The 70,169-nt window shown below is 41.1% G+C and overlaps 6 protein-coding genes and 1 long non-coding RNA gene across 14 annotated transcripts; 4 read left to right on the top strand and 3 right to left on the bottom strand.

Moving 5' to 3' along the window:
* Positions 1–4,926: 4,926 nt before the first annotated feature.
* LOC144703419 (protein EXORDIUM-like 2) lies at positions 4,927–25,878 on the bottom strand. Its single transcript, XM_078575591.1, has 4 exons — positions 25,606–25,878; positions 7,083–7,137; positions 6,848–6,992; positions 4,927–5,212 (listed from the first exon to the last, which is right to left on the bottom strand). Exons 1-4 carry the CDS (start codon positions 25,876–25,878, stop codon positions 4,927–4,929), a joined length of 759 nt encoding a protein of 252 aa, XP_078431717.1.
* Positions 25,879–28,668: 2,790 nt separating this feature from the next.
* Positions 28,669–32,506, bottom strand: LOC144703571 (uncharacterized). 5 transcript variants are annotated; one of them, XR_013581559.1, is made up of 4 exons: positions 32,051–32,506; positions 31,534–31,639; positions 30,594–30,700; positions 28,669–29,216 (listed from the first exon to the last, which is right to left on the bottom strand). It is a non-coding gene; the product is annotated as an uncharacterized LOC144703571 (long non-coding RNA). The 5 variants fall into 5 exon arrangements; XR_013581558.1 differs by having other exon boundaries at positions 28,669–29,221; positions 30,614–30,700; positions 32,087–32,491; XR_013581556.1 differs by having other exon boundaries at positions 28,669–29,221; positions 32,087–32,489.
* Positions 32,507–32,837: 331 nt separating this feature from the next.
* On the top strand, positions 32,838–35,791 carry LOC144703570 (YebC-like protein). Its single transcript, XM_078575761.1, has 7 exons — positions 32,838–33,020; positions 33,107–33,243; positions 33,309–33,370; positions 33,435–33,591; positions 34,869–35,146; positions 35,336–35,456; positions 35,569–35,791. Exons 1-7 carry the CDS (start codon positions 32,933–32,935, stop codon positions 35,659–35,661), a joined length of 936 nt encoding a protein of 311 aa, XP_078431887.1. The 5' UTR covers positions 32,838–32,932; the 3' UTR covers positions 35,662–35,791.
* A 1,031-nt stretch (positions 35,792–36,822) lies between these two features.
* EMB2083 (AAA-type ATPase family protein) lies at positions 36,823–40,946 on the top strand. Its single transcript, XM_078575760.1, has 11 exons — positions 36,823–38,180; positions 38,283–38,455; positions 38,532–38,633; positions 38,724–38,888; positions 39,123–39,263; positions 39,497–39,655; positions 39,767–39,852; positions 40,029–40,107; positions 40,256–40,378; positions 40,473–40,529; positions 40,600–40,946. Exons 1-11 carry the CDS (start codon positions 36,866–36,868, stop codon positions 40,792–40,794), a joined length of 2,595 nt encoding a protein of 864 aa, XP_078431886.1. The 5' UTR covers positions 36,823–36,865; the 3' UTR covers positions 40,795–40,946.
* Positions 40,947–41,568: 622 nt separating this feature from the next.
* On the bottom strand, positions 41,569–43,800 carry LOC144703573 (mitotic phosphoprotein N' end (MPPN) family protein). Its single transcript, XM_078575765.1, has 3 exons — positions 42,989–43,800; positions 42,794–42,905; positions 41,569–42,072 (listed from the first exon to the last, which is right to left on the bottom strand). The coding sequence occupies exons 1-3, from the start codon at positions 43,798–43,800 to the stop codon at positions 41,767–41,769; spliced, it is 1,230 nt and encodes a 409-aa protein (XP_078431891.1). The 3' UTR covers positions 41,569–41,766.
* LOC144703572 (pentatricopeptide repeat-containing protein At5g27110-like) lies at positions 43,799–46,673 on the top strand. Of its 2 annotated transcripts, none has more exons than XM_078575764.1 (2): positions 43,799–45,699; positions 45,822–46,673. In XM_078575764.1, exons 1-2 carry the CDS (start codon positions 43,799–43,801, stop codon positions 45,901–45,903), a joined length of 1,983 nt encoding a protein of 660 aa, XP_078431890.1. In that variant the 3' UTR covers positions 45,904–46,673. The 2 variants fall into 2 exon arrangements, with proteins under 2 accessions (XP_078431890.1, XP_078431889.1); XM_078575763.1 differs by having other exon boundaries at positions 43,799–44,990; positions 45,090–46,673.
* A 15,667-nt stretch (positions 46,674–62,340) lies between these two features.
* On the top strand, positions 62,341–66,736 carry LOC144703574 (phosphoribosylaminoimidazole carboxylase, putative / AIR carboxylase). 3 transcript variants are annotated; one of them, XM_078575766.1, is made up of 16 exons: positions 62,341–62,696; positions 62,806–63,021; positions 63,107–63,218; positions 63,282–63,344; positions 63,430–63,568; positions 63,834–63,889; positions 64,285–64,358; positions 64,457–64,622; positions 64,701–64,874; positions 65,173–65,260; positions 65,356–65,472; positions 65,543–65,646; positions 65,729–65,846; positions 65,932–66,026; positions 66,192–66,298; positions 66,384–66,736. In XM_078575766.1, exons 1-16 carry the CDS (start codon positions 62,521–62,523, stop codon positions 66,475–66,477), a joined length of 1,899 nt encoding a protein of 632 aa, XP_078431892.1. In that variant the 5' UTR covers positions 62,341–62,520; the 3' UTR covers positions 66,478–66,736. The 3 variants fall into 3 exon arrangements, with proteins under 3 accessions (XP_078431892.1, XP_078431893.1, XP_078431894.1); XM_078575767.1 differs by having other exon boundaries at positions 62,342–62,696; positions 64,457–64,604; XM_078575768.1 differs by lacking the exon at positions 62,341–62,696 and having other exon boundaries at positions 62,855–63,021; positions 63,103–63,218.
* Positions 66,737–70,169: the final 3,433 nt, after the last annotated feature.

The following is a 70,169-nucleotide window of genomic DNA, read 5'->3' on the forward strand; positions in this document are numbered from 1 at the left end:
TGCGGGGTTCAGGGCAGCGCATCGAAACCTAAATTGCATGCATCGCGGTAAGAAGCTTCGAGGGCGTCCGGAAGCACGGGTGACGGGCATGCGGCGTGCGCGGGCGGCCGTGGGGCAGATGGCCTAGGGCGGCCTTGGGTGGGCGGCATGGGCGATCTCGGCGGGTGGCAGGGTGGTTTAGGCTGCCTGGCGGCAGTGCAGGGCAGCCTAGGGCGACCACTGGCCGGCGCCTTGGGCGGCCACGAGAGGCGGCTGGGGCGCCTTGGGCGACCTGCGTGGCGGCCTAGGGCGGCCGGGCGGGCAGCCTAGGGCGGCTTGGGCGGCCTGCGTGGGCGGCCACAGGCGAGCGGCCTGGGGCAGCCTTGGCCGCCCTTGCGTGGGCGGCCTGGGGCGGTCCTGGGCGGGCAGCCTGGGGCGGCCTTGGGCGACCCTGGGTGGGCAGCCTGGGGTGGCCTTGGGCGGCCTTGTGTGGGCGGCTTGGGGCGGCCTCAGGTGGCCCTGGGCGGGCAGCATGGGGCGGCCTTGGGCGGGCAGCCTAGGGCTGTCCTGGGCGAGCGACGACAGCGAGAGGGGAGCAGAGGTAGCCGGCGATGCGAGGCAGTGACGGCAACAACGGCGGTGGAGATTGGAGATAGCGAGAAGGAGGGTAGGGTTGGGGCAATCACTCCAAGAAGAGAAAGATAACTCAATTCTTGAAATAAACTTGCCTATCTATTTCTTGAAATAATGGCCTATACATATAGGCCTTGGAGGAAAGAGAAAATACAAGTTAACGAAGAGAAATTAAAGATGAGAAATTGAAGACAAGAGACGTGACTCATGTCACGTCAAGGGGAAGTTGTTGATCTGCCGTTGCAACGTGTCATGATGCGTGAAGGAGTGTGCATGCGTGGAGACGTGCGTGATGCCAGTGTGTTGACTTCGTCCGATGATGGTGGCGGCATGCCCGTAGCGGCAGCGTTGACTTTAGTTGATGGTGGTGACGCGTCCAATGTCGATGCGTTGGCGTCCTCGCCATCACTACTGGAAGTATATGAGCCTTTTATTTCTTTCATCGTCATTTGTAGTTTATACCCTTATTATTATCACCATTATATCATGTGTTTCCATATATCTATCACATCTTGCACCTTTCACATCACCATGTTTTCATCATCTTACTGTCCTACCATTTACATACATCATTCTACCATTGCATACTACCTACTTATACATCTATCTCCCTACTTCATTATCATCACTTTATCCTATGTCTCGCTTGTTCTTATTATCTCGCTCATATCACATTCTCCTATCTGCTATAATTCATATTAGGTATCTTTAAAGTATTAATATTTATCACCTCTCACCTAATATTTTCCTCATCTAATTGTTTCTTTTTTTATATATACCCTCATCTTGTTAGTTATTATTTAAATAATATTAAATCCTTGAATATTTTTTCCTGTGAAGACGATCAATACTCATCACTAGCTATATTTATTTATAAGAGTACATGTTTCTATTTATTGATTAAACTTAAAAGCACCAACACATAATCAAAACCCTAATTTCCAAGATAGAAGGACATTTTTGCCTAATATATGGACTGGATTTCATGATGACAGGAATTAAATTATCTATTGACTAGAGTACTCCATAGATGTTTGTTGCTAATTCATTCGACTATCGGATAAAAATAGCGAGCTTTTGATTTTGAGCATAAAATAGAAGTAAAAGAGGCTCAAGATCAAGCTCCATTGACTAACGCCTCAAATTCTGTGATAAAGAAAAGCATAAAATTCAAATTTTGGAGCTCTCCACAAATATCAAAAGAGGAAGAAATTCTAATGAGATATTCGAAAATGATAGAAGGATATTTCAGTAACCTTCAACGTATGCATATTATCTTCGTCTCTCTAGCTTCTCTCATTTTGGATGCGCTTCATAAGAATCTGCCCAGTAGGAAAATCTAGTCTAAGAATTAGGTTTCTAAACTGATAATATGATGAAGGCACTGTTATTTCTATACATCTAGAATGACTTCAAAACTTAGTAATACTATGTTTATCATTTTATTCTTTGGATTAACTGAATGATGATGCATCATTTATAAAATATGTTCACCACGTCTAAATGCTTTCTAAAAGATGAACTTTTCATGAAATTAAGATAAATATATCCCCAATGCCTTATTTAGATGTTAAATTGTTATTATAAAAATGCCACTGCAAATATGTTTGATTGGGTCAATATTAACTAAATAAATAAAGAATTTATTATTTTTACTCATATTGTTATTCTAGAGAAAGCATATGCATGGTAATTATTGCATATTTTGGAATTTTCAAGCTTCACTAAATTTTTAATAATTATTTGGAATTAATTTCATAAATAAATCATATTTTCATAAGTTTTATTTTCAAATTTCATGAATTCAGAGCTATATCTTGAATTTATATTATGAATTTCAGGTTGAACAGCCTAGATTCTAGAGACACCTATCCAGTTGGCCGGCCTCTACTAGAGGCCATCCAGAATTGGAGAGAAGATAAAAATAGGGTATTTATATAGTGGGTTATGTATGGAAATGCTCTTTTCGATTTTGCATTCTTGTGGACTTCCATGTTTTTCTTCATTTTATCATTTTATTGATAGCTTCTTTATATGATTTTCATCTGTCCTCTTTCAAGAGGAAGTTGAGGGCTAAAGGCCACGAGGTGACATTTGTACATTAACTCAATAATTGACATTTCAACATTCAGTGGCCCACTATAACATCGCGAATCGTGACACGATAATACTCAAAGACTCCTCCTATACTGTGGTATCTCACAATTTAATTAAGTGAGATATACGGTTAATGTGATGCATGACCTAGGCTGATTTATTTCAAGTCTTTCCTTCTCAAAAGAGTCAGATACCATGGGTACCACATCAGCACATGGATCAGTCTCTTTGAGTACCTTCTGGAATGAAATGTCAAAATTTGGTTACCACCAAAGAAAGGGCGCTCTGTACACCAGCTGCCAAGCCCCTGTGGCCATGGGATCTGGTGCCCATGCAACATACTATGGAGGGGCAAAAATGGAGATTTTGGCCATGCTGCAGAGAGAGAGAAGTTGAAGATTGAATATAGCTGATAGAGAGAAGGTGATTGATTCTAGAGAGAGAGAATGGGATAAATTCATGGATAAAGAGACAAAGTGAATAAACAATAGGTAAACTTGATAGAAATGGTTGGGAAACAATGGGGATTAGATAGATCTACTTGGTAGCGTAATTTTCACTAATAAATAATACAATGGGAAAATTAGATAGAATAAGGGAAAAGAGAGAAAAGGAGTATTAATACAATGGGCAAATTGTGGAAATATTCTTCCTGGTTTTTGGATGCTCTTTCATTTCAATTTATGATTCATTTTCTCACTGTTTGACAGCTCCTTTATCTGAATTTCATCTACGCTCTTTCAGAGGGAAGTTGAAGGTTAAATAAATTGGCCAGGTCGTTGCCCATACTCATTTGACTATGGCTTTGAACGCCCAAAACTGAAATTGGTTTGTTTAAGCCCACTTATCCAATGGATTAACTCCATGAAATGCTACAACATATTGAAAACCATTTCATGAAATTCGTGTAATTTTTTGACACCTGGACTATAGAACATTTATCATTAGTAGAAGTGCACGACTATTATTCCCATTATGTGCAAGAAAAACTATTATTCCCACAAAGTTCAGAATTTGGCAGATAACTTAGTTGACAACGTGATTAAATCAAGAGTTAGATTTCTAAAATCCTTCTAAATTTGTGACATTTGAATTAGATCTATAATACTATCAGTGTCCAATCACATTCATTACAGATTTATTTCATGAATTTTATGCTGGTGCCACATGTCCCTAACCTATTACAAAAATAAAATGTCACCTTGTGAATAACGTCACGCGGTGACATTTAGAGTATAATTGAATGATTTAGATTTCTACATCTATTGGCCCACTATAGCGTCAAAAGTAACAACACCATAGTGAGACCTTCTATAATAATTGAGCGGCTAGTCACGAGTCATAGTATTCTTGAATTGGATCAATAAACTTGGCAGGGCAATTGACTCGAGATAGAAACCATAGAAAGGTAAATGCCTTTAAATAATTCCCAAAAGTTACATTTAAGAAAAAAAATATGTCAATGGATGTGATGTCAGAAACTTCAAAAAAACACAAAAATCATCTAAAGTGTCAAGATTTTGGTTATGAACAAAGAAAGGGCACTATGAACCCAGCGGCAAGCCTTGTGGTCGCCCAATCTGGTTTCCCATGCAGCATACTACACCTGGGAAAAATGGGAACTTATTGTGGAGGGCAAACATGGGAAACAAGATTTGTGCATATTTAATCCATGAATTCTAGTCGGGCGGCACATGTCCCTAAGCTGTTAAAACAAATAAAGTGGGAGCAACATATTTAAGAATTTCAAATAACCTGGTTAACAACATGTTAATCTAAGAGATAAAGGTCTAAATTCTTACTAAATGAATGGAATTTAAAGTAGATCTATTTTGTTATGAGTGTCCAGTCGCATTTTTGTGCACATTTAATCCATTAATTCAAGTCAGGTGCCACATGTCCCCAAGTTGTTAAAACAAATAAAATGTCACGTCGCGGGGTGAGATTTCTAAAATAATTGAATAATTGTCATTGTTCCACAATAGCGTCGTGGATAGGGATGCCATAATGACATATTCTATAATAATTGAACGACCAATCATTGGTCACAATTTTCTTAAATCAAGTCAAGACACTTGGCAGGACATTGATCACTAGGCTTTTAAATAATCCTCAAAAAGTTACACTCTCCAAAAACTATCTCAATGACTCTTTTATCCGAAAATTATCTCACATTTAGACGTGAGATGCCCTACGACGACATCTTACTCTTGTCGTTCACACCAGCGGGGAGCAGCGAGAATTGCGAGGATCCCACATTTCCGGCAACCAATACCGTCGTCCTTCCAATCCATTGGCATTGTAGGTGCCACCGGCGGCGCCATCGACGGGCAGCTTGCCGAGATAACCGGGGTAAGCTTTCGGGCCGAAGATATCTTGGCATGCAGACGCTGCTTCCAGCGGCGCTTCTTTGACACCCTGGAAGTAGCCGTTTTGATGGAGGACCATCCTGGAGACGGCACGATGGGAAGACACCAGCCACGCCAAGCAGCTCGCGTCGATGCTCGCCACCCATGGTTCAAGTACCCCACGTAAGCATCTCTATCTTCCCTTATGTTTGTTTATGTTTTGCTTGTGTCTTTGGATTTCATGCACTAGGCCAATGTTGGGCCTCGCCTTTTATCTTTTACTTTTGAAATTTCAGTTTTATTTTCAAATTGTAAGGAGAGGCCGAACCACGTATCGCGACGGTTCGTCCTCTCCCCACGTTCACTTGGCACCTACCCTCACTATATAAGGGGATAGCATGCCCAAGGAACATTTGAGTCATTTGTTGAAAGAATTTTTACAACTCTTGTCTCCAACTATCGTAGTGAGTAGAGTAGAGGGAATTGGCTATTCCCGCCCACGTCGAGACCACTCCGTGGAGTAGAGCCCGCGTCCCCCACGTCGAGACCACTCCGTGGGAACGCGTTCAACGTCTTCGTCGAGATCACTCCGAAGAAGCTAAAAGATTCAAGAATTCCTCCCTTCTTGAAGCCAAGAAGCCCTCCGTCGAGATCACTCCGAAGGGTCTCAAGGATTCAAGAAAGCGTCACCAAGGGAGAAGCATCGTCAACCGTCACCGTCGAGATCACTCTGGGTACGCGTCGCCGTTGTTCCTCCACAAGATTTCACCAACCTCCTCCAAGAACGCCCTCTCCTTGCGAATCTTGGGTTGTTAGTCCCCAAGAAACGTCCAAGAAACCTCTTCTTGGAGGTTATCATCCCCGCCATCGCCGTCGTCCACCGCCACCATCAACCCCCTCCAAGATCCATCCAAGAAGATCAAGAAACGCCCTCTATCACAGACTTCTTGGGTGGTTATTTTCAAGAACCCTCTTCTTGGAGGCTATCGTCCCTGCCGGCACCATCGCCATCCACCAAGAACCGCCAAGATTTCAAGAAACCGCCACCCTCTTGGCGATCTTGATCAACTACCGCTCAAGAACCCCAGGGTTTCAAGAAACCACCACCTTCTTGGCATTCTTCATCTACTACCGCTCAAGAACGATCAAGGCTTCAAGAAATCGTCACCTTCTTGGCGTTCCTGATCAACTACTGCACAAGAAATTCAAGAATCAACACGAGCCACCATCCAGAGGTATTCTTGGGGTGATTACAAGCCAAGAAACCCATCCTCCGCCCTTGTTGTGCCTCACACACGCGGAATCTCCCATCGCCTTTGACTACGTCGAGACACCATTTCCCACGCCGTGGACTATCAACATACAAGGTACCCTCTCGTCTCCCCTCTGTCATTCCCAGTATTATTACCGCCTTCAGTGTCATCTTCCCCTATCTCGTCCGCTGCCCTCTTTCAATATAATCTACGGATAGGGTTAGCCACATTCGTCGAGAGATAGGAACTTATTTTTGTGGTTGAAAGGATATTCGTTGATTTGAACGCCAAACATCTTAGGGCTGTCACACTCCCCTTACCTCATAGTCGTCTAGTCGGTCAAGAGAGTCATTGCGAGTTTGATCTAGGGTCAATATCTTCCCCTTGATCGGCGAGGTCTTCTTCCCTGCTTGTAAACGATCGAATCTTGCTCATTCGACATTTTCTTCATCGTCATATATTCATATCATTCACGAAATTATTCATCAAATTCTTGTGGCGTAATGCGAGCCAATCGATCCCGGCCGATTGTATTACATCACGTTTCCAAAGGGGTTGGTCGCCGTCCCCGCCAGCAACGTGGCCAGGTTAATCACCATCCCGTCCACGCTGACGTCACCGTTGGGCACCACCAGCGACGGCGCCTGTGGGCCGTAGATGGGCTGGCGGAAGGGCCAGTTGTCTAATTATTACATAGTCTAATTATCCCTTTATCTCCCTATCAAGTGTCTAGCCCAGTTGAACCTAAGCCTATTCAACCTGCAAACTGTACCTCCCAAGGATATAAGACAATCACGAACATTAGAGAATCCTCTTTCCACCTTCAGCTAGCCAATCATGATCTAATAAGATTTAAGTGTCCTCACATGCTCCAACGTCCAGGCCTTTTCTGGAGATAATCCCTACTATTTCAGTCCTTGTGAAAATGTTAGCAACAAAATAACAAACAACAAGGCCATTAAACTTAAATTTCATATCATCACTAATTTAATGTTTGAGTCTTTCTCAATATCTATTCGATTCTGGTACAGTCTAAGAGTTGAAGATGTCTAAGTATAATTTGTAAATTTTTTTCAACAGAATATATTTGTAATGTCTAAGTATATCAAATTAACTAAGATAAAACTAAAACATTTTCAGCCGTGGTATTCTAAATGCAACATTTTTTATTCAACTCTGATAATTGATACCTATATCTCCCCTTTTCTCTTTCAAATGATGGGGCAATTAAAAAGTTGGATTTCTATGGAAAATGATGTAATGAATCAAGTCTGGGAAAACAAGAGACCAATATCCATTATATAAGATAGAGAGGTGCTCTGGAAAAAAATATAAATTACCAAATTCTACTGGTCTAGACATGAGTGGAACGTGACCAATGTGGAAAATGTTAGAGTTGTGGATGTTGGATTCCCATTCATCTGGAGCATGGATATCACACCTTCCCATCTTGGTTCATGACAAGAAAAAATATGACACACTCATTACAGTTGTGAATATGTTAGCAAGCTATTCTAATGAAGTGAAGACGTGTGGCCTTTTAGGACCTTGTCACGTGCATGGTAACAATCCACCACATCATGCTCTGTGCACTCATGGAAGATATGATTACTTGTCATTAAAATAGCCACATGGCAGCATCAATACATTAGCGCAATAGACTCCAATACAAATCCAATCCCCAAGAAGATATTAAATCTGCATCAACTCGAATGCACATGTACAACATTATGTTTCTTGTCGTGACAGATACCATAGTTCCTCGAAAGACAAGGGGTTTAACTAGATGTAAAATTTTGATATCTTGATTACCAATATAACTGAAATCAAAATTACATTGAATGTTTATGCTGCATGTTTGAGATATGCTAAAATCTATAGGGCACCAAAAGAGACTATCAATCGTCGCTCATGTAAAGATTGATGATAAAGAAAAACTAGATGTGTTAATATGTCATTGTTATTAATTTTGCTTCAATCAAATAATATTGAAGAAATTATAATCTTACTCGAAGACATATAGTAAAGAGCAAGGTCATTTTTGTTGGGATGAGCTCTTAGAGGTAGAATTAGTTAAAGACTTAAAAGACAGGGACCATACATACTAGGATATCGATACTAATAGGCAATTGGATTGTTATTGTTATTGAAATTCCAGATGAGGAAGATTTAGGAAGATATCTCTGAAAAGGGATGAGCACAATATAAAGACGTACTTAAGGAGATGAAGGATTAACTGAGAAAGAGAAAACCAAGAGAAAAAGCTTTTGAACTAATTGAGAGAGTAAGTAGGCCTCTACTTCATGTAGGCGTTCAAGATATTTGTGGAGGTGCCCAAGTGAGAGAGTAAGCGTCTAAAATGAACTACTTAAGTTATATTCATTTACTTACAAGTGGAAAGCTAGTAAAATAGAATAGGTAATGGTTTATCGGCGTTAGGTATTTTTATGAAATTTATGTTGAATTAATAATGTATAAAAAATGAATAAAAACATTGTGGAAAAAATTTGCAGATTAACCATTTGATCAAATGCGTCAAAGAGAATTTCTATTTTAATATGCTAAATTCCTAACCTGATTCAATATATTTTATCTCATATGACTATGAACGGTCATATAATTCCTTTTATACGAGTTTAGAATAGGCCTTTACTTACCAAAGTTTGTTGCCGACAGCTTCTAACCTTCTTATGGCAACGTCATCTTCCGGTCAAAGGGCTGTCACCCCCTTGGACCAAGAGATTCCAAGAGAAAGAGGGAAATACTAAAAAGGTCCTCTCTCTCCATTTTATGTTTAAAGTTCGAGTTCAACACTCAGAGAGAAATGCCCCATTCTTTGTGGGAAAATTTGCGCTTTATAGGTCAGGAATGCTTCAAGAACATCCTTGAGCGGTATGGGACCACTCCCTGCTGCTTTTCGGTGGCAACGGCGCATATATTCAACTTCTCATGACCAGAATTCAGTCACCAATGGCGGAGATGGCAGCCGGGGGAGGAGAAGATGAACTTGCTCCTAGGCCATTGGATTCCTGACTTGGAGGGTTCAACGCCTATGATTACATCGTAGTCGTGGACTCTCTTAAGTTTTGGTGGTCCTCGTCCTAGTCAACAAAGTCCAGTCAGCTTTTCTCTCCAGCTGGTGCTTCTTCATTCATTTGCGTCAACACCCGCCACTACGTCATCACCTAAAATAGAGAAAGAGAGAGATTAAAATGCACAAATTGAATCTGACTATTCAATCTTCTTTGAGACAATCGACGATCAATATCAAATTGTTTGGCCTTAAGAAAAGCCCATCCTGACATGGGCTTTGGGCTGGGTCAGCGCGAAGCCCGGAATTTGTCCTCTCTGTATGGTTTATTCACATGGCAGCCAACGGGCTTAGTTAACACCTATATTTACTCTGGCCCATCCCACATTTTCTGAAAGTTCCAGTTGTGTTAATCCCATATCAAAATAGTTAAAATCAATCAATGATAAATAAATATCAGAATCATTTAACATCTGAATTTAAAATAAAAAAAATTCCCGCACGTGGGCACATGGGGTCTGATATTGTGTACCTTTTGTGGTTGTGCCTGCCGCGGGTTCCCTTTGCCTGTGGCTGAAGTTGCAGCCCTTAGTTGCACCTTAGTAGTTGGGCTGTGGTTGTGCCCTAGGTGCTGCTTGGACGCTTCTTCTAGGCCACAATAGTTTCTTTCTCTCTCTTTTTTTCTTTATTTTTAATAATCAGTAATTTTTACTTATCATGCTTAAGTTATATTCATTCTTATAGTCAAGCTAAATTCATAAAAATAGGAAAGTTTACATAATATGTGAACTGATGCATGGAATGGAATTTATTGATCACATATGAAGAAATATGTATACTAATTCCATCTTGTAGACAACATATAACCTTCAAAGTGATAAAATGCATGCATGAATTTGAATATGTCAATTGAGCAAGAATTATGACGGTTAAAACAATTGGAACCAAGTATTTAAATAGTAAAAAATTAGCTTCAGAACTAGTCTTCATGACTTATACTGGGGGATAACCTGACAGAAATATTAGCCCAAAAGTTTTTTAAAAATCAATTGGAGAACTTATTTGTCTTCTACCCAAAAAACTAGTATCCTCTAAAAGATCCATGACATACTTCTACTCTTTTTTCAGCATCCAACCTTGCCGATATGCAAAATTTATCCCCAATAAATAAAAGAGTCAAGTAGTGTCTAAGAGGCAGATGGCGCTACTAATAGGCCTTATCATATGAAATACCGACACCAAGACTCTTTATAATGATAATTCATCCACGTATACAATAAGAATCAGATTTCTTGTTAGTGTCTTATTTTGAAATATAGTACATTTCTGGTGATAAAACCTAGAAATATGCCCGTGAGTAGCATATCATATTGGCTGATCCTTAGAACATGCTCCGTCATGTTATTATATAGAAATGCATTTGATGCATCCATATAATGTGCTTTCTAGTCATGATTGAGGGCTAATGTTAGGAGTACAAGGATGGATTTTATATGAACCCCTAGAAGGAATGCCCCATCATAAAGAACACCACAATTTTGAGTGAGCCCTGACAGAGGCAAATTACGTAATTATTTTTTTAATTGTCGTTGTAAAATTAATTCGCCTACGATCAAATAAAGTTTGATAAAATGTAAAGCTTACTCAAACATATAGTGGAGTAGGGTCGTCTCCACAGGGACTGGGTTTTAGAGAGATGTTCAATATTTGAGTTACTAGTTAATAATGATAGTAAAATTACTAATGAGATAGTGGGTTCCCTGCAGATCAATATCAAGTGATAGAGTACTTATTTATACTTAGAGATACCAGTAATGATAAAGAAGTATGAGATGTCTCAAGAATTTTGAGAAGTATTAGGTAGAATGATGAGGTAAGTATGAACTTTAACTAAGATATAATGATGTCTATGAATGACGCAAAGTGTTACTTATTGGACTACCAGTACGTTCTATGAGAATATGAGCAGAATTTAAGGACAGTGGGTTTAATATTTGAGATGAGGGAGAGAAGTTATAGTGATAAGAGATAAGAAGAAGGGTAGGGGGAATCAAAGATATTAGTATGAGTTTTGATGGATAAATATGATGATTACTAAGTTTATAAGAGTTGAAATCGATTTATATGAATTTAATAGCTACTATATAATGATATGTATATATGTATTTATATTTTCTTTATGTATTTTTTATTTGTTTTTAGATTTATGCATATAATATTTTATAGAAGAAAACTGTGTAAAGATGAACACCTGTGAGGTGTTCGACAGAATACCAGAGAAGAAATCCTTTTCTGTAAAAGCGTTTATTTAAAATAATAGAGGTGCTTACGTTTAAACCTGGAAGGTATTCGACAAAATGCCTCTGAGAGATTGATGTACTTTATAAACGTTGATTTTATAAAGTCGATAATAAGAGTTTATCTTAATGGATAAATGTTCCTCGAGCACGTAAGGTGTTTGACGAAATGCCCAAACAAAATCTATGAATCAAAATCAATCAGAAATGTACTATGCTGCAAAGTGTTTGGTAAAATCTTCTGTTAATAACAAAAAGGATGCATAAGGGATCTATCTACGATGATTAGATCTCACCGAACACCTTGATTCAGAGAACAGGAGTGGCAGCGTCGGTTGCCACCGTCGAGCCTCGGTTTAGTGGTTTCCCTGCTCTTCTCCTCCGTCCGGGTGTGACTCAATGATGCTCTGACATTCGTGATCTTCTCGAGAGTCCTTTAAGCAGTCAAGGTGTGTCACGTCACCTCAACCAGCTCCTGGGTCACCTTCAAGAGTCCTTCGTCATCCCTTCTCTTTCCTGCGACAAGAGGTAGAAATTGAATATTGAAACCCCACTTTTAAAGGGTCGAGAGAGGTTCTCTCAATCCCTTGTGAGGTAGGCTTGATCCAACGGGCTTCGAGAGGCCGTTGGACCAGCCTGTGGTCCCACCAACGAGGAGGACGGCCAAGGGCTCCAAAGGACAGGATTTCCCCCCAGCCATTGGATTATCCTCTTATTATGGATCGACGATTGCGATTAAATCGCAGCTGAAAACCAATTCTGCTTGGTGTACCCCTTTTGTTGCCCCGTCAGCAAGCCTCGTCAGCTGCCCATCAGCTTCGTGTGTCTTGATTCGCCCGTTATGGGTCCCGTGTTCCTCATCAGCCTCCATCGATCAATCAAAAACCTGAAACAATTTAAAACAATTTATAAAGATTGGATAGATCTCAGCATCTGATCTTCTTTAAGAAGATCGGACGGATGAGATCTTATTCGTTTACTTAAAATAACCTAACATGATACGGGCTTCGGGCCGGGTCGGCCGAAGCCCGATCATATTTTGCCTTATCATTTGATAAGATTGTGGCCCATTGGGCCGTGATCCGTTTGTTGTTCGTCGGCCTGGCCCGCTGCTGTTCTAAAAACTATGGGATCTAAATCCCATATTGAAAAGTTTTAAAACATGAAAAACTATATAAACTTTCACATGTCAGATCTATTGAACTCAATTAACATCCCTTCTTGCTCGAGACTTGACTGCTAGGGCCTTTCTGTGGGCCTGATCTCCTTATGCGACGGACTTCGCTGGATGCTTGGCCGGCTTGAGTGCGTAGTGCTCGCTGGCCCAACAGTTGGCTTGAGGGCCCCTCTTTTTTTAACGGTCATGATAACCCCTTTTTTTCTCTTTAAACACCAGGTAGGATTTTAATGGTAAATATGGAATTTTCATGAAATAATGCACAGAGAGTAAAATCATAGTAGAATAGAGATAATTTAGGTAAAATGATGCTAAAATGTGTATTATTTTGCTAATGAAAATCCCCCCATTTGACAAGTCAGACTTTTTGATGACTCACAATTACGTCAGAATTGTATATAAAAGTAAATACACATATGAGCTAACATTAACCCCACTCTATCACATACACTTATTTTCCTAACAATAAACCAAGGCCTAACTACGGTGATCCAAGCCCATTTCACCTTTCAGTTGAGGTACCTTCATAGATCCACGAAAAGACTTTGGGAGCCACACACAAACAATGAATAAGGTACACACATGATTGGAGGGCTGAAGAGAACAGTGAGATGAAATATTATAAATGGATTCTTTTAGAGCTTTTTTACCTTCTCAATGTACATTTAGAAAGATAAATGTTGTCATGAAATAACTGAGCACATTCAAAGACTCAAGAATCAAGATATAAGGTTTAATTGTATGAGTAGACACATAGGAGACAATTAGATCTTATTTAAAAAATACAGGTAGAAGGCTGGATAGCATCACTCTAAAAAGAATGAGGAATCAACATTTTAAGGAGAATAATGCATGTTGTATTAAGAAATAGATAATGTTTCTATTTTGTGAAACCATTGTGTTTGACAAGTGATGACAAGTCATTTCATAGATAATTACAAGGGAATAAAAATAGTATGTAAATAAATCATTTTAACCCAATCGGTTTAACCGAATCGATAGGTTAAATTGTCAGCCTGTGTCATGCCAGGCTACACCTCATTCTCTAGAAGATAAATTTGGTGTTCTAACTGTGATGTGGAACCTTTACCATCATTGGTTACCATATATGTATAATCCTTCAGCTACGTGAAACTCCAAACTGATTTAAGGTATGGTTAATTGTCAAATCATAATATGTTAATTCGATTATTAGATAACAAAGATAATTAGAGAATGCCTTCTGCAATGTCCTCACTACCTTGGCCATTGATTTAGCTGCATCATCTTCCTTGACTAAATCTCCTCTCATACTAAGGGCCGATGATCATGTTTTGAAGACTCATTCCCCTCCCTATGCTTCTTACTATATCCAAACTAAGAACTGTTTGAATCCTATGGTTAGAGACTCGTAACTCGTAGCCAAAACATAGTTGTACTTCCATGAGATGCCCCTGGTGTCTCAAGTCAACAGATCACTTATACAACAGTGATATGAACCTACCTGATTGGTTTTTATATATAATACCATTCATAGATTTCATACTGATCAATTCAGTGAACTCTTTCTCCAGAGAGGCCCCCCCATCTGTCCTTAGTATCTTCACACTAACGACCACATGATCAACCATATTTATCCTATAAGTATGATCACATAATTATTCTATCAAGATAATTCAGTATTCATCTTGACTATCCATCGATTATGAATATGTAAAATTCAAGTATTAAGAATAGTGACCAGTGTATTATAATGTCATCATAATTCACTAGGTCATTTCACATTCTCATGAAGTTCATCATAAACATTACACATGAATGATGATGAAGAAATATTTCATTCAATGAACATAAATAAAAACATGATGGCATTATTGGCTTGATGGGCCATATTAGATCCATCAGATGAGACCTCCAAAAATTCCATGTTGATGTGTTGTAACTAAGCGAGGACCGTATTTTTTGTTATGTTTTCTAAATTTGTTTTGGATTTATAGACTTATCACACACCACCCAATCACGCAACCCACAAGTATATTGTTTATCTTATCTGGGGGACCTAAATGTCCCTTAGTAGAGTCCCAATTATATATTCCTTGGCTTCGCCAGCCCTCACCAGGGATTCCTAATTTTTACACTCCTCGGGTTGCAATAAAACATTTATGGAAGACATAGACAACGCCCCCACATCAATCCCTTCCACTCATCATTGTTCTATATCACTACCCTATATGGTCTTGATCTATTGTGCTCCCCAACACCTTGACTTGATGCATGATGACTAGGACTAATGCAGGGCAGGATAACTAAGAGCACGGCTAGGGGAAACCTAGAACTTGATAAAATAGATGAAAAATAAACAAGAATGATGGTGCAACCCCCTTTCCTTGGTCAAGGAGGCATTAATGCCCTACAACTATCACAAAATAAGAAAGCTCCAAATCAAGAATCTCGAATGCTTTACTATGCCATAGTGCAAACCTGTCCCACTAATATATTCTATTTAATCCTATGCTGGTGAAACTAAAACATGGGGTACTGATAATCACAAATACCATGCTAATTTTCAAAGTAATCCCATGTATTTATATGAATATTTCATTAGAACTATCATAAATCTATGTTATTAAGCCGTAAAATTATTTATTACCTTTTTAGAATGAAGTTCAATTTTTTGTGTAAACTGCGCTATTTTAGCATAATTTGTGACATGAATATCATAAAGGAAATATTTTAATAATAAATCATAAAATATAAATTTAGATTCAGTTAACTTTTTCTAAGGTTTAATGGACGTGAAGCAGATGCGCGTATGTACGAACGGATAGATCGTTGTTTCACAAATAGCACTGCACCAATGTAGTGCACCATCACGATTGAGATCCTACCGAAATATTACTCGGACCACTCGCCGATCCTCCTTCTCCCAGACCTGAGTAATCGAGTCCGTCGCCCTCCATTACGCTTCCAAGCCATGTGGTTAGAGCACAACGACTTCCATCATTTTGTACACAGCCATTGGCATGGAACGATCTTGACATCACCTATGGAGAACTTCAGTTATCAACCAAGGAATCTCAAGTTCCACCTGAAATGGTGGAATCTCCATACCTATCGAAGTCGTACACATACCTATCAAAGCAATCAAGATGGAACTAGCTGTTGTCGAACGACAATTGCAAGACGTTTGGATGGACGACGTAGGAGAGCGCCAGCTTCAACTTAGGGAACAACTTGAGGATGCTATGCGGCGTTAAGAGATTTTCTATCTCCATAAATCACATGTCCAATGGCTGAGAGAAGGTGATAGAAACACACGTTTCTTTCACGCCTCGATACGTCACATAGCCCGTCTTAATTATACAACCCTATTAGAGACGTACGATCAGGACCCCACCCAACTAGCAGGCGCAGGAGTAGAGTTTTATCCATCACTCCTATCCTCACAACCAACTGTTGTGAATGAGAACCTCCTTGCATCTATCCCTCACTTGGTGACCGACCAAGAAAATGCCCTCCTCACAGCCCTTCCTACTCGAGCATAGATCAAGGAGGTTGTCTTTTCGTTTTCTAGGAACAAGGCTCTGAGACTGGATGGGTTCTTAGCGGAATTTTATACCACATGTTGGGATATTGTAGGCAACGATTTAGTGCTTGCCATCATGGAAGCGTTTACGCGAAAAGTCTTCCCTCGACGTTGGAAATCCACTTTTTCGGCGCTCATTCCAAAAGTGGACACCCCAACTACCTTTAGGGACTTTCACCCCAGTAGTCTTTGTAATGTTTGCTACAAAGTCGCATCCAAAATCATTACAAATCGACTAGGGAACTTCCTTGATAGCCTTATCTCTCCTGAACAGTGTGGTTTTGTGAAGGGTCGACAGATCCATGACAATATCATGCTCGTTCAAGAGCTAGCCCAGTCCTTAGACGCTCATATTTGGGGCTCAAATGTCATCATCAAACTAGATATGGAGAAGGCCTTTGATCGAGTTGAGTGGAACTTCCTTATCAAAGTGTTGAGACGTTTTGGATTCACAGATGCATTCATCGATCTTGTCGATGCCTGCATTAGAGAGAATCATTTCTCTCTCCTAATGGATGGAAACTCCACTGGTTTCTTCACGGCCACGAGAGGTCTAACGCAAGGTGATCCTATCTCGCCCACCCTTTTTACATTGATGGAGGAGGTATTCAGTCGTTCGCTCACACATGCGATCGACCATGGCCTCATCCAACCGTATTTTATGAAAAGGGGCTACCCAAATTCTCTCGCACTTTCTATTTGCCGATGATGCCATTATCTTCCTCAATGGATCCAAAAGATCCATTAAGGAATTTATGAGTGTCCTTATAGCATACAACCAAGCTTCAGGCCAGCTCGTCAGTGCCTCGAAGAGAAGCTTCATAGTTGGTTCTTCCACCACTATAAAGCTCTCTGAGATACTCCAGCACTATACCCGCTACTCACGAGGATGCCTCCCGTTCGACTATCTTGGATGCCCTATCTTTCTAGGACCTGCTAGGCAACATTACTTTGATGCCTTATTTGGCAAACTTAGAAAGAAGCTAGAGGGATAGAAACTTTGTTTGTTATCCCCTGGAGGACGTATCCAACTTATTCAACATGTCCTCATGAGTATCCCGCTACAAATCCTCACGGTACACTCACTATCTCTTACAGTCCTTCGCTTAGTGGAACGGCTATGCGCACATTTCTTATGGTCCGGTCACCTCAAGGGAGAGAGTCGCCATCAGTGGGTTTCTTGGGAGAAAGCATGTCGGCCGACAACCGAGGGGGGCCTAGGGATCAGAAGCCTCATGGACGTCCAGGACATGCTTCAAAAGAAGCTCGTATGGCGTATGCGCACCACACACTCTTTAGTGGGCAACTTTATTTCCTCCAAGTATGGCGAGTGGGCCAATCGAGAGTTAGATATCTGGGGCCATTGTAGTGGCGAACGTGGCAGCGCCACTGGCTTGAGATTGCTCAGGTTACACGCTGGCATATTGGTCGCGGAGAGATTAGCGTCTGGTTTGAAACTTGGCATGCTGACGAGCCATTTGCCCGCCACTCACAATTTGTACCACAACAAGTGCGACTCACATTTACCCATCTTCTACTAGGCAACACACAACACCTATGGGAGAAGCATGGGCTCCCTTCAGCCACGTTATCCGCAGTCCAGACTACCCCAATCGGGTTGACTCCCGATTGTGCTATTTGGACACTCACACTCAATGGTACCTACTCGTGCAGGTTTTCTTGGGAGCATTTCCGTGAGAAAGCCCCCATCCAACATTGGGTCGTTGCATATGGCATCCGGCGATCCTTACTCGCGTCTCCTTTTTCCTCTAGAGACTTTTACATTGTGGCCTTCCGACTGATGATTGAGTGATCCGTATAGGTCACTCTCTCAGCTCTCGTTGCCATTGCTGTCCCACATACCCACACACTAAGACCATGGCACATCTTTTTTTCTATAGTGAGACAGCCTTAGACTGTTGGCGCCAAATCACACATCACTACCGCCCACTCCTTCATACTCCATTGACCCCGTTCGAGTGTTTTGGCAAGGTGTTTCTCTCGCCAACATGCTCGAAATAGAGCCCCATCCTACACATCATCATAGCTTATTTACTATGGGAGATATGGAAAGGGCAAAACTCTTCTCATTTTGTAGGTTCGCCCATGCATGACGTGGATATCATGCGGTGCGTTAAGTTATGGATACGGTGCATCTATCATCTCATCCCTCCCTGCGCATGCAACTCAGCACCCGTGTGCGACTTTCTTTGCTCTTAGGGCATTCCGGTGATCCCTACCCCTATCCGCATTCAGCTAAAGGTTGTCCGTTGGTACCCACCTCTAATCGGCATCCTCAAATTGAATGTGGATGGCATGGCTAAAGGGAACCCGGGGCCAGCAGGGGGAGGGGGTATCCTCCGCGATCATACAGGGAGTATTCTCTTTGCCTTTTCCTCGTTCTATGACATCCAAACTAATACAATAGCCGAAGCTACAACGATACGTGATGGTTTACTCCTCTGTGCGGAACGAAACCTTCATAATATCGTCGTAGAATCTGACTGACAAGTGTTAGTTGACATGCTCCGTGCAGATACATGCTCCCAGTGGAGACTATGCGGTGTATGGCAGGACATCATGCGGTGCCGACCTCACACAATTAGCGTTCGTCATCAATTACGAGAAGGAAACCAGATAGTAGATGCCCTCGCCAACCACACGGTACACACCTGCACCCTTTTTCTCTTTTCCTTTCTTGGCAGGCGCTCCCTCTGACAGCTTGGGGCTGCCATCGCATCGACCATCTCAGCTTGCCGATTGTCCGCACGCGTTGCATACTATCGCCTGCAGGCCCGCGAGATTGGCGGATTGCATGGAACACTCGAGGTGGGAGCGCTCATCCTTCCGCCTAATTTGAAGCCGTATCATCTCACACTAGTGGGGTGAACTAAGCCCACCTCGAATGGAGCCTCGCCACACACTCCATCGTTGCCACTTGTCGGAGGCGAGGACATCTCCAACACTACTCCACCATCGTCACTAGGGGGGCTCCGGTGAGACGTCGACTCAAGCACTTCTCTGAGCACCTGCCAGGTATCACTTATGTATCGTTTTCTTTTCTGCACATGGGCGTGGACGAGTGTAATTGGGATATTTATACTCACTCCACGCCTATAAACATTGATAAACACTTCACTTTATAAATAAAATCCCCCTAGGTGGCGTCCAAGGCACGGATGGATCAGTCTACGAGCACAACCTAGGGTTGGCCGTACCCGGCACCGTATTTTTTGCTAAAAAAAATGGGTTTTGTTGAATTTTATGAAATTTACTAACCTTTAATTTATAAAGTTAAAAAATAAAATTTTGAATTCATTAAAAATTTTAATGAGTTTCTTGAGTTTATTCACTCCTAGAACCGCATGCCATCCTAGCAATGTGCCGTAGAAATTAGATGAGAGAGAAACTTATATCGCTTGGATTTCCCCAAACTCGAAAATTGATATCTAATAATCTAGGAGTTTCAGGGTGAAATTTTGGGGGTACTCCATTGTTCCCTCCTCTATCCATCCACCATCTTGGATCTATACATAGGGTACCACATCCTTGTAAAATAGGCACCGTTGGATTTTTTCCTTATTATGATTAACAGAGTGATTTGGTCATTAAAATCTATCTTGGGTTCGTTCCTGCATTCCAAGAGTGAAGGATTGAAGGAGTGAGATTCGACACGTGAAGAAAAAGCACCCTTGGCGTATTAGGCACATGACTACGAGGTTAGTATAATATTTGTCTTTTTGCAACACAAGTTTGCACCCTTTGTTCTAGGTAATTAGTGCCGATAGCCTAGGTTTTCATCAGCATGCACGTCACCTTCAATTATGCCATTCGTCCGTGAGTTGCTGCTTCCGTTTGCCTCACATCAAAAACTGTAAAATCATCATCACCCATCCCTGCCCATCCGCTCGTTGGTGCAGCCTCTAGATGTATCCACTCGATCCTCGACACATTTAATCTCCTCCTTCTCTTAATCCCATCTCTTATTTGCATTGAAAAATGCCTGATCTTGGCAAAATATAAGGATCCAGACTTGAGAGGAAGCATTGAAGGCTCAGTGAACTTGTATTGAGGTTTTAGGATCTTAGATATCTATTTTCTCAATCATTATCCATCCATTTACCCTTAAAATCGATCATTTTCCCACTTTAAACACTCATTTTCTCTACTTTCTCTCTCTATAATAGGTTTTTTATCTCTCTAAACCTTCATCCATATCTCTAGTTATTCCCCTAAAATTTTCATAAAAAATCTTCTTCATTTGCACCTTCAAATTCTATCTCAAATTCCTTATACACTCTCTTCATTTTCTATCTCTCCCTCAAATTGACCTTTTCTCTCTCTAATCAGGTTTATTTCTCTCTCTAAAATATCTCCCTATATCTATCAAGATCCTCGACCATTCCCCTCAATGAATCCCAAAATAATCGCATCTGAATATCACTTTTTATCCTTTCAAAGCTCAAAATTTCCCTCTCTTAGCCACCACTGTGCGCTGACGTGCGGTGTCGTGCGGTGCTTGTGCGGCAGGGACAACCCTCTGCTCGCCAGTCTGCACATGGGTAGCACACACGACCGCGGGGCACAGGGTAGCCCTGTGCAGGACTTAGCCAAATTGGCTAAGTCTTGACCATTTGGTTAAGCCCAATAGGGTTTAATCCCAGTTTGGCTAAGTCTTCACTTAGCCAAATTGGGCTGAACCTTAGTGGGCTGACCCACTGAGGCCAGCCCTATATGGGCCACACCAAGCCCGCCGGCCCATCCGGTCCGCCACCGTGGCGCCCAATTTGGCTAAGTCTTCACTTAGCCAAATTGGGCTGAACCTTAGTGGGCTGAACCTTAGTGGGCTGACCCACTAAGGCCAGCCCTATACGGGCCACACCAGGCACGCCGGCCCATCCGGTATGCCGCCGCCGCCGCCGCCGCCGCCGATCGCTGGAGCAGGTAAAATTGATATGTTTAGTATTTAAAATTATTTAAAAATTTATAAAAACACAGACAAAATTATTTTCTGCATTTAATAATTCCAAAAAAATAAGGAATAATCCAGAAAATTCATATAATCAATTTACAGTCATTTTAACATCTAAAACAAATTCTAAAAAATCTCTAACTCTTGTTTTTAATATTTCTAGTGGTTTTTGGTGTAAATTAAGTTCCAGAAAATTCTAAAAATGTTTATTTTTGATTTATTTTGTTAAGAAAAATTAGGGAAATTAGTGTAAAAATATTTTTAGTGTTTTTCCTTGTATTTATGCTTAAATTTTAGATCATATGAATTTATATAAATTGACTATAAATCCATAAAATCTCAGCAATTATATTTATCACTTTTAATTTCACTTCCTTCATTCCAAGCTTGAGAATAATTCTGAAATTAAATTGTTGCCTCTCTGTGGATCAACCCCTTACTTGCCCTATATTAATTCTAGAGTATTTAAGTGGAAAATTTTCATAAATATTTTTGGTTAAGTCTGAATCATAACAAAGACATAAAACCTCTACATTTGGACCTATCAACAATTGACTTGTCAGCCCTGAGTGTCATTCATCTTACTCTATTTCTTCTGTCGTGTATTTTTTCATATATCTCTCATTCTCCCCTTCTTTATGCTCTTTAGAAATATTGATTGTTGCTTTTACCTTGTGGAGATGACATCACCCGCCTTGTGCTTGTCACAAGAGGGACGGAGGATTTCTCATTAATATTTTTATTACAATCAATGAAATTTCATAAATATAATGGATTAAAAAATATATATAAATTAAAAAACTTTTCAAAATGACTGACCACAAGCTTTCATTACTATCCGCTCATGAAACAAAGTAGTCTCTTTGTTTATGAGTGTAACCTCTAAGAAAGTGTATATTTGGAAAATATACTGACGCAGGATGACAAGGGGATGACGGGGTGATGCAGGGTGGCTAGAGGAGACGGGGACAGGGTGAAAATGGGAACCGGATACTAGGATAACTAGGGGAGGGATGGGATAAAATAGAACACAAATCACACGTTCGAATTTGAAGATTTAAATACTGTGAAAATAATGATGGTGCAGCCCCTTTCCTTGTCGAGGGCGGGAGTACTGTCTTACAACCACTGCGGTGAAAACAAAGCAACACTTTCAATAAATCCGAATGGCGATCGCTAGAAGATTAAAAAACCTATTCAACTAGTCGATTGAAGATTCAAAATTCAATCAAATCCAACGGCTGTGGATGAACACTGGAAGAAGAATACGGACACCAAGAGTATAGAAGTACCTTGGCACTAGATTGTGCGTGAAGAGGCTGGGGTAAATTCTCGATGCGTCGTTGGTGGGACGATTGATGTGCGCTTCGACAGGGTGTCACAGATCCAACCTAAATGGTAGACGAGGCGCGCTGTTGGAGGATGTAGGATCTGAAGCCCCGGGTACTGGTTGCAAGTGTTGTGTGGACTTGAGACTTTCGACGATGCGAGTGGTAGAGGGCTCGAGTACTGATGCAAGCGGCCAAGGGTGTAGGCGCGGACGGCGCATGCGCTGATGGAGTGGGGCGTAGGTGGTACAAAGCGCGGGCACTGGCGGCGCAGAGCGCGGACGTCGCAGGCCACGGACAGCGCGGCGTGCGGGTGGCGTGGCACGGGCGGCTGTGCCCGCTGGAGGCGTGGCGAGGGTGGCTGTGCACGCGGGAGGCCAAGAGTGCAGGTAGCCAAGAGGCGCTGGCGCAGCGTCTAATGACACGGGCAGTCGACTGTGGCAGGGCAAGCGGCGGTAGCGACACGCGATGGTAGAGAAGAGAAGAGTTTTATGGCAAATCCTTCAAGAAGAAACAAAACTTCAATTCTTGAAAAATGATTCACCAAATGTTTCTTGCAACATTGGCCTACATATAGGCCTTCGAGGAAAGAGAAAATATGAGAAATAAAATAAAGCAAATGACGTGTTATCGTGTCACGTCAAAGGGCAGTTTTGGATCTGGCGTTGACGATGAGTCATGATGACGGGTGTGTCGTGTGTAAGTGGAGACGCGTCTAATGCCAGTGCGTTGACTTGGTCGTTATCAAGGCAGTTCTTTAGTGGCTGTTGGTCACGAGTCATGATGCGGGGCGTCTCGAATGATGGTGGCAGCGAATCCAAAGATGGTGCATTGATGTCGTCGCCACCATATACAGTCCGAATTCACATCTAAAATACAATCATCAAACATAAATGGTACTATGTTGGGGTAATTAATATATGTTAGTAGCAAAATATACCAATCCCGCCTAGACATATACCCAAGTCATTGTTTTAAGCCTCAATAAAAAAATCCTATAGCCATATCTCTCCTGGAAAATACTTTGAAAAAAAAGTAACTAATAAACTTGACCAGCATTGGTTTAGTAGATCGAACAGGAAGAGGTCGATTTAGCCTGGTGCAAGGGCTTTCAGTGGAGTAAGCACGGTCTTGGGTGGAGTCTCTCTAGGAGGGGTTTTGGTCGAACGTTCACACCCACCATCGGTTACCTTGGTCCTATAAATCAGAAATATTTGACTCAGATTCAAAATTGTAGTTCATAAGTTTGGCTGTCATCAAAGGCTGAAAGAAATTCAGTTCCGCATGTAGTGCGAGGCTGAGGACAGCATGCATTGCCTTCTCATCCACCAAAACTATCCAAGAGCCCAAGACTACTTCTAATCAGGCATATTTGGCTCATATACGAGTCTGCCAAGTCCTTCAAAGAGCCACGAGTATCGTGAAAGCAGTCACCATCTCGTAGAATTCTACCAAAATGCTATAGTTTTAAACTTGATGCTATAGTTTTGGTGTAGAGGAAATACTTTATTTCTCTTATCAAGAAAAACTCTAAATTAGGTCAAAGAATTCTACCAAAATGGGTTCAAGAAATACATTACATTATTTTATCAAGACATATAATGATAAACAAAGTAAACTATCGCGACTTACGCCAAACGTTAGAACGAAGTAGCAATGGTATCCATAGAGTGCCTTTCAAGTGTTCCCCTCTGTTATTCTATTAGATGGAGTAGACAAAACTATTAGTACAAAGCATAATTATGCAAAAGAATGGAAGTAATTGAAAATAACTTTCTAGCACATAAGTTGTCATCATCATCATAGTCATCATCGGAGTCTAAGGAGCATTGGTCTAGACGACAGAACCATGGTCGTAACATCATCAGCATCTCAACACTCTCTACATCTAGGCATGATCTTCATTATGTGTTGATGCCTGGTCCGATGTAGAAAAGTTGCTCCACCAGTGCGCTAGTCAGGATTACGGCAAGAAACTGGAGCGCAATTTTGGTCAAAATTAGGAAGTATTGCGTGCCGACCTTCTTCCTCCAGCTCAATAGAGTATCCTCTTCTTCGCTGCATGGGATGTTGAGATACTTATCTAGCTCTTGTCTAGGCGTTGAGCGTGGTCATTGATGATGGCTCGGTCACATATGATGCCGTCTAGAGGTAATATAGTGTGTTGCGCGTCGACTTTCTAACACTTTGTCCCTGCTCCGATTCACAATATATTGTGTTTGAATCTGTTGTATAGTCCAAAAGACTGCCAAGATAGGAGAGCACATTTTGGCGGCATGACGGATCCACTACCTCTAATTTTGAAAATGGATCCAATGTCGCCGCAGTACCAAAGGTTTGATTGCGCCACATTAATATTGTAAATTGCATCAGCTTAGTATACGTAGCACTACTGATGGGGGACCATCCGCAAGCCGAAGCACAAGGTCAACCCGTGGCGACACGTCAACAATCACGTCACAAAGCCCGAGCTGACAAGGACCCAGAGTTTAAATACGACGTGACGAGGAGGCTTCCCCAACTTATTTTCCACGCGTTTTCCTGAACTTTCTCGTTGTGTTTTTGTTTGGGGAGGGCCTCCGTGTTTTGGCCCTTCAGTCATACTTCGAACTGCACTTTACGGCCCAATTAGGGGGTTTTCCCTAACTACGGGCCTCCCCTAGGGTTCCCTCTCTCCCACTATAAAAGGAAAAGAGAAGCCCTAGAGGAAGGAGGAGAATTTTTGAAGTTGATTAAGTTTTGCAGTCTGTTAGAATGGAAACCCCTTGAAGGAGAAGAGGAAGACGTCACCGCCCCGCCGCCGCCGCCATCCGTCGTTCGTCTGAAGACAGAACGTGCCACCACCGCGTCGCCATCGCCTACCTCGTCCGTCTCCTTGAGGAGAGAGACCGCCGGAATCCACTATCTGTTGTCGCTGTGACGAACTTCCCCGCTCGCCGCTCGCCAAGACCCTGTGCCTGTTTTCGGCCTGCTGCGGCTCCTACTCTGAATGCCGCCACCCGACCGACGCCTGAACAGAGCCGTCCCTGACAGCCGAACGCGCTCGAGCCCAAGTGCCCCACCAGCTTTGCTGTCTCCGGTGCCCCAAGCAGGGTGCCCGCCGTCTGCCAGCCACGCCCGCTCGGGCGTCTGACCACAGACTGCCTGGCACCTGTTTCCCCCGTCTTCCCCGCCCGCCACGTTCGCCGCCGCCGCCATTGGACGACCTAGGCGGGGGGAAAGGTCGACCAGGTCAGCAGTCGAGTTGACTCAGCGCGACCGGTCGGTTTCGGCGCTGAGTCAACTCAGCGTGACTCGGTATTACGTTTCGCCGGGTCACTACTGAGTTGACTCAATGTGACCCGAATTTAAGCAGTGGCCTTCGCAGGTAAAAATTATCATTTGAAGGGGCGTTTTCGTCAAGACAAAAAAAAGAGTCAAGAGGAGAATCGTTAGGGCATTAACGGGCCGCCGCCGCCAGCGCCGCCGCGCTGCCGCCACCGCTGCCGTCGCTGCTCGCCGCTGCCGCGTCCTTTGGCCGCCGCAGCCTTTGCTCGTACCCGCCGTTGCTCACCAGCGGGACGCTCGCTAGGAGTCTGCCGCCTGCGACAGTCGGAGCCTTCTCGCCCGCCGCCGCTTGCATCGAGCGCCTGCTGCTCCCACTTGATGCCTGCCCCCGTCCGCCCCAGTAGGCAGCCCATCCGCCAGCCGTGCTCCCCTCAGTAGGCAAAGTCCGGTCCCCGCTCGAACTGTGCCGCCCTCCGCTGTCGGCGGCTAGTTCCGGCCGCTGCCGCCTCTACGGGATCGGTCTCACCCCGATCAGCGTCGCCCCGCCCCATCACGGGTTTGGGACCTGTACGCCGCCGCCCTTTCCCGGATCGCGGCCCCGTCCCAATCCGTGGCCGCCGATCTGCCACCCCGGCACCCCCAGGCCGTTGTTGCCTCTGCCCGACGCAGGTCCGCCCGCTTCGCTACTCCGCCGCATTCCCGACCGCCCTGCCTGCCGCGGACGACTCGCCGGGGTTGTTTGCCCGACGGACATCGTTGTTCCTTCACCGCCGCCCGCGCCCTCGCGGCACGCCTGTCGCTCAACCGCGGCACTCCTCCGGAGCCGACCCTGCCCGGGACGCCTATCGCGGCCCTCCGTGCCGGTTTGGACAACACCGACGATCAGACGCCCACCGTTCGAGCGCCACCGGCCGACCGTCCCAACTCATCCCCCACCGCTCCGACATCGGACCACCACGCCAGTAAGGACTCGGTTGCGATCCACCGTGACTACCGGACTTCATCTGCAGGTCACAACGCTACACCCTTCCCCTATCGAGTATTATTATTTCTTGCAATATATCCTTGCGTGCCCCATCGCCGAGGCTCGACCTACACGTCACCTGTACCCTGGGGTTTGGGTAGAGCACTTGCCTTGATTATTCTGTTCACCCATGTTATCGGGAGTAGTTAGTTGGATCGAGGATACCCGCATCGTCGGCGTCCATCGATTGATCTAACGGGTCATTGGGAGTCGGATTGTACGTGGGATGTACGGGAACTCTTCTAGGGCGCTCGTCTTATCTCAACTGCTCCGTTGTACTTCTCGTTGTTTTCCTACAAACGTTGCATCATTACATTAAACATCAAATTATACTCGTTGTCCGTTTCCTGCCCTGTGTTGCAACGCGCGTCGTCGATCCCGGCCGTACATGTTGCATCAACTGCACGCGACTCGTAATGCATCCCTCTGCTTTAATTCCAATGCTGCCCCTGAATTCTACATAGCTTCTTCAAGCTGAGTTGTAAGCTCAACGACCAGTGATGTTATTTCTGTGATCGATAATTTCTTCGTCAGACAGAGAAAGTCAGAATCGTGACAAGATGGGCTGAGGATGCCCACATATTCATGAAGCATCTCCCAATCCTTTTGACAAATGCCGTAGTCCTTAGTTGATGTCAATAGGATCCGTATAGCCATATTGTCGAGCACTTCTCTCTTGGAAAGAGCATGCTCTAACATTCGAAGAGTGGAGTTCCAATGCGTTGGGCAGTTAAATTACTTTGTTCAAATTTAGGAGTTCAAACATTTTGCAGAGGTCGCCATATTTTCTCCATTTGCTTCGTGGAACCTTGAATGGCATTAACAGTGGCTCTCACGCAAGCAACAGCTGCTCCCAAAGATATAAGTTTGGCAGATGTACTATCATCCATGGGTGAATCGAATGGTTCATTGGAGTCTAGCATTGTGTCTGTGCAAAAATCTCGTACGCGTAGCATATTACTCCCTAGTGCCTCTAGATTACAAATAATATTTAATTTGGCCTGTATTACGAGGTTGAGGACATGGGCAACACATAGTGTGGCATTCCATAGTGAATTGAGGATTCATGATCTTCAATGAATCCATAATGGTGGCTACCATCTGATAAGCCTAAAAATGCACGTAAATATGTCGTTGATTTGGCGTTAGACTTATACAATAAATTTATTATTTTCTTTAATCACTAAATGTAGAATATGGAGGCAATAAATAAGAATTTTTATCCAAATTCAATGAATTAATTCAAAGATGAATTAATTTTGCAATTAATAAATCTTAATTATGCTTCATGATGTTTTTAATTAATCAAAATTAAGTAAGACTTAATTTTGATTTTAAATATTTCGGTCAGAAAACCCAAGATAGAAATATTTCAATTTTAAGATCAGATTAATTCGGATTATTACTTTCCCAATTAAAATTGGGAATTAAATAATCAAGAAAGGGATTTTTAAATTGGACTTCAAGATGGATGAATTTTTGAATCAAATTTTATTTTTAGGTTTTTTATATATTAAATTAAATTCCTAAACAATAAAAATCAAAATCCAGAGAGAGAAACTAGACAAATTAACCTAGAGTTTAGGGAAAGTGAAGAATTTGGGGAAAAGATGAAATCCGACCCTAAAATAAAAATCTAATGAAGCAAAAATGTTCTAAATTGATGTAGAATTAAGGATAAAAAATTAGATCTTGAATCACAATCAAAATGCAGTGCTAATTTCATTCAAAACCAACTTCTAGGGCTTGTACATTTCGCCCATGCCTTGGTGTTTTAAAATCGTTCAAGAAGAAGATTGAAATACAAATCAAAAACTTATAACTTTTAGTGCAGAAACAAGAACTGTCTACTTCCAAAGCATCCCTTGTCTCCTTCCCGGACAAATCCTTGGAAAGAGCTTCAAAAAGTGTTTTTCGCCCATTTCTAGACCTCCATTTAAAGATCCAACCATCTGGATTGTAGATGGAGAAAAGACAAACCTACCCTCAAAATTTCAGCCCAATCTGACATCTAGATCTCAAGATATCAAGGTTTTAGTGAGGAATAATCTAGGCCGTTAGATTTATTTATCTCTCCTCCAAGAAGTTTGGAAATGGCATTTTTCTATTGGTCAGCATGATTGTTCTCGTTTTCTGCCTTCTCAGATCGCTTGTTGACACGTCGTTGTCCGCGTCTGCCGCCCGCAATGATTGGAAATCGATTCCAACCTTTAGCCAAGTATTTAAAGCCCTGCAAAAAATATTTCTTCACTGAAATGTGGTTACATTCCATGTAAAAAATGATAAAAAATCAGAAATAATAGTAAAATGAAAGTGTAAGTGATTTATCTTTATTTTAATATGATAACATGCAAATATAGTCATTAAAACACATAAATATAATGTAAAATTCATTAATTAATCGTGTTAATTTGCAAGTTATCACCATCGTTTTGTTGTTATACGCATTGTTTGTGGTAATGGCACAAAGCTTTGACTCATTGCCATATTCATATGCAACTTCCATGACAATCCTCACCAAGTTTGCGCCATTATGTGATCCTTTGATGTGTTAGAGGCCAAGAAGTAGCTCACAGAGCTTTTAGTTGATGCCAACCCAATTGGCAGTGACACCTAATAGAACGATATTATTTGTAGATGTCCAAGCATCTACAATAAGAGAGATATTGCGTACGTCAGCAAACATGTCCACCAATTTTTCTTGCACTTCTCTATACATCCTTTCCGCTGTCGTTTTCACAACATTCGGACCAGGGACCTTCCCCACCAGTTGTGTCCCATAAAACCATAGTCTTTGGAACAACTTCTTCTTGATAAGTCTCCAAGGGAGATCATTGTCGTAGATAAACCTAACAAATTCCTACTTAGTTTGCTCCATGGTGAGGCCGCGTAGACACAAATTTTTTGACTGTAAGTCATATTGGAGAAGAGTTCTCTGCTTCATCGAATCTCCCTTGATGTCATCATGCAATTTACGGTGGGCTTTCTCTGGATGTTTCCAAAGACGTTTGTGCTCTTATCTTTATTTCTCTTAATGATGACCTTATGGGTTGGGTTTTGCACTTGAAAAATTATACACTAGCACTAATCCAGGCCAATTTCAATAAATCGATCTAAAATTTTAGGCCGATTGTGTATTTTGCTTCGAGATGAGACATTATCATCAACCTCTATCTCGAGGTATTCAGCAAATACTTCTGGCATAACCCTAGTAGTCATACTCGGGTGGTACTAGATGTAGACTCCATTACTCTATTTTTTGTCACCATGAAAGGAACATGCACTGGAAACTTATCTAACAAATAATTAATGCAATGCATTGAAAAATATAAAAAATAAAAGAGATATGCAAGCAAGATCATGGACAGTCATGAGCATGGGTAAAAGATATGTAGATTCATTCAAAACATTCATTCATACATACAATGCATACAAAGCATAAATAGGAGAAATACTAGAAGCGCATCTAAAAATATAAAAAAAGCATACTGAAAATTCAATTAATTTTATTTTAAATTCTAAAATAAAGGAATTAATAATCACAAAAAATTCATTCCATAACATTTGGATTGAAATTAACCATGTGATAAGTGTACATAAAAATATCATGAAATTATCTTACTTTTCATGAAATTGTCTTACTTCTTCTCTCAATTGATTCACTTAACAATGCTTATTTTGATATGAGGGTGTTGCCACAAGCGGAGCCAGCTTCTTGTATTTCCAAACCTTAAACCGGCATGTAGAGGAACAGATAAACGACAAAATGAACTTCAATAGAAATTAAGATTTTTGCTACTTGCATATTCGGTATGTCAAGGAATGTGAGATTGGGCTACAGATGAATGGGACTAACTAGCAATATCTAGATTACAGCTTGCGACTCTTTCAACAGAAGGTAAGTCTCCTTCGAAATCTTGTGAACTTAGTTTAGGATAAGACTACTCAGTGATCCCTGGAGTAATTCTACATCACTTTGAGAATATTTCATCAACTGATGTGAATATGCATATCAAGACATTTAAAAACAGAGATCCTACGATTACAATAGTGGTTAAATGATTGATGCTAAATGATCACCGAGCAGTCTTATATTTTTAAATGTCTTGAACTGATCTTACGATTATGACTGTGGTTAAATGATCACCGAGCAGTCTCATATTTTTACTTTATCATCTGTGTTGATTGATTGACTTGTGGCCGATTGTATAAAGAGAGCCATTTGACGATTAATCTGACTGATGGATGTTCGATCAGATCAGTCCATTGAGTAGAATGGGCTGATGGGTCCAATAGGGTACTGCCATGTGGCAAGCCTATAAATATCATATTTACAGTTATTCAATGTATAAACATTATTCGTGGATCATGGTCAATTGTGACTGCTAGATCTATTTTTTCCTTTTTGTATTCTTAATCCCATTTACTGATCATCATTGATAATCGATCAAAACTTTTTGATCGATTGAACTATCTATAAATCGACCAGTCAGATAAAAAATCTGACAGACTCCTAGACCTTAATCAGCTCTACATAGATGGCTAATTGAGACTCAGCATACCTTTTCTGGGTCGGCAATGAAAATGCGCGAGATCAGGTGCCTATACTTGAGTGATATTTTGACATGCTCAGGGATGGCGTAACTGATGCTTAGAATTCTCTAAAATCTGACCAAATTTAAAAAAAAAGATTCCAGATTAGGAGAATTCTTTGAGAATCCAACAAAAGTTTAGGAAAAATGATGAGATAAGAAAAGTTTTCTGAGAATCCAACCAAGATTATGGGAAAACAGTCAGATTAGAAGAAGGGTCGAAGAATCTAATCAAAGCTTAATGAAAAATAATCATATTAACTTTGTAATCTAATAATTCAACCAAATTTTATCAAAAATGATCAAACCAGGAGAACTACTAGAGAATCCAACCAAAGTTCAAGGAATAACAGTCAGACTAGAAGAACGCTAGAAGAATCTAACCACTTTTGTGGGAAAACGGTGAGATTAGGAGAATGCTCGGAGAATCCAAACAAGAGTTTATATAAAAAAGAACAGATTAGAAGAAAAATCCATGTAAACTTGCCCCAATCATTTTCCTGAAGTCGAGGTGAAGTCAGACCTGGTCAGTCTCCAGAAGTGACCGTCGGGGGAGTGGACTTTGAGGGCGAGAAAGGGAGGAGGGGGCCTGTGGTGGTTGACTGGACGGTGTGGAGGGGGAGGGGCAGGGAGACGAAGCAGGAGTCCTAACGCAGAGTCCAGCCCTTGGTCATGACCTATTTTTTTCGTCCCAGACGAGGGACGTGATGAGTATAACTCGAATGAGACGAATTGGGTTGAGTCGGGATGCAGACGAAATTATTCACATTGGACGAACCCCTGGACGGGACGGTTGGGACGGAGGTCAAAAAATGGGACATCGGACGGGACAATCTTCGTCCTGTTCCGTCCATGTCCACGTCTCAGACGATCCGGAAATATAGACAGAGGGATGGAAAATGTTTAAAATATTTAAAAGTAAATAATTAAAATACTTAATTGTGGATATATCCTTTTGTCTGCTGTGACGGGGATTCTGTCTGGTGATAGGATGATGACGGGATGCCAACCCAAGTGATGGTGACGAAAACGTGAGAAATTTCTGAAAATCCTAAGACGCCTGACGGGATGGAAGACATGACAAACTCTACATGTCTGTCTCCACTCATCACAACCGAGCAGTCATGTCCCGGACGTGCCATTCCCGAATCATGGATGACATAAAAATAACTATAGAATCTACTTCTAGAATAAAAATATCACATGTTAGAGGGAAACATACCACGATATGATTTCTCCCGTTGAAGCAGTTTAACTGTGATGCCATTAAAACCTGATTAGAAGCGACCCCTTCAGTAAGCACAGCCCAGGAGACTCTTGATCAGATACGGTAGTCTCTTCCCTCCAAACGGCAAGTCATGAGGTGAGGATGGCTTCTCCTGCGGTTCGTGCTCTGGGAGCCCTCGTCCGCCATAGCTTTCCCTCCTCCCCCTCCAAGAGTTTATCATCTCTACGTGGTAATCTCTCTCTCTCTCTCTATACAAATATTGCCGTCTCTGTTATGCTAGCTCATGTAGGCATTCTCTCGCCTTCCTCTCTCTAGGATCCGGCTTTCTAGGGCAAAGGTCACCGTCGTTATCTCCAATTGCTATCACCTCTTCGCCCAGCCTTGCGAGATGGATTTGGTCGTCTACGCCAGTCTGCATGGGTAGACGCTCCAGCAAGATCGCCACGAGAAAGGTAAACTGCTCGCTCCAATAACTGTTCCTTCTCCGGGAGATCAAATTTCTCTGTAATGGTTGCAGGGCGCGCAAGATGCAAAGAAGGCTAAGCGCTACGGCAAAATTGGGAAAGAGATCATCTCCGCGTAAGCTAGGCTTCTCCCAAAGTTCCCAATTCAGCCCGAATTTTGATTGTGATCTCATCCTCAGAGTGAAGAAAGGCGGTCCGAATCCGGTCTCGAACTCTGTCTTGGGCTCTGTGCTGGAGAAAGCCAAGGAGCTCGACGTGCCCAAAGATATCGTGGAGCGGAACATCAAGAGAGCATCAGAGAAGGGTCAAGAAGCTTACATCGAGAAGCTCTACGAGGTTGGCTGTCTTGCTGTTGACTTCTATTTTTTAATCTCCCACTAGCAATCTTTCCTTAGTGTTGGATTTTGAGCGTATACGACTGTGCTAATAACTATAGCTTGTAGCAAGAGGCTGTTATTGTGTTGGCTCTTGGATTTGAACCTGCAACCTCAGCTCTGATGCCATGCTTGTTGCGCCTTCCACTGTGCTGAAAGCTATGGCTGATAACAAGGGCGCAAAATCGTAAGAGTTAACTCCTTTTTGGGTAGGTGTTGAGTTCTGGCATTCCACCTCAATGCCTGCTGTTCAGTTCTATTGTCCTTTGTGTTGGAATTTTCAGCATCCACCGCTGTGCTAATAGCATAGCTTGTAGCAAGGGCTTAGACATGGTTGTTCTGTTCTGTTCGTTTGACACGAACAAAAAATTCGCACAAAAGAACCGCACAGGGCCTTGTTCTTTGTTCTTTTCTTTTTTTTGTGTAAAAGCGAACAAAATTCACACATTCTAACAGAATTCGCACAAAGCGAACAATAGAACCACACACGGGACTGTGCAATGATCTATTCGAATTTGATTTTGTTCTGTTCGGAAAACCGAACAGAACGAACAATTCGCACAAATTCACACAAAAGGAACCGAACAACCATGTCTACAAGGGCTCTACACAGTCATGTATGCCCTCCTTGGCCTCGGATTTGAACATGCAACCTGAGCTCTGATACCATGTTGGTTGCACCGACAAGTTGGCTAATAAAAGCTATAGCTGATAGCAAGGGCGCAAATCCCAGGAGTTAGGCGCACAGAGGCCACACATGCTGGTCCACACACGCGAGAATAAAGCAAGGTGGAGACCAATTTCTATGAATATGAAGGGAGGGGTTCAAACCAAGAAACTTCTTGGAAATCTGTAGCTGAGGCGACCAGGAGGGGCATCAGGAGATTCTCCTGTTTCTTAGAGGCTGGTGTAGGGAGATCCTCCCTCTCCAGAAGGAGATTAAACCGATCTGGCTGATCTCAATTCTATCTTCATCATCTTCCTTGTGTTCTTCCCTCACCAGGGCATCTCTTTCTTGAACTCATTGATTCAAAAGCTGTCACTACTATAGTTTCTTGGAGTTCTTGATCTCCTATGGCCCAAGTTGAGTTCTGTCTGATCCCTCGTGACCAATCTTTCCTGCCTGTTGGCCTTTGAGTGCCTGCGGCTGGCGAAAAGCTATGTCTGATAGCAAGGGTGTTACCTGGAGGTGTTAGCTCTCTCTGGGAAGGGTCTTGACCTCCAATATTTTCCTTTCAGGTGTATGGCTATGGGGGAGTAGGCATGGTGGTGGAAGTTCTGACAGACAAGATAAACAGATCCGTGGCGGCTGTGAGAGAGGTGGTGAAAGACTGCGGGGGCAAGATGGCGGATCCAGGATCGATCTTGTTCAAGTTTCGGCGGGCAAGAGTGGTCAACATCAAGGTCTCCGATGCTGAGAAGGATGATCTTCTTGCCATCGCGTTGGATGCGGGCGCAGAGGATGTAGTTGATCCTCCTGCTTGTGACGATGATTCTGAAGAAGATGGCTCAGAGAGGTATCATCTAGTTGTCTCTCATCATAGTCCCTTTGTAAAGCTCAGTCCGATGACCTGAGACGATGAAATCGTCATCATAATTCACGACCATCATCATCATTGAATCACCAGTATCATCTCTGCAAAAGTTTAAAAGTGCTCGGATAAATCATCGACATGGATAATAAATTCTGATTTTGAAATTTTCAGATACTACAAAATAATTGCGTCATCTGAGAACTATCCTGGCATATTGCGGAGGCTGCGAGAGGAAGGTATAGCATTTGAGCCAGACAATGGCTCTGAGCTGATTCCAGAGACGGCCATTGAGGTATGTACGGCAACTGCATTTGTTACTTAATCTTTGAAAGAATGGCTGTTTCTTCGCGAAAGATTGCACTGACATGTTAATTATTTTATACCTGGGTGGTTCGGCTTGGCAGGCTGATGAGGAAGCTATGGATTTGAACAAGGAGCTGATGGCCAAGCTGCTTGAACTTGATGATGTAGATGCCGTCTATTCGGATCAGAAATGAAACCAAGACTAGCAACCGCTTTTTTCCTATCGCGGCAGTAGACCGGCGGCTATAGTACTCTTTTGATGACAACTCGTGGAGGAGAGATTCATACGTAATTCTTTGGAAACAGAATTTAATCTTTGATATCTATCATAGCTTCGAATTCTGCACCAAGGAGAGAGCGTGCCATTGATCCCAATGCTGACCAACTCCGCCATCGACAGGCCACGCGCCGCATATCCAACAGGGGAGAACCAGTAACAGACTTGGAAGTTCATCTTCTTTAGTGTCCTCGGCGAAGCATGACATAGTTGTGTATCTTTTATCTTTCGCCAATTCTCCTGTCTTGAAACACTCCAACATCTTTGGGTCTAATCCAAAGGTGAGACCTTGAGACGACAATCAGCTCCACAATTCAAAACGAAATCCTGACCTCCAGAGCCAAATTCTACGTCGATGGAGGGAGCAACGAGACCAAATCCACAGTCCCGATCTTCGCCGGGCACTCAAGAACCAACGAAGATCTTCGATTCCACCAGACCCAATTTCATGCGTCGATGGATGAAGCAACGAAACGAAATCTACCGTCCGGATCTTCGCTTAACACTCAAAAGCCAACGGAGATCTCCGATTCCAGCAGAGCTAATGAAATGCATCGATAGATGAAGCAACGCGAAATCTACCATCCTGATCTTCGCTAGACACTCAAAAGCCAACGAACATCTCCGATTCCAGCACAGCTAATGAAATGCATCGATAGATGAAGCAACGAAACGAAATCTACCATCCTGATCTTCGCTGGACACTCAAAAGCCAACGAAGATCTCCGATTCCACCAGAGCCAATGTCATGCATCGATAGAGGGATCAACGAAACGAAATCCTCCATCCTGATCTTCGACAGACACTCCGCAACCGACGAGGATCTCCTCAAACGCCGCCGATCGCGAATTCCCCCGGAAATCAGATCGCGATCGAGCATTCGAATTCGGTAGAAAAATTCAAATTTCAAACTCTCTCGCCGTTTTATACCTTCCCAGAACTGCGGGCCGGACGAAACTTTCATCCACTCAGTCATCCGTCCTCGTATAACGGAACGGATGACGTAAGGCTTTCGTCCGACGAAGGGTAACATCGTAATTTTTTAATTATCCCTCTGGTATCATCTTCTTCATCGTAAGAGGAAACGCTCTCTTCCATGGCGAAGCTCTGCTGAGCTCCAGATGGGTAGCCTTCAACTGAGCTCCTCCTCCGTCGTTCTTCCATGGCGGAGGGCTTCTCCACTTCGATTGCATCGTTCCTTGTCCTTGGTTCGTTGTTGCTCGAGCGAAGACGACGGTCAGAGAGAAACGAAGCGGCGAGATGAAATCTCCATTCTTCGCCTTCTCCAGATCTCTGCAACAGTCACAGTTATCTCCTCCTCTTTGCCCTCGCCTGTTCAAGCCAAAATCTCCGAGAAGAAGAGGTCGGGGAAGAAGGCAGAGGCCGCGCTTTCCCCCGAAGAACTCAAATCCTGGTCTCGATCTCTCCCCGTCGTCAACGATCGGATCCCTTACACGGATGTCATAGAACTCAAGGAACAAGGCAAGTTGAAGCACATCGTCAAGCTCCCCGGCGCCACTTTGAGGCAGAAACCGGACGTCGTTCTTGTGGTTCTCGAAGATTCTAGGGTTCTTCGGACTGCCTTGCCGCCCGCTGAAAGAGACGAGAAATTCTGGAGCGATTGGGATCGGCTGATGTTGAATTCGGTGTGCATCAACGCCTACACGCCTCCGATCAAGAAGCCGGAGGTGCCTTCTCCTTATCTAGGGTTTCTCTCTAGGATTTCGTTCTTGTTTTCCAAATTCCGGAAGAGTAAGCCGCAGTCTAAGCGTGCCCTTGAGTTCGAGAAGGCTCGGCGTGAGCTCGCTGCTCGGAGAAAGGCGGAATTGGCGAGAGTGAGGGATGAGAGGGAAGCCATGGAGAAGGCGCTTAGAACCCAGAAGAAGACGGAGGAAAGGAGAAGAAGGCTTGAGGAGAGGAAGGTCAAGTTTGAGCAATCCCTTGTTCGTGCTCGAAAGGATTATGAGTACATGGGGCTTGTCTGGGCTAACATGGCCAGAGATAGGAACATCGCCACTGTTTTTGCTCTGGGTTTCTTCCCATTGTTCTACTACTTTGTGGTCTATGGGTATAGAAAACAGCAGAAGGATTTTGAGGATAGGAGGAAGATTGAGCAGGCAGAGATTGAGGAGAGGAAGAAGATGAGAGAATTGGAGAGGGAGATGGCTGGTCTTGAAAGCGTCGACGATGAAGGTGTTGAGGAGGAAGGGAGTGATCAACAAAACCCTTACATGAAAATGGCTGCAAAGTTCATGCAATCTGGGGCTAGAGTTCGGCGTGCTCATGGCAAAAATCTGCCCCAGTATCTTGAAAGGGGGATCGATGTGAAATTCACTGATGTTGCTGGTCTTGGAAAGATTCGTCTCGAGCTTGAGGAGATTGTCAAGTTCTTCACTCTGGGAGAAATGTATCGTCGGCGTGGAGTCAGAATTCCTGGTCTGTCCTTTTTTTTAATGAAATTATTTGTACGTTCATGGTCTCTGTCCGATTTTTAGTTCTAATGAACAATGTTTTTCTTGTAATTGTTGCATTTTTCAGGTGGGATTCTTCTTTGTGGGCCTCCAGGAGTTGGGAAAACTCTACTAGCAAAAGCTGTTGCTGGGGAGGCAGGAGTAAATTTCTTCTCAATATCTGCTTCACAGTTTGTGGAGATATATGTTGGTGTTGGTGCGTCTCGTGTTCGTGCTCTTTACCAAGAAGCCAGGGAGAATGTAAGCTTATTTGATTTATTTATTTATTTTCATCTTTAAGAAAACTGAATAATATGGGAAATCAATTTTTTTACAGGCGCCTTCTGTTGTCTTTATCGATGAATTGGATGCCGTTGGAAGGGAACGAGGACTCATTAAAGGGTCTGGAGGACAAGAACGTGACGCCACCCTGAATCAGGTTAGAATTGTTTTAATTTTGCTTGCGCAGAGTACACTGGATTTCTATTTTGGTCGTGACCTTGTAACGTTTTTCATTGTTTCAATGAAGCTCCTTGTTTGCCTCGACGGATTTGAAGGAAGGGGAAATGTAATCACCATTGCTGCTACAAACAGACCAGATATTCTTGATCCAGCGCTTGTTAGGCCTGGCCGTTTTGATAGGAAAATATTTATTCCAAAACCCGGTCTCATCGGTCGCAAAGAAATTCTAGAGGTAGCAATCATGTATATATATATATATATATTGTTTTACAGCTCAACGGAACCTTTTAAAGAGCACCTTTGAAAAAGTTCAAAATTTGTATTAATCGTCGAATTTCTTTTCTTATAATTTTAATTGCGAAATCTTTGGAAAATAATCAGACACTTAAACATCTATTTCTCAATAGATATTACATGTTTATCACTTATTTTATGGAAGCACTTTCTTTTTCTATTCGTTTTCCAGGTTCATGCCCGTAAGAAACCAATGTCCAGTGATGTTGACTACGTGGCTGTGGCCGGCATGACTGAAGGAATGGTTGGTGCTGAAATAGCCAACATTGTGGAGGTCGCAGCTATTAATATGATCAGAGAAGGAAGAACTGAAGTACGACTTATTTATTTTCCCCCTTCTATTTTGATATTCTTCAAGAGAAATGTGAAAAACGATCCCATGGATGCCCTGAATCACATGAAAGTTCTAGTTCTTTATTTGTGCCGCTGAAATAATTCCTTTTTGTAATTCGCTACTGTGAAATGTTCTTATTTTTGAGATGTGAACAATTTCTTTTGAGCAATTTCTGATGGAACCATCGGCATGGATTTCCCCTCACTTTGCAGATAACGACGGATGATTTACTTCAAGCTGCACAGATAGAGGAACGAGGAATGCTGGACAAAAAGGAAAGAACTCCTGATATGTGGAAACAGTTGGCTCTAAATGAAGCAGCAATGGCAGTCGTAGCTGCAAATTTTCCTGATTTGAACAACATTGAGTTTGTAAGTTCAACTGTGTAGCTCACACTAAATTATGCATTGCTGCCTTATAATTTTAATTTTTTTCCTCCCTAAAATTCTTAAGCTCTTTGTTGATACAAATTTCTTTAACAGGTAACTATTGCACCTCGTGCTGGTAGAGAGTTGGGTTATGTTCGAGTCAAAATGGATCATATGAAATTTTCGGAAGGCATGCTGAGGTGCCGTTCATAAATTCTTAATTTTCTTCATTTTTTTTCCACTTTAATTAACCGTTGGCCTTTCCCTAAGAATTGCTGATTTTATAACTGAAAAGGGAATACCCTCTGTCCATGCATTTGTAAACTTACCCACAACTTTATGAGTGTGACTGATTATTTTTAAATTTAATCTTCAGCCGGCAGTCTCTGGTCGATCATATTACAGTTCAAATCGCTCCTCGTGCGGCAGAAGAAATGTGGTATGGACCAGAACAGGTCAGTGTTCCTTCTGTTCAAAAGGGCAACTTGTCGTAGGCATGAAAAAAAAATGACATAAATATAGATACGGGTGCGTCGAATCTTCTAAAATAAATCACTATTCTTTCACTGCAGAATTAAATCTCTAAATTTGGGTTATTTACAGTTGAGCACAATATGGGCGGAAACCGCAGACAACGCAAGGTCAGCGGCCCGGAGCTTTGTTCTTGGGGGCCTTTCTGAAAGACACCATGGCCTTGCTGATCACTGGGTGGCAGATCGGATTAACGTAATGCCCATCACTTAAGGAATCAAACATTTTTTATGTCATCAAACCAAATATCCGTTCTTACAAATCACTGTATGGTTAAATTCCTTGACAGGACATTGACACGGAGGCTTTGAACATTCTGAACAAATGCTACGAGCGTTCTAAACAGGTATATTCTCTTCAAATCAAATAACTTTCCCTGCAATTAATGTTCAACTCTTCTACCCTTCTTGCTTCAGATCTTGGAGCGCAATAAGAAACTGGTGGACGCCGTTGTCGATCAACTCATGCAGAAGAAGAGCATTACTAAACGAGAGTTCCTTAATCTCGTTGATCTGTACGGGAATCTGGAACCCCTGCCACCCAGCATCGTCGACATCAGAAATGCCAAATGCGCCGAGTTCCGAGAACTGATGATGAATAAGCGCTCTTAACCCAGTTAAATTTGGTCTTTTTGGTGATCTGGGCGATTCTGGATCATTTTTTTTATTGTTTCCATGGGCTTCTTCTCATGAGAGGGAAGAGGATTAGCCCATCTCATCTGTTTAATGCCAATTATTATGATGGAAAAATATCTTCCGCCAAATTGGATGAGTCTAAATTGTGCAGACCCAGCAGTTTACCTGGACAAGTTTCCTCTCTCAAGAACAAGCACATTTCATCAGTTGAACTAATTAAAATGGTTGTATCCAGTATAGGGATTAACACTGCACGACTGGAATTTCGGTCTGAATTTTTGACCCCATGAGCCAGGATCTAATGATTTAAAATGAAAAGGCATTTTCCCTTATTCTCTCTCTCACGCACACACTTTCTCTCTCTATATCTTTTTCTCACCATCACTCTATATATATATCTATGGTATAACTGCTGATGTCTACTCGTTGTTGCCTTTGTCAGTCTCTCTTGTTGTTGTACTCCACTTGAGACAATTGATTTCATCTAGTAGACTCATGAGTTTATTTATTTATTTTTTCGAAGAAAAAGTGGAGCATCTCCCTGTGCTGGTATCATGTGTTAAGTGAATGGATTATGATACTGACTGTATGGTAGATAAATTTGACACTAATGTTCTATTATCTATCATTTTGTTGTAATTTACACTTCAACAAATGGATGTATACTTGGTGGATGGTTGAAAGATGTGGATATATGATTGATGGGTGCATGGATGATGGGAGACAAATTTAATCATGGTGGATGGATGGTACGCAGATGACTAGTAGAATTGTTGACAAATAATCATCCCCAATGATGAAACAGATCTGTAGCCCAAATAGTTGAATCAAAATTGTGCATGGTCCAACAATGTAGCCCATCTCTCAGCTTGAACCACTGATAATTGATGGGAAACAAATCTTGGGGTAAATTCAGGGATTCATCCGGATCAATTTTCATCCCCAGAATCAAATACCAAACATCAAATCCATGATCTTGGAGACAACAGACTTGGCAGGGGAGGCAATGGCTCCCCCGCCCTGGAGGGCCCGGCCCTCGGCAGTGGCGCCGAGTGGCAGCACTTGGCTCGGTCCTTTACGGGTCGGACCCGACGGCGGCAAGGACACCATAAACCCACTTGCTACGCCAGACCCATTCGGCTTCTCGCTGAGAAAGATCCGTTGCGCAGGTTCCACGGGCTTCACCCCCACAATCAACCCCCCACTTATCTGCATACCGTTCTTCAACAAAGCCTTCTGCGCATCGTAGCGATTCTGACACCAAATGAAAGCAATTCAGAATCGAGATAGACTGTCCAAAAGAGTTAAAGTTCTTCCAGAACCCAATGAAATGATGCTAATCAACGTTATTTCTTGACTTCATCCAAAGCATCCGCTTTTGTTCCTAAAGTCGACCCTTATCTTAAAGATACATGATGTGGGGACCTGTATTTACTACTGGTTTAGTAGGAAGTGAAGGACGGAAAGAAGTCCAGGCTGGTCATATATATTATTAATTTTGGGCTGATCACGGGTGATCTTCACTCTTTTTCTTTAAAAAAATCAAGCAGATAAGTTGTTTTATGAGGTTCTGCAATTAATATAGATTTCATCTTCATGTTCATCGACTGATAAGTTGTTTCATGAGGTTCTGCAATAAGATAGATTTCATCTTCATCTTCATCGACTGATAAGTTGTTTTATGAGGTTCTGAAATAATATAGATTTCCTCTTCAGCTTCATCAACTTCGATTCTCATGAGCAAGGATCATACAGAACATCGACTGATAAAGAACATGCATGATATTCGCATCTCCTGGGGATGGAAAGAGGACCAGGCTGGTCATATATATTATTAATTTCGGGTTGATCACGAGTGATCTTCGCTCTTTTTCTTAAAAAAAAATCATAAAGATAAGTTGTTTTATGAGGTTCTGCTAGAATTTGTTTCATCTTCATCTTCATTGACTTCGATTCTTGCGAGCAAAGATCATACCTGATAAAGAACATGCATCCAATTCGCATCTCCCGGGCCGGGGACGTGCTTCTGGATGAACCCACATTTCTCCAACTCTCGCAGCACCAAGTTGGTATCACAGGGAGAAAATCTGCCGATCAAGAACAATCTCAATCTCGATTCTCCGGTTTCAATTCCAAGAAAAAATTCCAGAAATCAATGATAAATTCGTACCCATACACGGTGATCCACTCTTCCTCCTCGGTGCTTCCGATCGGCGGAGAGATCTTCGGCAGCTCCGGCCGGGCGACTTCCCTCGGAGGAGGAAGCGTGATCAAAGCTCCAGGAAGAACAACACCGTCCACAGGAGATCCCTTCGTCGTAGATTCTTGATCTGCAGCGTTGATTTTCTTCGCCGGCGACCACCAAGTAGCGCTAGCCGGAGTTTGCTCCTTGGGAGCGCTAGAAGGGCTTGCTTCGGATCTGGTTCTTAGAAGAAATGGAGATGCGATCGGAGCTGGAGTCTTCGTCTCCGGCGAGATCGGCCATTCTGCAAGACCGCTCTCTGGAGAGAATTCGCTGCGATCGTCCAGAGTGAACGCCGGCGGTGGGGGGAGCTCAGATTCCCTGAAATTCTCCCTCCAGAGAGCCGATACGGAAGCTGCTTGGCCGGGCGACGCGAATCTCCCCTTGTGCGAAGAAATCGGAGACGCAAGATCGCGGTAGAACACTGTTCTTCTCCCCGATTTGCCGCTCTTCTCCGCTGTCCCGCTCATCGCTGAATCACCTTCCACGATCGGGGAAGAAACCCTAGAATACAGACAAATCCTTTCGATTTCGTCGCTTAAATCTCTGTTTCGACGATCGAAATCTAGGGTTTGGTAAACGTCAACCGTCGCGTCAATCAGGGTTGACGTTGACGGGTTTAATAAGAACAGAGACTTTCTTCTGCTGAAGAACGAAAAATTCTCGGCCTGTTGCCGATTGCCGATTGTTTGATTCTTCGATCTGATTTTGATCGCCGAAGAATGCCTGAGAGTCGGCATGTGGGTGGGCCGATCCAGCTCCAGAGTCTCGTTGCTGCCTGGAAACGGAGCAGGATCAAGCCCTCGGCCATGTATTTTCATCTGTTCTCGATCATCGAAGGTTGTTACCCATTCTGCCTCAATGAACGAATTGGGAGAAACGACCGACGAACAATCCGTCGGCGGGTTTCTCGGAGCGATCGGAGTTTCATTCTCTGCTTGTAATCAGCATTTGAATGGAATCAACCGCGGCATGGCGTTGCATTGCTTGATATTTAAACGAGGATTACAAGAACAGCAATTGATCGCGAGGAAGGTGATTCTCATGTATTCCAAGTGCGGAAGAGTCGATTTCGCTCGGCAGTTCTTGGATGAAAGAGCAACCCGCGATGCTGTGATTTGGAACTCCATGATTTCTGGGTATCTGATCAACGGCAAACCCAAGGATGCGATCGATCTCTTCTCAAGCGTCGCAGGAGGAAATTTTGTTAACAACTTCACCTTGTCCAATATCCTCAAAGCCTGTGTTCTTGCGAGATCCATCCAAGGAGGCAGAGCAGTGCACGGCATCGTTTTCAAGCTTAATTTTTCATGGGATATTGTGCTTGCAGGATCGTTGATGGACATGTACTTGAAGCTCGGATTCCTGGGAAGAGCTAGAACGATATTTGAGATGCTGAGAAATCGGGATTTAGTCTCCTGGAACACCATTTTATCCGGGCTCGTTCAATTTTCTCTTCCAGACGAAGCTGTGCGATTGTTTCAGAGGATGAAATTTGAAAGGTTCTTCCCCAACGAGGTAACCTTCGTCTGTGTTCTAAAAGCTTCTTCCTTGATGGAAGATTACAACCTGGGCAGGAGTTTTCATTCCTTGATAACCAAGTGTGGATTTTTTTGTGATACTTTTGTTGGAACTGCGTTGGTAGACATGTATTCCAGATGCCTGGAAATTGAAGATTCAGAGATGGTTTTCCTTGCAATGAAGAGCAAGAATGTGGTATCCTTCAATGCGATTATAGGTGGATATGTTTTGGTAGGAAGCCCAGAGAAAGGAATGCAAGCTTACGTTGAGTTATTGAAGAAAGCTATGAGACCTGACTTTGTGACTATCACCAGTCTTCTTTCCTCAATCTCCTCGGCTTGTTTGCCAGAAGGATTGCAGATTCACTGCCATGCCATAAAGCTTGGTCTTGATTCATATGTGTCTCTGGGTAATGCGCTTGTCGGATTTTACGCCAAGTGTGGCCTGACAGACGAAGCTGTGGACGCTTTTAGCTCTGTGATTAAGCCTAATTCTGTCTCTTGGGCAGGGATTATCTCCAGTCTGGTGAAGAGAGATGAAGGGGAAAAGGCGTTGAGTTGTTTTAAAACTATGCTGTCTTCCCTTGAAAAGCCGGATGAATTCTCAGTGTCAGCTGTTCTTAAGACCTCGGCTGATTGGGCGGCTGCCGAGCAAGGTAAGCATCTTCAGTCCTTGGCCATCAGATTGGGCCTAGAGTCTGCCGTCTATGTGGCCACCAGTTTGGTAGACATGTACTGCAAATGTGGGATGGTTGAGGATGCACTCAAGGTGTTTCACAATATGCCTCTGAAGAATGAAGTCACCTGGAATGCAATGATAATTGGTTTGGGTAACCATGGTAAGGCTGGTAGAGCACTGGAACTCTTACATGAGATGGTTGATATGGGCCTCCAGCCTGACGGGTTCACTTTCGTTGGAGTTCTGGTGGCTTGTTGTAATGCAGGTCTGGTTGATGAAGGGAGATCCTACTTCAATTTGATGCGTTGTGGCTATGGAATTCGCCCCTCTTTAGAGCACTACACGGCTGTGATCAGTCTTCTTGTCCGAGCTGGGCTGCTCCATGAAGCGGAGGTTCTCACGAAAGCCTGTCCTTTTCTGCCTGATCTGGTGATGCAGAGGTCGGTTCTTGCTTCCCATTTAGTTTCCCAAAGGGAAACAAAAAAGTTCATGACTCTGAAGCTTCATAGTAATATTGATTCCAGCAGCTTCATGCTTTTCTCTAATTTATTTGCCGAAGAAGGATTGTGGGCAGAGGCGGCGGGGATGAGGAGTTCAATGCGAGAGATGGGCGTCAGGAAGGAGCTTGGGTGCAGTTGGATTGAGATTAGAGATGAGACCCGTGTTTTCACGGCTGGGGAAAATCCATGGCTTCCGGATTCCTTGAGGAAAACACTCTTTCTGGCCCATTGGGAAATCATGTCTGGCAAATAGTTTTACTCCCGAGGTTTTCTCTTCAGGAAGTGTTCCTTGTTTTGTCTCCTGATCTCTACTAAGATCACCATCTCCACCCTGTGAGGTGGATTTCCAGCAAGACACCAGAAAGGCAATTTCTTAAGAGGGTGATATGATCTGGGGTCAGATCTATGAGCAGACGAACGCCTGATGCACAAGCCTGCCCAATCAGGAGGCCTGGCCCTCAGTCAGAGCAATTTACACCCCCCCCCCCCACACCCCCCCAAAAAAAAAAAGATAAGCCAGGCTCGGCAGGAGTTGAGAGGCGAGCAACCCTAGCTGTTATCACTCTCTTCTCAACTGGTCATAACTTCACCCCTCCTCTTGGTGTGCAGATGACAGTCGTACATTCTTTTCACAAATGCACTGAAGGCAAATTAAGATGAGGATGGGGGAAACAGCAGGAACATGTGGCATGGGGCCGAAATGTTATAAAGACAAGGTAAATGGGGTCAATGAAAAAGTATTTTTCAAGAAAGGTTGTTCTGGATTGGACAGCTGTGGCTGAAGGCTAAAGCGCAGGGGAGACCTGTGACCACAAGTGAGAAGAATCGATACAATTCTTCTCAATCTGTATACTTTTTCTTCTTCACCTTATTGTTCTCTGTTCTGTGTCTGTATATGTTTACCAATTTCAATCTGACTGGACTCTGATACCAACAATGTTCAGTCTAGCATAAGAAGGGTGTAGAGGGTGAGAGAAAGGAGAGGTTGCCGGGGTAGAGAGGAAGAGAACAGGAAGGACGGGGGAATGGCGAAGGATCACCAATGAACAGTCGTGGCTTGGCAGGGGAAGACAATGTAGATAGGAGGGAATTACTCAAGAGAGAAGAGAGAGTTCACTATGCGATTTCCAGGCCCAGCTTCCATTGAGGTGAGCCTGAAGTAGATGTTGGGCCCATGCTTCTGGATTGGGGTGCTGCCGGGCCTTCTTATATATACTCACTGACATATCATATATTTTATTTCGTGAACATTGAAATTCCCAATTGTACATTTCTTTTATTGTAAGAATTCCACAGAGGGAGTACTAATTTGAGGGAGAGTTGATTCAGAATTTCCTACTTGATACCTCAAGTGTATCAGCCATCATCTGGAGAGCAGAGATCTTTCCATCGCTGACCCTTTGTCATCTTCATCCATTCAGCTCCCTCTCTCATAGGGGGAATTCCTGTCTCTCTACTCCCACATCCTCTCTACTCTCTGAATTGAAGGTTTTTGATTGGTATTTAGGGGTAAATCTTGCAACTAAGAGATATACCCATTAGGGTTGTAACAGAGGAGGCTTCGAATATTTTTCATAGTCTTAAGATGGACTGTAGAAAGAGACTGGCAGAACACCACAGAGTGTTAATTCATTTGGTTACCCATCACAGAGTCAATAATTTTGTTCACTTCCTGTCTGAGAAGCTTGATGGAACACACGAGAAATAGATGGAGATTTCTAAAATTAGAGTGATGTAACCGAAAAGATGGCAGAATAGAGTGGAATGGGGTGGAACAAATGCTAAGACAAATGAAAGACCGTTGACTGGATTTCTTTCTGTTCCAGGAACCTTAGCTTCAACAATCATTTCACCAAAGGTTAATTTTAGTGAGCTTCTTTCTTGGGCCACTTTGAGGAATTCTTAGATTTTGTCATGATAAATTTATTGGTAAGATAGATTTATGGGGATCTCTGACCCCATAGTCTGCTATAGTAACCCTTTCTGCATTTTTATGGACTTGATGTTACATCTTTTATGAAGATGCCTTTATCTTTTATGGTGTCCTATTTATAGTGAATTTTCCCTTGGAGCTTAAATGTGCAGCTCATTATTGGTGCCCCTAGTGAGGGTGTACTCTTTCAAAATAATCAATCTTAATTCATATTTTGATATTCAATGTGGGATCACGCAACTCGTAAGTCGAGGGTGCAAAGAGTAAAAATATAAAGTTTTAAAGATATCTAAAATATAACTATCATTCTCTCTCCCTTATAATCTATCTCTACTGTCTCAAAATGAAGAAACAGCTCTCGCAATTATTCTCTATAAAAATGCTGCCAATGACTTCCTCCAAATGATGTAGGTTCAAGACAGAATCAATCCTTGATGCAAAGAGAAAAATGCTCTTTAGTCTTTTACACATATTTGGGTCATTTACTTTCCTTGGTTAATGATAGTCCCCACATTCTAAAACAACAAGAATTTTTGAAAATTATAAATATTTTTCTCTCTTTATTTGATCCAATTTAAGATTCATATAAATAAAATACATTGATTCGATGTTTTATCAGGATTCTCTATACATTTGGAAAATTTTAGGGTTTTCTATGAGTAACAAATACTGATCACATATCTGGAGCTGTAGCCCTTTAGAATCCTTTATTGTCGGTATCAGTTATTGTGTAGAAATCAAGTAGAAGTAATTACGTTTTTTCTAGAATATCCAAAATACTGAGTAATTTTACTGTTTATTTCCAGAATCCTAGTTTTGACCTCTCATTGCAGAGCCCAAATTTTGGAGATCATGGTGGCAATAGAGTTTTTTAGATATGAATACCAATTTTTTATTTTGATATAAATTCTGTAGAGGTTTGGCGGAATATAGTTTTTTATCTAGGTTTCGACAGGGAGAGATAAATCTCCACTCTTTTGAGCCACTGTCTCATCCATTTTAACACAATTAATTTTTTTTTTTTGAACTTTTACCTAAAAATGATAAATATGGCATATTTAACACATGTATGTCCCAAAGAAGCTATTTTATGGATTAAAGTAGAGCATATAAACCTTACTATGACCGTTGTCATTTCTTCATATAATGGATTTAACTTCCATAACTTTGTAAATGTTTTCCTAAAAAAGTAAATTCTTGGGCTTTCTAAAACTTTTCCTAATCATGAATCTTAGAAAAATATATTAAATTTATGCATAATAAAATAAATCATATAAATATTTATCAGTTTGTCTCTCGTACTTACTGTCTGAAATTTGATTCTTCTCTTTTCGGGAGCAAAATATTTTTGATACCAAAATGAATCCTTTCACAATAATCTGTAACAGTACGATCATATGTGACCATAGATAAATATCTAATTATAACCTTATCAAAAAGCTAGTCGATGTCAGTATCCTAACTTCATTGGTCCATTAATAAATAGCCAACAATGTCAGTCCTTGATTACCATATGGGGCAGAAGGTCATTCGCTCCTCTAGTAATCTTCAATATCCTCTCCAAGCTTCAGGAGAATTAGTCTTTGTATCTCTTACTTAACATGCCGTGAGATGAAATTCAATATTCTAATGAGTCTCTTGGCTTGATGTAATCTGAATCAATAAACAATACAATGTTGAGCATAAGTCAACTCCAGTTAAATGAAATCTATGTTATTTTTATAGATAAATTTTAGTTGTAGTCTTTTGACATAAAAATAATTTTCAAGACTGCCCAAGATTTTGGTCGTTTCATATTTTATCACGTTGTATCCCCAAAAGTGAGAGTTTTTGAAACCAGATGGTGCGTTCAATTTATTATTCTACTAGATAAAATAATTATAAAATATTATGCATGTAAGTAGGAAAAAATTATTCGAGCATTCCTCGTGAGTCCATATGATTTTTTTTTGCAATTTTTAGATTGTTATTAAATATTTTCTAAATAAGTTTATTTAATTATGTATATTTCAAATATTTATCCAGATTGACTTCAGTAATTTATAATTTTGTCAGGTCTGTGCATCTGGTTTTCATATCTCAAGCAGGTTAGCAGGTCACAAGATCACATCAATGGAATGATGGGTTGGGTTAATGAGCCATCAGGGTACACACTGACTGGTTTGCTTCTTCCCAGATTGAGAAGGTCATGAATGTTTTCCACTGTCTTTGCGCAAGTCTGAAGAACACAATCAGTTAATGATGTGCAAAAAAAATCTTACACCAAGCTATTTCCTTCAAAATCAAAAGTATCTCTCTTTCTCCTTTTCTCTCCTTGCCATGTGGCAACCAAATCTACATCATGGATAAGTGTATCTAGTGATTATTTTAAGCCTGAGAACCAAAATTATTGTAAGCCTGAGACCCAAACATGCTATTATGAGTTGGTGTTATGAGGAAAAGAATCAGTCTTGAATCGAAGAGTTTGTGTCAAAGAGGAAATGGTGAGAAGTTGTGATTCGGTGCACGCCCCTTTTGTTTTTCAGATGCATCCAGGTTTATTTTCAGTTTCAATAGATATTTATCCTATCTTTCGTTTTTGTTCTATCCATTTTATGTTTGGATGATTAAAATACCTGATATTGTCTCATTTTGTTTGAACTTGGATATCTGAATCCCATTTCCACTCATCTAAGATCCTTCACACATAAAAAATACTAAGGTATTATGAAACACCCACATTTCTGTGTAAATATTTGACTTTATATTATAGAATGAGGTATTTTATAAATGATTTTTAATGTATAGATGTCTTTTAAACTCCACTTCCATGATGTACACATTTTATTAAATCATGATCTGGTGAAATTTCAGGGGATATTTCCCCTAATGATGAATTTTTCAGTCATAATGCCTCATTTGAGGCAATCAGCTGCCTTAAAATACTGAACTTCTATCATCAAGTCTCCACTGATAATCTACCAAGAACATGATAAGTCCAAATTAGGGTTTTAATGTCATTGTTTTAATTCAGACTTAACCAACAATGTTTATGAAAAATTAAATACTCTATAATGAATATAAACCAAGTAAAGGGTCAATCCACAAAGAGGCAGAAATTTAATTCTGGAACTTTGCAGAAGCTTGAAATGAAGAAAATGAATTTCTGGAATTTTTATGGATTTTAGTCAATTTATATAATTTTTTTTGGTTTAAATTGAAACAGATATCCAATGAAACACACTAACAATATTTGTATATTAATTTTCCTAATTTTAATTAACAACAAAAATCAAAAATAAATATTTTTAGAATTTTCGGGAACTTAATTTACACCAGAACCACTAATTTTTTTAAAAAATAGATTTAGATATTTTTTAAGAATTTTTTAGATGTTAAAGTCACTAGAAATTGATTATATGAATTTTAGGGACCTGATTTTTTTAGAAAATTTTAAATGCAGAAAATAAAATTTCCTATTTTACATATTTATCTAATTTTTAAATGCATAAAATGAAAAAAAACCGACTCTGGCAGTCGCCACTTGCGGTTGTGGCAGAGTGGCGGCGGAGTGCGGTTTGGGCTTTTGGTTGGGTGGGCTCGGTCTGGGCCATTTCAGCGACCTATTGGGTAAGCCCGATTGGGTCAGCCCAATTGAGAATGACCCAATAGGGTCATGACTTAACTGATTTGGCTAAGTCCTGCACATGGTACTATTGTGCCATGCGGTCACGCACGCTGTCCACATGCACATCGGCTGGCAGAGGGGTGCTAGTGGCGCACAAGCGCCGCACACCTGCCGCGCAACACCAAACAACAACACACGACGCCAGGTATGAGGGGGAAAATCCAAGTTTTGAAGTCATAAAATTTGATTTTTAAATGCAACTTTTTGGTATTTAAACTAGGGAATGCTGGAGGACCTAGAGAGAGATATAAATGGTTTTTAGAGATATAAATAAACTACTCTAGAGAGAGAAAATGTCAAAATGAGGAGATAAAGAGATAAAATGAAGAAGGGGTGTAGAAGGTGCAAATGAAGAAGGTTTTTTATCAAATTTTTAGGGGATTAACTAGGGATATGGATGAAGGTCTAGAGAAGAAGAACCAATTCTAGAGAGATAAAGTAGGGAAAATGAAGGCTTAGTGTGAGAAAGTGATATTTTAAAGGGGAAATGAATAGATAATGATGAAAAAATGTAGATTTAGGTTACTAAAACCTCAATGAAAGTCTTTTGAGCACTCATTGCTTCCTCTCAAGTATGGAACCTTATATTTTTCCAGGATTAGGCATTTGTCAATGCAAACAAGAGACAAGATCGAATGAAAACTTCAACAAACTTACATTAAACAGGTCGAACAACCTGGATTCTGAAATATGCCTTGACCTGCTGGCCAGCCACTAGCTGGAGCACGTCTAGAATGAGGGTAAATGAGGAGGAGTATTTATACATAAGAAGAATTACTGAAATTCTCCTTTATAATTTTCTATCAACTTTTGTTGTCATTTTGCCTCTTTTTCTCCATGGGTTGAGAGCTTCCCCTTGTGATCTTCAGCTTCATGTTTCTAAGGCATTTGAGAGCCGAATGGGCAGATTAGGTAGTGCCCCATATTCTTCATATTTCTCTTTTGAAGGTCCACAACTCCACTTGATCCTTTCAAGCCCCTTTGTAGAGTCACTAAGCTTCTGAAAAATTCTCCAATTCCCTAAGAATTTTGTCTTCTCATTCCTGTAACTTTCTTCGCATTTGGAACTATAAAATACTCATCAATAATAAAACTGCTTGAAATCAGAGAATTCAAGGAAGTTAGTGAAAAATAACCATAATGTGAAAAAATTGAATTTCTAGTTAATGCATAAATATTTGGTTAATTCAAATAATAACATGATAAATTATGAATTAATAATACCATAATCATCTAAAATGTATCTAAATATCCATGCATTTATCACGGTATCAGAACTCTTCCAAGTCATTGCACCTCAGTTCAATGTAAATAGAAATACATATGTAAATTTGCTATCATCTAGCTCTAACTATAAACTCGAGAAAATATAACGGTGAATCTTTAGCTCCTTATTCCTTCATTACTTAAGGCTACATTTTACGGTTACCTAGTGTTCCTATCCCAGGTCATCCTGAAATATACTCATAACATTTAGAGAAAATTCCCCTCAATTTCATTTAAAAAGATATATTTATAGATTATGTGGATAAGAACAAATTATCTAAAATTATGATAATCTATAAATATATCTTAACATAAAAATATATTAATAAATGTTTTTACACATGAATAACATAAATAAATGATATTGTGCATTATTTAAAGTACTTATGGGTCTTCAATGATATTAAATTATACGTACAAGCATGATGTGTATACATGTTATCATACCCCTCTAATCAAATCATTTCTAGTCCCTTACCAAGACATTATATGGGAAAAGTGTGTGTTAAGTAAAAATGAATTGAAAGTGTCATTTAAGAGACGTAATGATGTTATCTAACTTTATATTATCAATATAATTCTATCGTAGAAAAATCTTTTACTTAACTGATGATTGATGATGGTGTATGTCAGTGGAGTGGAGAAAATGAAATAGATACTGGCAGTGATTGTGATAGAGTTGATGTTGGATACATGCTGAAGGGTGACACAGTGGAAGTGAGCCATGTCAATTTTATTGTCACTTTTGACAAACATGGATGTGGATACACATCAAGAGTGGTTGAGTTGTGATAACATGCAAACTATTGTAGATATGTCATGCATAATCATAATTATCTGCATCTAAATGTCCATATTTGCATTTTATCATGCTTTAAATTGCTTGAAATTGGATTTAGTATGAATTTATGATCTTTAAGTTTTTTGGAATTTTACAGATTTTTTTAATTTTAGATTCATGAAGAAATTAATTTTACCAGGAATATAATACTTATTTAATATTATTAATGGTGTTTCATAAATTTTATGGACTTTTTTCCATATTGTCTCACATTTTCCAAAACCAGATTTGAAGATAGATTCCTTTCTTAACCTGGAAGGCAAGATGAGCTAGCAACAAGTTTGGGAGAGAAAAATGAAAAAATCAGATGGCAATGATTCACAGAAATTGAAACCTTGTTATCTTCAGATCCGACAGTCCTATCAAAGTAAAATTTTGAGAGTGATTTTGTCTTTTCCTGATCTTTCTATCAATAGGAGGGATTTGTAAAATAATTTTTGGAAGGGAGAAAAACCACTTTGAATCTGCCCCAACCCTATTTTTCCAAGAAGGACACAAAAAGCTTCTAAAGTCAACTTTTTCTGTAGTTCTTGAGTTAATTTGGTGAGTTTCTTCTTGAGTTAGTATTGCCAAAATTCTTAGCATGGGAGAAATAGTCATGCCCTAGGAGTTATTTAGGGGAGAGCATCAACTTTGTTCAAGAGTGCAATCTAAAATAAAAAACAAATTAGATAGTTCATCTACCATAGCTAGGATATCATTTCGGCTGAATCTATTATTACCTACATTCTATTTAGCATTTATATTCAATTTCTCTTCAGATCTTGTTTCCCCAAGAGATATCCAAGATCAAGAAGGGGTAGAATTTATTTCCCTCCATTTCTTCATTTAGGTTTTGATCCTTTCAAGAGGATCAAGCTCTAAACGCCACACTCATTCTCATTATTCATTTGGGTGATCTAAATCTTCAGGAGAAGGTTCAGATGGTTTCATCCCCTTCTATCCTTTAGCATCCTCTATCTATTTGTTAGACATTCCATTCCTTCGTGCAATTTCGAAGTTCTAGAGCCATACAATAGATTCATATTTTGAGGATGGTTGTGATGGAAATATATGTGGCCGGCAAGCCAATCACACATTCCACATCTCGTTCCATATTCATTAATAGAACATATTCATTATAGTGCACGTGTGATGGGTATAATGAAGTCCATGAATACATGATCGGACTTTATGAATTATGATGAGATCGTAATGCGGAGATCACTAGTTTTAAGCATGTGTTCTAAACATTCCTATTCAAAGGATACGCGAGAAGGACATCGAAGTATCCGGATAGAATAACACTATCTAGCCTCACTCATATGATGAGTATGGCCGGTCCCGTAGCCATTAGTGTGGCGACACTAAGGTTAGATAGTGCGTGCTCTTTAGTGGAAAGAGTTCACTCAATTGATCCGTACTAATCCTTGAATGGTATTATACCGGACTGTCAATCAGGTTGATTCATGTCACAGTTGTGTAAGTGGTCCTTAGACCTGAGACACCAAAGACATCTTGTGGACGGACGGTTGTACTTTGGCTATGGCCAACGAGTCTCTAGTCATGGGATTTTAAACGGTCTTAGTTCGGGTGCATCAAGAAGTACACGAAGGTGATTGAGTGTTCAAGATGGGATCATCCACCCTCAGTATAAGAGGTGAAAGCTCAAGGAAGACGATGGAACGAAGTCCTTATCCAAGGCAGTGAAATATCGGAGAAGAGTTCTCCGATGATTTCCAAATGCATCAATACTAACTCGGATGACCGATTAGGGTTTGACAGTTGACCATACCCTAAGTCGTCCAAGGACCGCCAAGTGGATCAAGGATTATACATACACGGTAACCGATGATGAAGAGGTTCCATGAGTGAGTCGATACACACTCCTTTGTATCTTCTAGGACACAAGGTGTAGCTTCGCACCCCACGTGTCGGAGTCTCGACCTATCGATTGGGTTAAATCGATCCGACAGTAATTAATCTATATGATGATATAGTTAATTAATTTGGAAGGCCAATAAAGGTTATTGGGCCACTGGAGTCGTTAACTAGACTGATACATGGGCCTAGAGGGTCACAAGCAAATGGTCTTTTGAACGTTGGAAGATATACTTAAGTTTTGGGGGTTTTTATTAAAAATACCCACTTAGTATAAATAGGGGAAGGCCCTAAACGAAATTCACCCAGGCCAGAATTTTTCAGGGGCCTTTCCCCTTCTTCTCCACTCTCCCCACACCCCCTCTCCATCCCTGATGTGATCGGGATGACGTAACGACACCGACGGAGAAAGAACGGGGCTCGTCAACGAGAAGGAGGAGATCCAACGTGCCGAGGGCCGCGTGGATACGTCTAGAGGCTGCACACTTGAGCAGCTCAACTCGTCTCGCTCCGGGATCGAAGAAAGCACGAATGAGATTCGTGCAAAGGTACATTGATTCAATGTTTTTGTTGATGTCGTTCGATTCGCAAAAGACTTTCTCTGCGCATCGTTTTGTTCAGTTCATCGAGATCTAGGCCTATAGAACCCAACAGGTTGGCCCCCGTGGATCGACCCCTTTCTCATTCTATATTTTTAAAAAGGAAATTTTATAAATTTTATTGGATAATTTTAAACCCAAATGGCACAAATAAGCTTGAATTTAATCACACCATTTTTAAGCTTATCAAGTTAAAGGTGGCATGAGTGATAATGGAAACCTAGGCTATCGGCTATGATAAACTAGGAAAAAGTACAAAGACGTACGTCCGAAAAGACAAAGATCACACTAACCTCATTGTCACATGCCCAATTGACCGAGTGCTGATTCTTTTCACGTCTTGATTTGAATGTCTCTCTTTCATTGCTTTGTTCTTGGAGTACATGAGCAAATCATTCTACCAATAATTATTAGGAAAACATTCAAGGATGCCTTTAAAAGAATGGGGGTTCTTTTTATAGAGCTAATAGGGCACTGCCCTCAAGATTTCAGTTCAAAATTCCTTCTAGAGCATTAGATATTATCATTTGAATTTGGAGTAGTCTGAGCCATCCGATGTTTGGTCAACCTTGAAAAGACCAACCAACGGTCCAGTTTGTTCCTGTCTGACCAAACTTTGGTTAGATCGTGCCCTTCCCTACTCAGGTTTGGGTTGCCTAGGCAGTTAAAGTGGGTGCCCCTCTATTTATGCTTATTAAGGTATTTGTAAAACAGTCCTTATAATATAAGTATATCCACAAACACCCATGTACCCCATGCACTTGACCCTCAAGGTCCATGTATTAGTTTATTTACTATATTTCATGACCCAAATTTATTTATTCTCCAATCTTATTAATTAATAAATGAAGAGTAAAATTAACCTAATTAATAGGTTAAGTTTTGAATCAATGGGGTGCCAAGCCACACTTTATACTCTAGAACATACAATTCAGTGATTTAACTCTCTCACAGAGCCTTTACTGTTATCAGTTACCATTTATACAATCTTTTTTCCGCATAAGACTCTTGAATGACTTAGTTTATGGCTCATAATGAAACCCTAATCTGTCATTTAATTAGTGCTCATGCATAACGAGAAACATTGGAGAAAATCTTATCCAACATCTCCACTATCCTAGCCAGGGATTTAATGCATATTCTTCCTTGAGTCAATATCCTCCTATTGTGAGGGCAGAAGTTCCCAGGTTGACTACTTGTACAACTTTAACGTGAATCAAAATAGTTGGCATTTAGGTGTAATAATGTTTTAAGGATTAATATTGATAAAATCAGTGAATTATCTATACTGATTATCTCCATACTTGAGGTGGAATTGAAACGACATAAACAAAACATTTTATCAAATGACTTGGGTACAGATCAAATCCATGCTGTCTTAGATCCACGAATGAGACGTGTTGATCTTCTTAAGTGTGGAACCTTTTGATGTATTCTACGTGATCCATGGCATATCAAATCTCTTCATTCACCTTGAAGAGCTCTGTTCATGCTCCATCGTTGTCATTAAACCATGTCGATCACATTGGAAATGGAGAGGATCCATGGAGAGATGGTAGAAGAAAGGGAAAAGACCTGAATAACTTTGGCATGATTGATCTCATCATACTTACTAAGTCATTGGATGAACTCTTGGATTTCATTACAAAAAGCACATACAAATAATAGTGAACATATTAATTTCAATAAACTTAGACATGGCATGTCAGTGTGATTGGCTTGAAGGCCACATAATATCCATCTTATTGATCATTTGAAATTAAATTTGTGAATAATGAATTGAGTTAGTGATTTGATATATTATATATTTGAGATTGATCATGCTGTGATATATTGATCTGATTGAAGATCATTTTATCCACAATAGAAATGTTGCTTCAGATTTAGGAAGAGGTATGGTTAAGAAATCCTTTTTTTTTTGATACAGATTGTACGTTAAATTTAGAGGAGTTAAGTGTGTTTATTTGGGAAAAAAAATGTGCTGACATATATTGATTTCTTTCCAGTGATGGAGCACTGGGTTTCATAGGGCACACTCAGACGAGATGTTGCAATAATACGAATAAAATAACGTCTGAGATGGATACTTGCCCAAAGGGAGTAGGAACTACTGACCATTGAGCAATTTAGGGTGGACCTCAACTACCAATGATACACATGTAGTAGTGACAAAAAATGAGTGTGTGCTTTTGATGACTCTCAAACATGTCATCAAATATTTAATCTTTTGAGTGTTAATTCCTTAAAATTATTGTGTTAATTCATGTGAGTATCATGCATATGCATCATTTTATGAAAGTACTAACCCCACTTGATTCTTTGAATCAAGTGGATTATATTTAACATTTTATGGTTAGTAAACATTCAGAGACAGGTTAAAACGATCAAGGAAGAAGACGAGGATCAAGTGGAGCGGGCAAAAATTCAAAGAAGGAAAATTACAAAAATGCCCCTGGGCATGAGTTAAGAGAAACCTATAAATACTCTCTTGAGAGTTCATTTTAGGGGGTCAGAATTTTCTCTAAGGGAACTAGGGCTTGGAGAAGAAGGATTTCTGCACCCTCCAGGAGCTGATGAGCTTTTGGAGTTGAAGAGGAAGATCAGACTGAAGATAGCTTGGATTGAAGTCCTCCGCCTCGCCGCAAGGACGTGACACCCAGCGTAGGGAAATCTCAAGCTTCAGCCCTGTAATCCCTCTCCTTTTCAGACAGTTTTGGTTGGGTTGGAAGAATCACCAGATCTTCCAATGTTTTCCAACTGAAGATTGTTTTGTTTTGATTTGATTTGCAAAGTTTAGGTTTGTCGAATCTGTCTTCCTCTAGTTTATCCTAAAAATCTACAGTTATCTCTTGATTCTTTGAATATGCATCCTTGAGCAACATCCAGTGGAGCAGCCAGCGACCCAGGCTCTCGCCTAGGTCGCCAGCAACCCTGAGCGGCCACCCACCTGGTGGCCGGGCTGTGCACCATCGCCGCCCAGGACCTGCACGCGGGCAACCCGCGCGCAGACGGCCGCCTGAGCAGCGTCCGCGCGCTGGCAGGTCGCGCATAGGCAGGTCGCCTGCACGCGGACTCCCGCGCACGGTAGCTGCTGCGGAGGCACCGCGCGCAGCACCCGTGCGGAGGTCCCTTCCGCGTGCGGCGATATCTGTGCGAAGCCTCAACCCGCGTGCAGACAACTGCCTGGGCAGCATCCGCGCGCGAGCAGGTCGTGCGCAGGCCGGTCGCCCGTAGGCAGCCTCCCGCGCACGATAGCTGCTGCAGAGGCGCACCGCACAGCTCCCGCACGCAAGTTGCTTCCGCGTGCGGCGATAGCTGTGCGCAGGCTCATCCCACGGCAATCCCTCTCTTGGGCAGAACGACCTTGTGTGCACGCACACAAGGTGTTCGTTGTTTTGTTTTCTTCACAGGTGTGAACCTGCGAGTGAAATAAACAACCTAAGAGACTATCTTACCTGAGCAATATTAAGAGGGGAATCCTTATTTGCTGAAGAGCAATTACACACTTTGGAGGGAACCCATTGACAACTCTGAAGATAAATTCATTGCTGGATTAAAGTGAACATAGAGACCTGAACATACCAATTGAACACCAAATTCTTCTCTGCTGTATTCCTTGCTCCTCGTGGATCGACCCTTACTTGCCCTAGGGCTGTGAGGTAAAAATTATTGTTGAATAAGCTCAATCCTCACACTACATTTCTGCTAAATAACCAGTAAAAAATCACCCCAAAATTGAGTTTATCAGCTTTACACATGAGATATCTAAACAATACAAACATGTAGTAATGTCTATTAATATATGCACAATTAGAACCTTAAGTTCTGGATTATGGGACTGTGTGTCTCAGAGCTACAAAACAAAATTGGCACAAAGAGAGAATGTGAGGTGATCTCAATGCAATGAAAAAAATAGGAACTTAGAAATCATGAACAGAAAGCATCAGAACTAAAACCTCCTCTTAGTGTAGCGCATTACCATTGAGTCTGAATAAATTCCTTAAAAACTGAATTTATCAAATTAACTAAGTAATTAAATACGAAAGATAAAGTCTCCCTCCAAAAACGGAACAAGTTAATGTGAAACATCATTTTAAGTTACTCTCTTGTGGAAGTATCATTTTTACAAACTCAATACATTTCTAAATCAAGAAAAAAAAATAGTATCATTTTCTTGGTCAAGAAAAGTTTATAAGACAACTGTTATTTGAGGAAGAGCGATTATCAATCCAAATGATGAAAATATTTCCACATTTTACAATTTAAGCAAAGAAAAATCATAATGATTATGTTTCTTTCTCCTTTTTGTTGATGATGATAAACATTGATTTATTTTGTGAAAATTCCTGCATAAAATACTTGCAACTGATGATCAATATGCAATAATCTGATAGGTAGCAGGACTTTTCCTTTCACCAGCATAGAAAATAGTTAGAATAGAAAATCCTGACCCCCCTAATGCATATAGTTGGGATAAAACTATATCTCGGAGATTAAAAATCATTTCACATCAGAATTTTGAGTTTCATCTGAAAATGGTACCCCTCATTTTGGTTAGAATAGGAAACATAAATTGTACTCATAATATTATTTGATATTAACTAAGTTAATAATAACAGGATCCCAGAACTCCAATTCTTGGATGAATCTCAATGAGGGTAATGTTGAGGGAGAGACAAAGTGATGGCAATGGAGGTTTTTAAGATTGGAATGTGAATGGAAAGAGAGACATAACAATGATGATGACATATTGTATGATTGAAATGTATGTGGAAATGGAAAGACAAAGAGATGAACACTTTTTCCTACAATCGAGATCAAAGGTCTGAAGTTATAGTGAAAATTGAAGGCCCTGACTGAACCCAGTTCTGAAATCTTGGTCGCACAAAATGCGGGAAAAAATAGTTGATTATGGCCCAACAAAAATCTGGACACAAGATGTCCGTGATAACCGATCTGATAACAAAAAAGATCTTTTCAATGGTGTTTTGGAGCACTAAAATACTAATTCAAAAAAATTTAGAAATGAAATCACTTTTAATATGTTTCATTTTATAATGCTTTGGGAAAGTTTAAACATCCAAAATATGAAAAAACTAATAAAGGTGACATCCTGAAACAATGTTTTACTTAATGATGAAATAAACATTCAAAATATGAAAGGCTGAATTTCATCTCTTGTGTGGCAAGGGAATGTAAGTTATTTTGTTCTGTTTACAAACCTATAATGGTATGCATACAAGAAGACCATCAAAACACAATAAAGAAACAATAGTGCACATATAGAGTAATTAGTAATGGAAAAAAAATGACATATATATAACTGATATTCAAGAGGATAACAATAAATTGCATTTTTTTCAAGATACTTTGGAACTTTTTTGTCAATGGCTTAGCCTTGAATATGATTTGAGAGAGACATCTACACACTTATATGGGTTACTAGTATAAACAATAAACATCTAAAACATTAGTGTTATAAATTGGTATCATAAGAACAGTAATAGAACTGAATGGGAGTTTTAATCTCAAATTTTAAAATATGGTTTATTGTTTGGTTTTATTTAAAGAACAAAAAGGTTTTCAAAATAGAGAAAACTTGTAAGAAAAAGTTGAGGTACATAAAAAATGAAACTGAGAAGAGAAATAAGTAGGAACAAAATGAATACAAAAGTGAGAATAAAAAGTAAATGACATGAGAAAATTTGTTAGAAAAGGTTGAGATTGAGTTACTTATGGAGCACCCTTAACAAAATTTTATTGGGAAATAAAAGTGAGATAAATTGGGACCAATAGTATAAATATTAAAAATGTGTGATTGGTTATCGATATAATACAAAACATTGGCACAGAGACTGATACAATGGCTAAAATAATCTTAACATATCAAACTGGTTTGGATTAGTATTATTGCACAATTAATTTTTATCAGAAATGAAAATTTAAGAAGTATCTTTAATTGAAGATTTCCTAGAAGGGTTTCATCCCTAAAAAAGTATAGGAATAAGAAATCAAACCCAGCTGCGGAAGCCTTCACAGGAAAGGTTCATTAGTGGTCTTCCTAAAAACACCTAAACATAATTTGGTTGTTTCATCAATGATACCCTTATGACTTAGGCCTCTAATAAGGCATAAATACAGTGAAGATCTACAAAAAAGAGTTGGATTATCATGAACCTCCTACCTCCATTATTTAGACTGTATAAATACACCATTCTTAGAAAGAAACAGCAGTCGAAGTATATTTATCAAGATATACAAACCATATATACCTGGCCACTCATCCTAAGGTGTTTCCTCTAGTTATTGGGAACCACTAACGGCGAAAAAATCAATAAAAATATGCAGTCACATTAAACTATGCCTCAATCAACTCTAAAATTTTCTCTGATGGGGTCTCAAATCTTTCATCGTCCATTTGAGTGAATTGGTGGCAACGATCGGACGGCGATGAGATGTAATCTTGAAGAGTGGATTTCTTGGCCGGAACAGCTCAAATTTCAGAGGACAGACCCGCGAAGCCGCCATCGCCGTTGTCCGCGAGAAGCTGCGAAGAGGCGTCGTCGGAGAAGACGACCCACGATAATTCCGAACGATGCTGTCGCGCTGCGCCACTACTCACGACCCTCGTAGCTTCCTCGCATCCCAGCCCAATCATTTGTTCATCGCTCGAAAGAACGTTTCAGTCTCTTTGAAGATCAAGAAAGTTATGTTCTCGCGTTCGTCCTCCATTCGATCGGAGCATCGAGATGGGCTACATTCTCCAGATGGGTTTGTAGCCAATTTGCTCGCAGTTGAAAAAAAACCCATCAGACTTGGGTAGTTTTCCCAAAGAGAGGATTTTTTAGTTTTTTTTTCTTTTTTAAATTTCTCTTTGTAGGATCGAAGAAATCCCTGTTCATGGCGTCTCTCAGACTATAGTTGGAGTGTTGGGCGGAGGCCAGTTGGGGCGCATGCTTTGCCAAGCAGCATCTCAAATGGCGATCAAAATCACAACTTTGGACCCACTTGAGAACTGTCCGGCGAGTTCCCTTTCTTATCACCACATTGTGGGAAGCTTCGATGATGGCGATGCCATTCGAGAGTTGGCGAAAAGGTGGGGAAACTTTGATTCTTTCATTCTTTCTCTTCTTTCTCGATGAGTTTGAACTTCTGCGATGGAGTTTTTATATGATAGATAGGTGCGGAGTGGTGACCGTGGAAATCGAACATGTTGATGCCGTAACGCTGGAGAAGCTCGAGGAACAGGGAATCGATTGTCAACCAAAAGCCTCTACCATCAGAGTAATCCAGGTAAATATGAAAATATTTTTTCCTCGATGAAATTGTTTTTTCAAATTTTGTTTCTTTTTTCAGGATAAGTACCTCCAGAAGGTCCATTTTTCAAGTCATGGGATCCCAGTTCCTGAGTTTAGGCAGGTTAGAGCGCGATAACTTGTCTTTGAATGATTTATATACCCGTGTCTATGATTCTAAATCTCATTTTTGATGTATTTTGAGATAGATAAATAACCAAGTGGATGCGGAGCAAAGTGGGCAGTTGTTTGGATACCCTTTGATGATCAAAAGCAAGCGGCTAGCCTACGATGGCCGGGGGAATGCTGTGGCAAATAGCAAAGAAGAAATTTCTTCCGCTGTTTCAGGTGAATGACTTAGAAATTTCTGCGAGAGAAAAAATCTCTTTATCACATCCAAATTTTCTTCCGTCATTGTTTTGTTATCATTAATTTCACCAAAGAGGATTTTAATAATCTTATTCAAATGAATCGACCCATTTTTCAAAAATGCTGTTCAATGGTGCAACGGCTGGAGTTTTTCTTCTTGTTTCACAACTATGACGCGTATTTCTTTTCTTTAATTTCATACGATAGCAGAATGAAACTAACGCCTTTCATGGCTTTTCTACAGCACTGGGGGGATATGGTCGAGGTTTATATGTTGAAAAGTGGACCCCATTTGTGAAGGTTAACCTTTTCATCATGCCTTATTTGTTTCCGGAGAAGTTTTTTCTGTGACTTTTTTTCATGATGTCAATTTTATATAATCTCTACTCAAACTGCGCTCCAGAATTTTTTGTCATCATTAAACTAGCTGAACTTAAATACATTATCTTTCCAGTTTTATTCATGAAACGTTTTTGCATGATCAAAAGCAACATCATTATACTGATATCTGTTTGATTTATGATCTATTTTCCCTTCTTCATGCATTAATCTAAAATTTTCTTTTAGGCTTCTTCTGTCTTGAGCGACGTTGTTTAATGTCTTTGCACGTTATTTTTTTCCTTATATGTTTCTATCTAATCTAGCTTCTTTTTTCTGTAAATCATTTTTTAACCGTCTCTTTGTCCTTTTTCCAGGAGCTGTCTGTTATTGTTGGACGAGGAAGGGATGGCTCAATGTTGTGCTATCCTGTGGTTGAGACTGTACACAAGTAAGATGCTGCATTTGCTATTATTTAGTCTTTTATTTGCTATAACTATTTTTTATTTTTGAAAAAAAATATTCGATAAAAATTATGTATAACCTCAGGGACAATATCTGTCACATTGTGGAAGCACCCGCTGATGTGACAGATGAAATAAAGAATCGCTCACGTGATGTGGCTGAAAGAGCTGTCGGCTCTCTAGAAGGGGCTGGAGTTTTTGCCGTTGAATTATTCTTGACTGCTGACGGGCAGGTCTATTCCACTTCTGCTGTCTGTGCTTCAGAGACAGAGACAATTTTTCTTTTAATTTCAATATTTCATCTAATTTCGTACATTTCTGAGTTTCAGGTTTTACTGAATGAAGTAGCACCTAGACCTCATAACAGCGGCCATCACACGATCGAATCATGTTACACCTCACAATATGAGCAGCATTTGCGGGCTGTGATTGGCTTGCCGCTCGGCGACCCATCCATGAAAGTTCCAGCAGCAATCATGTACAACATACTTGGTGAAGAGGACGTAAGTTTTTAAATACATCCAAAGCTGTTGAGATTTAAGGCTTTAGTTCTCACCTGATGGGAAGGATTACACGTACTTAATGGTGTATCATGACGACGGAATCCTCATCCTATTTAGGCAATTCTATCATTCATCCTGTTAGGGGTATTTTTGTTGTTTCATCCGTTAGGGGTATTCAGTCATTTCTCTCTCTCTTGTTATCTCTTAAATAAATGTAGCTGAGATGTGCTTAAATGTAGTATTATCACCACGTCTATTCCATCACAGTTCATGTTAGTCTTGATTACTATTGTTTTAGGGAGAAGCAGGATTCTCTTTGGCATCTCAACTGATGGCGAGGGCTTTGACTATCCCTGGAGCATCAGTTCATTGGTATGACAAACCAGGTAAGTGGAGGCTTGATGTGTACTTCTTTGATCATTGCTTGTTATTGAGCTCCCTGAGCTCCTTTAACATTATGCATTATGTCCTAATTATTTAGGCATGAGGAAACTCCGTAAAATGGGTCACATCACTATTGTGGGTCCGTCAATGTTGACTGTTAAGTTACGCTTGAACTCATTGCTGAAGAAAGAAAATCAAGGAGATAATCTTGCAGGTCATTGTAATTTCTACTTCTTTTTTGTGCCTTTCTATGTCACCTCAACTATTATTATCTCCATGGATAGATAAGAGAAGTCCTCTAGTTGGAATCATAATGGGATCCGACTCTGATCTTCCCGTTATGAAGGATGCGGCTGAGGTCCTAGAAATGTTTGATATTCCTTTTGAGGTCAGCGGCTCATTTCTATATGCCTAGACATTACCATTTTCTCATTTCATGGAATTAAATAAACATCTTGTTGGTTTTTCAGATCACAATTGTTTCTGCCCACCGGACTCCTGAAAGAATGTATTCATATGCTTCATCCGCAAATGGTCGGGGAATACGTGCAATCATCGCCGGGGCAGGCGGAGCTGCACATTTACCTGGTTTGTTGACTTAATAAAATAACATTAATACATTTATTTGTCTACTACTGGAGTCCTCAAACTTTGCTTATCCGTCTTTTAAAAGGTATGGTTGCATCGTTAACTGTGTTACCAGTCATTGGAGTTCCAGTGAAAACCGCTACAATGAATGGAGTCGATTCGCTTCTCTCGATTGTTCAGGTCTATTTCAGTACTCTTTCAGTCTCTAGAATCCATTGATTGTGTACAGGAACAGATTGCTTCATAAACGAGTGCGAATTATGGCTGGTTTATTTGTTTTCGTTGGTCCTTGGATAGATCCCTCTAGATTTGAAAAACTTCCTGATTTTTTTGTTTGCACAACAGATGCCCAAAGGCGTTCCTGTGGCAACGGTTGCGATCGGAAATTCATACAATGCGGCTTTGTTGGCCGTGAAAATTCTTGCAGTAGGAGATTCCAGCCTCTGGGCTAGGTTGGCTTCTCTTTCTCGTTTCATTTTTCTTGCTGATAGTCGTTTAAATCGCTGTCATGACATTACACTATAACATCTTTTCCAGGGTGAGCCAATACCAAGAAGACATGAAACAATCTGTTCTTGTAAAGGCTGAAAAGCTGGAAGGAGAAGGCTGGGCAAAGTACTTGAGCTCTTGAGTCTCCCAAAATCTCGAATTTAACATGATTTTTTGCCAGAGAAATAGGGTGATTTATCAGGCGAGCTGGAGTTCAGTGAAGATCAAAACGGAAGAAATCCAGTTTGAGGCTATAAATCTTCTGGTGCGAATTTTTTTTTCTGGCAATCAGCCGCAATTCTGTCATATTTTATTTGAGATCAAGGACATATAGTCTGCTTTAATTTCATTCAGCGAGATATTGGAAGGTGTGTAGTTGCATCCATCCATCATTAACTGTCCATCGGAATATCTTCTTTATATGCATCATGATTACATGTAGGGTTAGACGGTCCCGGTTCGGTCTGTACTTTTAGCAAGGACCTAAACCTTACCTAAGGATCGGTCCGGTTCCGGTCCGGTCTTGTCTGGTCCCGGTCCGGTCCCAGTCCAGTCATGTTGACTAGTCAAAGTCAAAGAACAAAAATTCAGGAAAAAAATGGTATGGACTTCTCATCAAAGGGAAGGTTTATTTCAAAGTCACTTAATGAAGCCAATCTTGAAAATTGAAAAGAAGAAGAAAATGAAAATAGAAGAAGAAAAGAAGGTTGAAAAAAGAATAATTGAACAATAAAAGAATTAAAGAAGAAGAAAGGAAGGTCGAAAGGAAGAAGGTAAAGAAACATACTGAGAAATATGAAAAGCAGGAAAAAGAAGGAAATATTAGGAAAAAGATAACGAAGAAGGAAAAATAAAAGAAGACTTGAAAAAGAGAAGCATAAGAAGAATAAAGGATGGAAAGAAGATGGAAAGAAGACAAGAACATTAAAAACGAGGAGAAAAAGAAAGCAAAACAAGTAGGGATGATAAAAAGAAGACTAGAATAAAAAGAGAAGAAGCCTAAAAGAAATTAAGAAAACTTGACAGAGTAGAGTGTAGAGTGGAGAAACCTAACATAGCTTGAAATACAATGAAACAGAGTTGGAGGAGAGAAATAAACAAGGTTAAACTAAACATTCTCAAGATTTAGAGCAAGAAAGAGAGCCTCAAAGAATGGGAGAGAGAGAAAGTGAGAGGGAGAGAGAGCGAGCGCCCGCGACGTAGGGATCGGCAAACATCATCCGTCACGTCACACGTCACCGTGACAGACACATGACAGATGACGTGATGGTGACGGTGACGGAATGCATGGGGCGTGACGGTGACAGTGACGCATGACGAGCTGTACGTGACGGTGACGTGAAGGTGACGGGATACCCCCGACAGGTGACGTGACGACAGGTCCGTCACAGGTGACGGCCGTGACGGATTAACATAAAAAAACAAATATTATAAATAATAACATAGTAAAATAAATAATATTATGCTTCGACTATGTTTATTAACATAATAGAAATAAATATTATTATTTCCGTCACCGGTGACGGTGACACTGTCACCTTGACGGTGACGTGACGGAACGAGGATGCATGGACACGAGATGGGTACGTGACGGATTTTTTTGAAAATACTCACGGGTAAGTGATGTGTGACGTAATGAACATTTCGGCATGGGTCGTCACCCGTCCCGTCCCGTCCCGTCCCGTCCCGTCCCGTCCCGTCCCGTCCCGTCCCGTCCCGTCCCGTCCCGTCCCGTCCCGTCCCGTCCCGTCCCGTCCCGGACGTGCAGTTCCCGGACGGCGCGACAGAGAAGAGAGTGTGCGAGAGAGAGAGAGAGAACGGGAGAGAGAGAACGGGAGAGAGAGAAACGGGAGAGAGAGAGAAGGGGAGAAAGAGAGAGAAAACGGGATAGAGAGAGAGAACGCGAGTGAGAGAACGGGATAGAGAGAGTGCGAGAGAGAGAGCGTGCGAAGAAAGCGAGAACGGGAGAGAGAAAGAGAGAGAGAGAGAGAGAGAGAGAGAGAGAGAGAGAGAGAGAGAGAGAGAGAGAGAGGGAGAGGGAGAGAGCGTGCGAGAGAGAGAGAACGGGAGAGAGAAAGAGAGAACAGGAGAGAGAGAAAACGGGAGGGAGAGTGTGCGGGGGGGAGAGAGAACGGGAGAGAGAGTGTGCGGGGGGGAGAGAGAACGCGAGAGAGAGAGAACGGGAGAACGGGAGAGAGAGAGAGAGAGAGAGAGAGAGAGAGAGAGAGAGAGAGAGAGAGAGAGAGAGAGAGAGAGAGAGAGAGAGAGAGAGAGAGAGAGAGAGAGAGAGAGAGAGAGAGAGAGAGAGGGAGAGAGAGAGAGAACGGGAGAGAGAGAGCAAGAGAGAGAGAGCGCGAGAGAGAGAACGGGAGAGAGAGAGCAAGAGAGAGAGAACGCGAGAGAGAGAACAGGAGAGAGAGAGAACGCGAGAGAGAGAACGGGAGGGAGAGAGAGAGACAGAGAACAGGAGAGAGAGAGGGCGAGACAGAGCACGAGAGAGAAAGCGAGAGACGGAGAGAGAGGGGGGACGTGAGACGCGACCAGGCAGGGGAACACGATCGATGGAGGGGAAGCAGGGATTTTTTATTTGTTTATTTTAATCCGGTTTGACCATCGGACCGGCCCGAACGGCCGGTCCACCCTAAAATGGAGGACCCGCGGTCCCAGTTCGGCCCGGTCCAACTGGTACCCGGTCCAAAATGTCAAGCCCTAATTACATGCATCCAAATTAAACAAGAAGAAGAAGACACTACCGTCTGAAACACACAAAGCTTTCATCAATCAAGCTCCTCCAGGTGTCCGGTGCTTGAAAGTTATGGTGCTCTATATTGTTTCTACCGATAAACTTTATTTTAAGTGACATAGTTTATCAACCTACAAAACATATTGTACATATTTTCTCACCTAACTTAATGCCAACAATCGAGCAAGTATTCATGAAGTATATCAATGTTAGCTTCATTAAATAATCTCTTTTAGCCCTAGTTTATTTTTCTAATGGGGTTACGCTTGCTTGCTTAAGCCCCATGAACTGCCAATTTGCATTTTGGACATTGGGATTTGCGGTGGTTGTCTTGTCAATAATGGCTTTCTACCAGATAGGTCTTTATCAAGTCAAAAAATTAAGGTTTCAAAAATAAATATTTCTTATCAAAATAATAAATTAAAGAATTAACTTTTGGTCAAACATATTGCTAACTGGTAATATAGTCTTCCTCTGAAAGGGATATTCATATATTAATAAATTCTCCTTCATCACAATCTACATATTTACAAACATACTTCCCTTTTTAGTGACTCATTGATATCCTAAATCCATATTGAAGATGATTATCCTGTAAATCAATTGTTTCACATGATCGGTGAAATAGAAGTTGATGAAACCTTACAACGGTTGGTACTGTAATGGATTTTGACTTTGAAATAACCTCTATATTTATAAGTAGCTTGTTTAATATTAAAAAACCCTCTATATTTATAAAGAAGATATAAATTGGGATAACTATATTTAATCTTGTCTAATAGTTTTTCTCCAGACCTATATTACACAAATCATTTATGAGTTTAATTTTCATTGGGTCAGACATCTTTGTCAAAATTTTTTCTGATTTAAAGGATAATGCATTAGACTCAAAATTAAGGATAATTTTCTAATACAGTATTGTGGAATTTTACACTAATTGTTTTAGATGCTCAAAATAAATAGGTGTTTATTGAAATTTTACAATATTGTGAAATTCAAGTCTAATTTTTAACATGTTATAAAGATTTGTTATGTGTCTCCTGAAAATTTTTTCCTGAAAGGTCCATGCTTATTACAAAATAATCTCTGAA

Source organism: Wolffia australiana, chromosome 5, assembly GCF_029677425.1.
Source record: "Wolffia australiana isolate 7733 chromosome 5, ASM2967742v1".
Lineage (NCBI taxonomy): Eukaryota > Viridiplantae > Streptophyta > Magnoliopsida > Alismatales > Araceae > Wolffia > Wolffia australiana.

Bases quoted from the DNA above. Each gene is read 5' to 3' on its own strand.
- LOC144703419 (XM_078575591.1), bottom strand. From the start codon at position 25,878: ATGGCGGCGGCGGCGAACGTGGCGGGCGGGGAAGACGGGGGAAACAGG. The intron at 7,138-25,605 runs GTTCGTCACAGC...ATGATTGGCTAG, and splicing joins GGCGAGCGGCGAGCGGGGAA to CTGAAGGTGGAAAGAGGATT. The intron at 5,213-6,847 runs GTAATACAATCG...ATGGGTGGCGAG, and splicing joins AACCCCTTTGGAAACGTGAT to CATCGACGCGAGCTGCTTGG.
- LOC144703570 (XM_078575761.1), top strand. From the start codon at position 32,933: ATGGCTTCTCCTGCGGTTCGTGCTCTGGGAGCCCTCGTCCGCCATAGC. The intron at 35,147-35,335 runs GTATCATCTAGT...TGAAATTTTCAG, and splicing joins GAAGAAGATGGCTCAGAGAG to ATACTACAAAATAATTGCGT. The intron at 35,457-35,568 runs GTATGTACGGCA...TCGGCTTGGCAG, and splicing joins TTCCAGAGACGGCCATTGAG to GCTGATGAGGAAGCTATGGA.
- EMB2083 (XM_078575760.1), top strand. From the start codon at position 36,866: ATGGGTAGCCTTCAACTGAGCTCCTCCTCCGTCGTTCTTCCATGGCGG. The intron at 39,853-40,028 runs GTGCCGTTCATA...TTTAATCTTCAG, and splicing joins TTTTCGGAAGGCATGCTGAG to CCGGCAGTCTCTGGTCGATC. The intron at 40,379-40,472 runs GTAATGCCCATC...ATTCCTTGACAG, and splicing joins GGGTGGCAGATCGGATTAAC to GACATTGACACGGAGGCTTT.
- LOC144703572 (XM_078575763.1), top strand. From the start codon at position 43,799: ATGTGGGTGGGCCGATCCAGCTCCAGAGTCTCGTTGCTGCCTGGAAAC. The intron at 44,991-45,089 runs GTAATGCGCTTG...TCTCTTGGGCAG, and splicing joins TGATTCATATGTGTCTCTGG to GGATTATCTCCAGTCTGGTG.
- LOC144703573 (XM_078575765.1), bottom strand. From the start codon at position 43,800: ATGCCGACTCTCAGGCATTCTTCGGCGATCAAAATCAGATCGAAGAAT. The intron at 42,906-42,988 runs GTACGAATTTAT...CTTGATCGGCAG, and splicing joins GAGTGGATCACCGTGTATGG to ATTTTCTCCCTGTGATACCA. The intron at 42,073-42,793 runs GTATGATCTTTG...ATTTGGTGTCAG, and splicing joins GGATGCATGTTCTTTATCAG to AATCGCTACGATGCGCAGAA.
- LOC144703574 (XM_078575766.1), top strand. From the start codon at position 62,521: ATGCTGTCGCGCTGCGCCACTACTCACGACCCTCGTAGCTTCCTCGCA. The intron at 63,219-63,281 runs GTAAATATGAAA...TTCTTTTTTCAG, and splicing joins CTACCATCAGAGTAATCCAG to GATAAGTACCTCCAGAAGGT. The intron at 66,027-66,191 runs GTCTATTTCAGT...TTTGCACAACAG, and splicing joins CGCTTCTCTCGATTGTTCAG to ATGCCCAAAGGCGTTCCTGT.